Here is a 72,089-nt window from a genome sequence, read left to right as displayed (position 1 = left end):
AGAGCAAGAGCTGAGTACCAAACTGTCCAGTTTAGGACACTGTGTCACAATGCAATGGACAATCCGATCCCTCAGCTACAGGAGGAAACAAACCAGAATTATTTTCAAGCATAGGGCTCTCTGCACAGAAAAGACAGGACGATGAATTGTGTGTGTTAACGATAAAAATGTGCATTTTTTCCCAGATGCATTATCATTATTATCATTATCATCATGTTAGTAATTCTCTTTTGAGGAGTGCTTAAGGTGTGTCAAATCTTGAGCTAGTCACTTCATATACACCAGCTCTAATCCTTGCAATGGTCCTACAAAATAGACATCAATACCCCCACTTTACAAGAAGGAAATTGTGCGCCTGGGAGTTAAATTGCTGAGGCTGCCCCTGAGTAAATGGAAAGCATACAGTCAAATCTAGAACTGATGGTCCCAAAGCCAGTATTTTTCCAAGGTACTTTCAGTGAAGAACTAAACTAGTAAGAGTCAGTCATCTGATGCAAGCACCGAGGCTCATTATTAATATAATTGGTAACTAAGAGAGACCTTGATAAATTAATGATATAAAACAGAATTAGTTGTAAGATTCTAAAATGAATGTCAAATTTAGGCTTAGTAGGTTCTGTTTTAGGTTATTATTAGAATAAAATGAGTTATGAAACACTAAGAAACTGAGGTGTTATGAAGGATCTGAATGCACCAGACAAGAAAATCAGATCTAACTTGTGATTAACTGCATTGTTTTCTGATTTTTCTGCTTATTTTAATCACTGTTCACTATGGTTTTTTCATCATAATGTTAATAGCTACTGAGCACTGTCTTAGTAGTAAGATTTTATTCATCTACCTAAAATTATTATCGTAAAAAGTAACTAATAATCACCTAATTGCAACTAGGATGGTGCTAGGCACTGAATGAACACAGACTCAGATTTTCCTTCTTATAATTTATAATAGGACAGGATCTTAGAAGCCCTGTCCCTTTATATACATATAGGTGTAGGCACCTACAGAGAAGGGGAAATCAACTCCTCAAGCCCTCATCCACCTTACATCTTTATCTGTCCATCTCTATGTCTTTACATAGATTTATATCTATCCATGTTCTGTCATCCATCCATTTATTTTTTATGTTTTATAATTTGCTATAAGAATTATTGCCTTTACCCCATATAGTCTGGTTTAAGTGCACATTTACATTTATGCTGTCTTACATGAGTGAGTCTGAGCCCACTTTTCAAACCTTGAGCTCTGTCTGGACCACAAAGCCTATGGTTTCAAGAGCAAAGAGACCTGTCCTTCTTCCATGGTGACTCTCAAGTCCTTGCTGAAAAGCTTGGCATTTAGAGATCATAAAGGGTCTTTGACTTTCTGGGACATAAGAAGATTGAAAATCACAAGAGAGATCCTGTCCAGGATATCATGCTGTGCTAAGTGATTTTCTCATACACTCAGGTGACCCACACTTTAAGAAAACCTTAAGTAAGAGAAAGTCAAACTTAAACAGTAGGCAAATTAGGCAGTACCTATTCATTTAAAAATAATTCCAGACAAAGTTATTAAATAGAACAAGCCTTCCCTATGCATTCAAAGTAAGACCTGACTCACAATATTTCAATCAACACATAATTTACTGTGATATAGCCTTCACAGCCTGGTCTCAGCCCAATCATTAAGTTAACACAAATTTACGTAGCACTGACTGTATTATAGCAACTGTGCCTTGTTTGTGATCAACACTCAGGGCCCCAAGACCTTGTGGGGCTGGGCTCCAAATCTGTGATCTTATATGGCTGTTTTAGTGCCAGAATCTATAGAATTCCCATTTGGTTATATAAATCAGAATGTCATAGAGGTGCTTTGTCCCATATTGTACTTAGATTAACTAAGGAGCTCAAATACTATAGTGATACAGCATTTCTTAAACTAGGCTCACAATTTAAGTAATGGGCTCTGCCTATCTTATTCAGGATATCAAGTAATCCAACATGGCATACATAATGGTAATTTGGGAGCTCTTCATATGTTAGAAGCGAATGCCAAACATGAAGTAAGATTAAGCTATTGTTACTGTGCGAGTTTGCTGTTTTGAGTAAAAAGAGACGAAGAATTTTGAGTTTGTGAAAAGACTTTCCCAAACATATCTAAATACATCATCAAGCAAGCTAAGAGCAGACTGTCGACTTTTCAGTGGAGAATGCTTTTCAAGGACATGACATTTTGATTAAAAGAAAAAGAAATGCAGTATTGTTCTTCTCTCATTACTTCATTCAGAGTGGTGTTCAAGGCAAGAACACTTGAGAGCTCAAGATGAGACTATAAAAGAGAAAACTGAGCACAAAAAAATTTTTAATTCAACTGCTTACAGCAGCTGACCCTTTCACTGGCTTCCAGTCAACCAGTACCAAAAAACACGAGGATGTTCTGAGCCAGAAGTACCATCCACTCAAAGTTCACAGAATTGCAGTTCATATTCAGTTTGTGAAGATCAGCCTGCCCCATGGTCATGTCACCTTTTGGCTCATCTGGTGTGGAGGGAAAAGTCAGCCTGCCTTGTCCTTCCACATACGGGTGGAAACCGGTGGATATGGGGTGGGGGGTGGGGGGGACAGCACACCTGGGTCCAGGCTTACTAGCTTTGTGACCTGAACCATATCTCTTTCAACCCTCAGAACTTCAATGACTCCATCTGATAATTGGGCATAATGTTGCTTCTCCCACAGGGAGGATGGGATGCAAATGAAATAATACGTGTAACAAGTGCCTTGTACAGTTCCTGGAATATGGGAGGGGCTCAATAAATGATAGCTATTATCAAAAAAAAAAAGAGGTAAAAAAAAAAAAAAAGAGGTTAGAGTGGGAGAGAGCCAAAGCATAAGAGACTGTTGAGAACTGAGAGCAAACTGAAGGTTGATGGGGGGTGGGAGGGAGGAGAGGGTGGGTGATGGGTATTGAGGAGGGCACCTTTTGGGATGAGCACTGGGTGTTGTATGGAAACCAATTTGACAATAAATTTCATATATAAATAAAAAAATAAAATAAAATAAAAAAAAATAAAAAAAATGATAGCTATTATCATTATCTCTTATTTGTTCAATAGTTTTATTGAATTACGGTAAATATTAGTTCAGTTGCAAAAGTGGTAAAAGATCCAGTTAATGGGTCGACTTTTAAATCTATCACCTGATCCATAACTATATAGCATTGTTTCCTTAGGGAGATCGTATTTGCTCCTCTAGTTTAAAGTATTTTGAGTGGAAAAAATAATCCAATGTCCAAACCCTTTCTATCCAGGTACTATGGGATTCTTTGCCTTCTATAAATGCACATTACTTCATGATGAGGCTGGGAAGCCACAGAAACATTATTAGTTTTGGGTTCTGGAAATGTAGGAATGTGGAGACCTCGTTAAAAGTCTGCAGACCAAGAAGTCTCACCATTTTGAGGCCAGCGACATTAAGTGCAGTTACTTCTCATAAGTTCTCCAGGATCCTGACCAGGCAGGCCTCAGAAACCTTGGGGACTCTCCCGATGTTCAGGGTCCGCAGGTGTGGACATTGCACAGCCAGGGAACCTACACTCTTGGCAGTGAGAGCAAGGCAGCCAAATACTTCTATTTTGTGGAGACTAAGGAAGGAAAAAAAAATTAGCAAAATATATGGTGCTTCCTGATCCACTGCACATGAGAAGATCCCTAAAGTCACCTGAGTGACATTTTTACTTTTTCATGGTGGAAGGAAGGCCTGTATTTTAATGTCATACTTGAGGCATAAACATATAGTGCTGATAACATGAAATGTTGGTAAATTTCATCAACAGACAAATAAAATTCACTAAGTGTGGTATTCTCAGCAAAGACAAGTCTTGATTCTCCTTATTCCTGATAGCTATGTTCTATAAAGCTGCTGCAAATACTGGATGAGTGAATACGTAACCATTGTTTCTAAGGGAAATACAAGGTTAGGTTCCCACAAGAGTTGGTCTTAACATTTTTGTCAACTGATCGATACATAACCTTGTTTTATGTGTGTTCTTGCTTAAAGACACTTATTTTAATATATATTATTGATTCATTAGCATTGAACATGGCCAACACTGTAACTCCTGCCTAAATAAATTAAGGTGACACATGTAGACACTTTACAACCTTCTTGCCCTTAGGAATACTACACAGCACTTCAGTACAATGCTTGGGGGCCATTTTAAGCAGCAAAATCACCAACAAAAAAAGCACAAAAATGTGAAAAACACAGCATTCAATAGACTGCATAAAAAATACTTTACACTATGAGAACTGAAACAAGAAGACAGAGCCTCGCCCTGTTGGATCTCAGCTGAGAATACGCACTTTGGGCAACTCAAATTTGTTACCGCTCTATGCATGTCCACAAATGGCCAGGAAAGCTCCTCGAGTGTTGATTTGGGGGTTACAGATAAATTTTAGTAAGTAGGCAAGTTCACAAATATGGAATCCACAAATAATGCGCATCTTCAATATCAGTACACTAAATTCAGCAATAGTATATACGATTAAAGGCAGCTTCTAAGAGGAAGAACAACCTTAGCTTATATTAGTGGCACCTGAATTACAGGGTAGCTGTGCTCACTGGCAGTGCAGGTTTATCAAAAATATTTTCACATTTCTTACAAATTGATATTACACGGGAAGATGGAACCATCCCTCACCTCAAACTAGTTACAGGACTTGTAAAACCTGTCTGCTTTAAAGCACTGATAAGGCTTGCAAATCTGAAGTATCCTTTTTTTTTTTTAACTATTTTAATTTATTTATTGAGAGAGAAAGAGCAGGAGAGGGGCAGAGGAAGAGAGAGAGAATCCCAAGCAGGCTCCACTCTCAGCACAGAGCCTGACACAGGGCTTGATCCCACAACCGTGGGATCATGACCTGAGGCAAAATCAAAAGTTGGACGCCAGACCGACTGAGCCACCCAGGTGTCCCTGAGGTACCTATTCTTGTAGCTGGTGCCGTGGTGTATTTTTCACACATATTTGCCTGATCTGGGTTACTTCTTGCTGTGTTTTAGGAGCCTCCTCTTAGAGAATCTCCATTCAGAGTAGAAGCATGGGGAAGGATTAACGGTGTCTCTGTGGTATGAGGCTACAAGTTCAAGAGTCAGCTCTGAAGGAATCAGGAAGTTCCCACCAGCTCCTCCTGGTAGCAGCTCTCCAAATGTGCTTCCTGAACCAGTAGAACCTTGTTAGAAATGCAGATGGCTGGGGCCTCCCCAGATCTATGGTATCAGAAGCTCTGATAGTGGAGCCCAACAATCTGTGGCTGAGCCGGCCTCAGGAATTTTCTTCATCCTATCCAGGTCACTTTAGTACTTAGCACAGGCACATGGGTCCTGGATCCATGTTTACATCTCGGATATGTAAGTTCACTAGTGCATAATGAAGCTTTAATTATTTCCCGGAACCAGTACAAAATAATAAGCTACCTTAAGTGATAGCCTGCTTTTAGGGCATGATTTCAAAATCAATCCATATGATAATTAATGAGTTATTGTCAAGTATTTTAACAGATAGCCTGTTAATTTATTGCCCCATCCATCTAGACAGGTTAATTTGAGTCAAGGAACTTCTTTAAAAGAGCAAAAGGAGAGTGAGTTTTCAGGTGTGGGGGTGTTTATGTTGTGTGTTAGTGGATGTTTGTGAGTATTTGTGCATACATAAGCAACAGTCAGAAAGAAAAATCTGGCATATTACAATAACAGAATTATAATGAAATATGACATAAATTGTTATTAGAACATTTTTTCACAAGAAAGTAATTTCCTGGGGTGCCTGTGTGGCTCAGTCAGTTGGGTTTCCGACTCTTGGTTTCAGTTCAGGTCATGATCTCACGGTTTATGGGGTTGAGCCCCACTTTCACTGTGGAGGCTGCTTCGGATTCTCTCTCTCCCTCTATCCTTCCCCTGCTTGCTTGTGTGTGCGTGCCCACATGTGCGTGTACTCTCTCTCTCTCAATAACAAACTTAAAAAAAAAGGTCATTTCCCAGTTGTCTAAATAAATATTTATTATACTGATTGTGCTACGGCCAACTATAGTAGTCCACTAGAACTTGTGATTGTGAAACATGATCTATATTGAATAAAAGTCAGATTTTACTGAAAATTATCAGTGTAGTAAGAGAATATGTCCTTTAGTGTCAAAGACCTCCGCCTTTTTTGCAGCCTGTGTTCTTAGGACCAGTCCTTTACCTCTCTGAGGCTCGGTTTCCTCATCTGTAAAATGAGAATATTAGATTTAGAGAAGTCTATGGTGCCTGATCTGAGATTCTACCTAAGGTGGACACTGAGCTGGATATGCAAGCATTAGCTTGAGAACTAGAGTCTCAGAGAAGAGGAAACACTTGAGGTAGAGTCAGGTACTGAAAGCCTCAGTTTCAGTCCTTCTCTGTTGACTATTATAAGATTGCATGGGATATGCAGCACCAACAGGAATGGTAGCCTGAGGGAAGAAATACTGGGGAGGCATCAACATCAAGTCCAAGGGAATGCTGCTTCCTAGTCCTCAGGGAATGTATCTGAGACGACATTCATACCTAAGAAAAATTATAATTGCCCCTGGAATTCAACCCACCTCGGGAAGCCAGCAAGGTAATGATTGCCTATTGCCACTCAATTATGATGTTGTTCACGTGCTATTTACCTCATTTCCTTTGTCCCCATTGCTCTTCTTTTATAGAGTTTGATCTCCAACCTGATTACCTGACCCTGGACCCTCAACCAGCTTCCAACTAAGCTTGTCTCACCTTAGAAAGGCCTTGATATTAGTCTCAAGAGATTTTACTCAGCTTTTACCATCTTGTTTTATTGTTTAATTTTTTTAATGTTTATTCATTTTTGAGAGAGACAGAGCATGAGCGGGGGGAGGGTCAGAGAGAGAGAGGAAGACACAGAATCCGAAGCAGGCTCCAGGCTCTGAGCTGTCAGCACAGGGCCTGACACGAGGCTCGAACCCACAAACTGTGAGATCATGACCGGAGCCGAAGTCAGACACTCAACTGACCAAGCCACCCAGGTGCCTCACCATCTTGTTTTTAAATGTAGGTTTTATTATTATCCAAGTATAGTGAGACCAACAGATCAACAGTTCCTAAGAGAAGGGGCATGCAACACAACAGTGTGCCACATGGGGAAGCAACAGAGGGAAGTGAAGGGAAAATATGGGCAAGAGTCTTTATTGTGCTTCCCATGGGAAGGAATGAGTGAGGCAGGGTAAGCAGGTTTAGGATTACTTGGTTTGAATAATTTTGATGGGCTTTAGGGCACAGGGGCTGTCGCTGGTTGTCTGGTACTTGGCCCTGTGGTGATTAGGACAGATAGATAGTGGCCTGGGGTATAACAGCTAGGTAAAGAAGGTGGTTAGGGGATATGGGCTTTGGATTGGTTGGCTTGCATATGAAAACCATACTTGCAAGTGAGTCCTTTACTCTCTCTAGGAACTGGAGCCCTGGGAACAGCAGTGTCTCCGACGTCAGCAAGGCCCCAGATGTCAAAACATCAGAATAAAAATGCTTAATACACATCTCCAATGACCACTTTCCTCTGGCTACCCTCAGCATCCTTTAGTTCATTCTCAGGTATCACAAGACTGAAAGAAGGGAGCCTCTGCACAAAACAGATGAAGTCAAATACTCAAAGAATAGCCTTTTATTTGATATGGTCATATATACTGCAAGTGCAAAAACTTAGCTAAGTATTTGTAGGGGACCCAAGTTCAAGACCCACTGTCACTATTCAGTAGCCCCTGAAAATGTCATTAACAATCAAAACCTCTGGGTTTGTTTTTTTTTTTTATATGCTAAATAGTAATAGAGTAATATATAACAAATGATTGTGATAACTTCATGAGATAAGGCACTTTAAAACTGTAAATCGCTATGTAGGTTTTAACATTTAGAATGATTTTAACATAAAATAGATTGACAGAGGCAAATACTGAAGTGTTTATGGGTAAAATAATATATCTGGGATTTGCTTTAAACACCTTCTTCCCCCCAAAACAAACAGAAAAGTAGAGGGGATTGATGACACAAGATTGACAAAATACTGGTACTTATTGAGACTGAATGATGGGTACATGGGAATTCTTCACACAATTTTGTGTATTTCTGAATATCTTCATAACAAAAATTAAAATTTTTTTTAATGTTTATTTATTTTTGAGAGACAGAGCGTGAGTGGGGGAGGGGCAGAGAGAGGGGGAGACACAGAATCTGAAGCAGGCTGCCAGCACAGATCTGTCAGCACAGAGCCCGAGGCGGGGCTCCAACTCTGAAAGGTGAGATCATGATCTAAGCGGAAGTCAGATGCTCAACTGACTAAGCCACCCAGGAGCCCCTCATAACAAAAATTTTAAATACAAGTTGAGAGACATAGAGAAAAGAAGCATTAGACTTTACAATCTTTGGAAGTTTGCTATTCTATAAAAACGCAAACTCTACCATACAATATTTATTTTTGCCTACATGAATCAGAGGCCCTTCCTCTTTCCTTGGACTTCTGTATTGCTAAGGCGACTGGATCTTATCAATGGTTCCAAGTACCTCTAGGCTAAAATTGACGGAGGTTAATCAAATTCTTGTTATAATCCATTTGTGTTAAGCAACGGAATTCCTAATGGTAAAACTATAATCAACATGTTATGACTGGTTTATGATGAGAGGTCCTATCCAATTAGAAAATTTCCCTAATCAAAGGCTCTTCACTCTCAAGAGAGCTTCACTGAATAGCGGTGGAGGTTGCTTAATTAGTAAGGTTAAAACATCCTTCAGAAACAAGGTCAAGATGACATTTCTATCTGTGCCAAGTTGATGAAAGAATCCTCCAAAGACAGCACTGAGAAATCTTGATGTGCAAATTCCTAGAAGACTTAGCAAGAGAAGGAAACGTAAAATACATTGATATTAATAATATCAATGGACTTTTCTCTAAGCACATTCTAGGCAATGGATTTACATAAGCATTTCCTTAAGCTTTCCATAAAAGTGACCAACTTTTTGGCTTCAGAAAACTCTTTCCCCAAATGTATTATTATTGTTTTAAAAAATAAAAATCCTTAAAATAACAATAAGCCCTCAAAAACCAGAAAACCATAAACCACAACTCTAACCCAATCAACAGAGGAAATTAAAAAAGAGGCATTCTCAGAGAGTCTTCTTTTCATGATATCTATAAGGCCACTGAAAGAGATTGCAAGAATCACTGAGTCAGTCTGTGCAATGAAAGGAGAAGAATAACATAAGACTCTTTAATCAAAATGCTGTATGCAATGACAAAGAAGTTGATAATCAATGTCAACTAAACAAAAGCTCAGTGACAAATCCTGATTTTTTTTTTCTTCATCTGACCAGACAATTCTGCTTCCCAAACAATTACATTTTTGGTAGATGGCATCAGCTTTCAAACCCTCATTTAACTCCGTGTACTTTAATATAGCCTACAATGATATTAAAATGTTATCTGCTCTCTAAAAACATTTAGCTATTCAAATTAGTAACAGAACACCCAGATAGTATAAAATAAAACAGGTCCCATTATGTAACACTTGCTCACTATCAAGGCTGGCTTGCCTCAGACAGAAGACACCCTTTCTACACTTTCAAACTTCACTTTAGTGCCAAGTGTAGACACTAGTTCAGCTAAAAGGAAGAAATGAAAGTCTCACCTTTATGGAACAGTCTACCTTGTTCCAGGTAAATGAGTTTTATAACTTTCATTGTTAATAGGAAGGAAAATGGGGTTCGGGAGCAATTATGTAGCTGACTCAAGCTTGAGCATTTGTAAGAAGGTAAGTTTCTATACTTCATGCTTGTTTGTTTGTTTGTTTGTTTGTTTGTTTGTTTTTGCTACTTCTGAGGCCAAATTGAGCTTTATATTACCAACCAAATATCCACAGTATCAGCTACTTCCCTCCCGATCGTGAAGAGTCACAAAGCTAAATGAGAGAATACAGACTCCTGCCCTGAGGACCATTATTTAAAAAGTGAAAAGGGGCGTCTGGGTGGCTCAGTCGGTTAATCCTTAATCGTCTGACTTTGGCTCAGGTCATGATCTTGTGGTTCATGAGTTCGAGCCCTGCGTCAGGCTCTGTGCCGACAGCTCAGAGCCTGCAGCCTGCTTCAGATTCTGTGTCTCCTCCTCTCTCTGCCCCTCCCATGCTCATAATGTTAAATAAATGTTAAATAAATGTTAAAAAAAAAAAAGAGTGGAAAAGAGTGGAAGCCATCATCAAGTCTGGGGAACAACCTGAAGACTCACCTGCTAAAATTAACTTCAATTTGACCATTCAGGGTCTCTGAAAACTGACAAGAGATATACCTCGTTTTTCACTCCTCAAGCTTATTTTTCAAATCTTAATCCCCTCAATGTGTTTTTTCATTTCCACATGAGAAAACAATTCATTTAACTGAAATTATTAACCCAATATAAAATTTTCTTTTCTCAGCCTGAGTTTTCCCATAATTGTGGATAAACCACAAGAGAAAAGCTTTGTGTTTATAAAAAGAAAATGCAAGGCATTATTTGGGATCATGTACTTGAAAGTACCTTGAAAACTGGTTCCAAAGCCTGGAAATACTATGAAAGTATATGACTGCATGATTATAGATCCCAGCCAATTTATGGCAAACAAGTATGATGCCAGGATATAGCAGCTAACCTCATCATAGCCAGGAATTTTGATTACAAGACTGAATAACAGTAAAGGTTTTATACCATCTCATGCCTTAGCTGTAGGGTTGCAAGTGACTTGACCGAAGGCCAAGTGACTGCAGAAATTGCAGCTGCTGGGACCAGTATCATCTAAGAGAAATCATCTGGACATGGGCCCATTGCCCACTGTCCTCAAAAAGATTAGCTGAAAACCCACTATGCATTTTCACCAGGAATACCCAAAGTATGAGGCTCTGGCCATCCATTCTCTCCTCCACCCTCACCCCCTCTGTCATACTTCTGGGCCCTTGACCCAGCCCATCCCTCCCCTACCCCATCTAAACCCTTGAGCTCAGCTCTATGGAAATACCATTCCATACCCTAAAATCTTCTATGAAGTTATCGGTTTCTTTGCTTAATCTCTCTACCTTTCCTTAAGGGAGTCCCCTCCTCCTCCATGCAGTTACTTTCCCACATCCCTCACAAGTTGATACTGTTCATTCTCTCACTGTTATGTAGCTCAAAATCTTGATGGAGAGATTTTGTCCTCTGTGTTCCCCACCATCACTTGCCAGCAATTATCACCTCCTCTCACATCATGTGTGACCGACTGACCACCTCTCCCCTTCCTCTTAGCTGTCACTTACCACCCTTGCGTACACATCAACTTCCCATATCCCTCAATCACTACCATTTCTAAAAGACTTGCCACGGGCACAGTCTTCCTTCCCACCCAACTCCTGCCAGTATCGTGGGCAACTTTAGTAGCCAAGTGGATGACCTGTCTGACACCTTGACCTTGGGTTCTTGACCTCCTTATCTCTTACAGTCTTCTCCTCTGCACACCATCAGCCACCCATTCCATCAGTATGGCCTTAGACGTCATCATACTGTGAAGTTACTAACTAGGGCATCCCTTATTTAGATCTTGACTTCTTTTCCTTCCAGCTAACAACTACTTTTCAAGCTACTATGGCCATTCTTCCACTTCATCAGGGTCTCCAAATAACTGTCCAGATGCAAGGGATTTTTCAAACACACACTTTTCTTAAAAAGATAAAAGTAAGAAAGACTTTGTAATGGAAATGCTGTTTATGCGAGCATCTAAAAACAGAGTTCTGGAATTAGGGAGAAGGGTAGGAAGGGTATCATAGGAAAAAGTACAGTACAACCTGCTGCTACTAATTTAGTCTGTGCTCGTTACAAAATATGGGGTAATCAAACTCATTGTGTAAATGAAGTCCTTAAATGAACAATATGTGTGTGTTTGGGGGCTCAGTGGAGAGAGGTAACTCATGCACGAACATGAGCTGATGTGAACAGTAGTTCCTGAAGATGATCATGAGTCAGCTGAAGCAAAAGACTAAAATCAACAAAACCAGAAAACATCTGCCTGTTGTAGGAGGGTCTAAAAATGTTTCTGTAATAAAGTAAAACTTAACAAAGACAGCAGTGGAAGATGTGATGGACATGAGTCCATTTGAAGTTTATAAGCCCTAAATGTGTTAACAATCTAAAAGCATATGTTATGTCAATATTTAATACATAAAAGCAGAGATGGTCGGGTAGCCTCAAGAGAACAAATTGGGCAAATACCATGATATGGAGAACACAGGACTTTCTGGAGAAAAAATCCACAATAAAACCAATAGAGGAAGACAAAGCCACGTTCCCACCTTTAAAGTTTAAACATAGAAATAATGGAAAATAGATGTTGTTCCACCAGGAACCCAAATTCCTAAGTTCCTATGGCTGCAAAAGACTCAGGGTCAGAAGCAGTCCAGAGATGGACTACAATCTGGAGAGTTACCCAGAGCTAGCGCTGTTTGTCTAATTTCATAAAGTAGACCCCTGGGAATCACCCTTGGTATCTTCCATTCCTCCTGTACTATCCTAGTTTCTCAGCAACTTCTCTCCATTTTAACTTGTAAATATCCTACTTCTCTCTGAGTCTTCACTGCCACTGCCCTTGGATACCATTGTCTCTGGTCTAAACCACACCAATAATAATTACTAGAGGAGAGCCCTGCTACTCAAACATGATTCTCATGCAGGTGGCATCAGCACTATGTGGGAACTTGCCAGATATGCAGATTCCCAGGCCATACCCCCTGAATTATAACCTGAATTATAATCTGCATTTTAACAAGACTTCCAGGTAATTCATATGCACATAAAAGTCTGAGAAGCACTGAACCAAAGGACATGAAACTTCCTCGAAATTTCATGAGCCAATGGTAGTATAACACGAATTTGGTTTCTACGTGGTCTTAATATGAGCCCTCACTTGTTAAGAACACACTTACGGGTGCCTGTGTGGCTTCGTCGGTTAAGTGTCTGACTTTGGCTTAGGTCATGATTTCAGGGTTCGTGGGTTCGAGCCCCCAGTCAAGCTCTGTGCTGACAGCTTCGGATTCTGTGTCCCTCTCTCTCTCTGCCCCTCCACACTCACTCTCTTTCTCTCTCTCTCTCTCAAAAATAAACATTAATTTTTTTTAAAGAATACATTTAAACCTTTAAATTCTTCAATGAGTAAAAAGTACTCAGTTCATGTTTCAATTTGTTGATGTTATTTGTAACAAAGAGTGCCTGAATTTCAATTCTGTGTTTGTGATTTAACTCCAGGTGGTGGGAGGGTACAGACAGCAATTCTCCTGCATCTCCTTGTGGCCCCTAGTATAGCACTATAAACACCAAAAGGACCAACAAATTCCTGCTAGTTAAGCAACTGGGGTCTTCAGTAACAACAATATAAAGAACCAGGATATCTATAATAAAAATGTATGTGTTCAAAAACACAGGTGAGCCTCAAAAACAAACATGCTGAGGGAAAGAAGTCATATACACAAAAAATACACACTGCTCTATAATCTCATTTAAATGAAGTTCACCCGGGTGGATTGGTGTCTCAGTTGGTTAAGCATCAACATCAGCTCAGGTTATGATCTCACAGTTCGTGGGTTTGAGCCCCACGTTGGGCTCTGTGCTGACAGCTCAGAGCTTGGAGCCTGCTTCAGATTCTGTCTCCATCTCTCTCTGTCCCTACCCTGCTTGTGTTCGTGCTCTCTCTTTCCCTCTCTCTCTCTCTCTCTCTCTCTCTCAAAAATGAATAAACATTTTAAAAATATTTTAAATGAAGTTCAATAAAAGGTAAAACTAAGTAAACTAAGCTACAGTGATAGAAGAGTGAAGAATGATTACTTCCAGGGAGAGGGAGATTACAACTACAGAGGAACAATAGGGAACTTTCTGGAGTGATGAAAATAGTCTATATCTTGATGTGGGTGGTGGTTATACAGATGTATACACATGCAAAAATGCGTTAAGTTGTACTAAGATTTGATCATTTTACCCCACATAAATTATACTTCATGAAGACACAAAAAACAAAATAAATAAAATTCATATATTAAACATGATTTTCATAAAAGGGAAAACGTGGATATACTTACTTCAGCACAGTATTTTGAACATGAGTTCTTTTTGGTTTTGTTAAGTTTGTTTATTTTGAGAGTGCGAGCAGGGTAGGGGCAGAGAGAGAGCAAGAGAGAGAGAGAATCCCAAGCAGGTCCAGCACTGTCAGAACAGAGCCGGATGCAGGGTTCGAACTCATGAACCTTGAGATCATGACTTGAGCCGAAATCAAGAGTTGGATGCTTAACTAACTAAGCAACCCAGGTGTCCCTCAGCATAGTATTTTGAAAGTTCATGCTACCAAATCATAGCCTAAGCCGGGCCACCATGTTTTTGTTTAAAAAAAAAAATGTATTGGAACACAGCCACACCTATTTGTTTACAGAGACTATATGTTCTTCTAAACCTAAAATATTTACTATCTGGTAAATACTATCTGGTCTCAGTTTTAGCCAGTCCTGTATCAATCCATTTATTTTGTTCTCCTTCTAGGTGACAGTCTATATACTAATTAGCTTTAGAAGTTTTTCTGAAAATGTCTAGAGTTGGTACCGGGGTAGACCAAGAACACCAGAAGTGACGAGCTGGTGTCCTTAGCCTCAATACTAGAGAAGAGCACAAAGCAATAGCTTACAGAGAAGTGAGCGGTCTCACATCACATATGAAGAATACTGACATGTTTATTTAATAGACCAAGAAAATAGAGGAAGCAAAAGCACGGGGACCAAACAGTGGAGTGTATGTGGATACTGTGAGCTCTTTCACAGCAGGGCTAGGCCCACGCATCTATTTAGCCCCTGCAGCACCTTGCACGTTGTAAGAAACTAATAAGCAATAAAGAAATGGATAAATTAAACCAATTTATAAAAACAAAAGTCATTATTTTATTTAAGTGGTTCAGGCTTCCTGGGAGCAACATGATAGTTTGATTTATTTTGCATTACATAAAAAGACAATTATGAGTGGGGAACACTCCCTGTGTTTCTGTAATTCTGATTTCATATTAACATGCTCACACAACATGTATCAAAGGTCTAGTTGGTGGGAGGCCTGCCAACTTATTAGCACCATTTATTGTCCTGAAAGAAAGCACTCACAGAGTCATTTGAGGAGGACACGGCATGTTTGACCAATTCCTAAATAATTTTTAAAAAGTTCACACAAAATAAAGACACCTCAGTCAGCATGATCTCTGATCTAATGCTAGTTGTACAATTTTCCGTTACTGCCTTCCTAGCTGCTTTACAAACAGTGGGTGGCATTTTACAAAAGCTGATTAATGCTGGGATCTTAAATTGCCGAAAATTGAAGGAATGTGCCCATGCTGACAATTTGTTAACCAAAAAATTGTCATTTCTGTCATTGTGCAAGGCTTTAGCCCATCTTATTTTTTCTCAAATGCCATGTTACATATTCTCCCCTCGGTGAAACTGAATGCTTTTTTCCCCAACAGTAAAAAGGTTTTATGGGTTCATCAAAAGGTTAAATCTTTCTATTTCCAATGAATCAACTACCAAAGTGGAAGGAATATATTTCTGAGTATATTTGCAATTTTTTGTATCAGTTTGATAACAATTCACAGATCTGTGGTGACACTGACCTCTTATACGTTTATCAAAACAGTTTTTGATTTTTACTGATTACAGTAAAATTACTGTATTCTGATTACTGATACAATTACTGATACAATTATATTTTTAAAGAAAGTGAAATGTGCATATTCAGTTGTAGTAGGTAGCATTGTTAAGCCCTCAGAGCAACTGGCCTACATCAGCCTATGCAAAGTGGCCATCTCAATGTAGACAAATGATGACCATCAGAAAAACCATATTTAGGAGCCAGAGTGAACTCAAAATAATATAAGCCACTAGTCCCTGTGGCTCCTGACCCACACTGTCCTAGTGGCTCTCACCATCCCTTCCCACTTGGCTTAAAGTCAACGGGCACGTCCCTCTCTCATTAGAGTGTACTAATAACTTATTCCTCAAAATCCCTTTTCCAGCGCTTTAACCTTTACTTCTCATACAGGCTGAGACTAAGCATTTGCCAATCCTGCAGAACTAACAATATGTTCCGTTAGCATATCCTGTATGGGTGGTCTAGCATCTTGATTTACAATGAAAATGGGAATATTGTCTCAAACCTTGTATTTTAAGGGCACCACAGAAGACAGGATGTAAACACCCTAGGGTATGTAGGAAGAGGGGAGTCAGAAGAGAAATGTGCACACAGAGCCAGGATTCTTAAATGTCTCTAACTTCAGGAAATAATAAATTGTCCTCACCCTAGAAAAGGAGACACCGCAGAAATTGCCCATCTCCCTGAATATTTATAATCATATTTATATTTATGTTTATAATCACACTGCTTTGTGGCCTAAATTTGTACCACCTGTTTGGTCTGAAAAGCCCTAAGTCCAGAATTTCTTCTAAGGTGATTCTGATTTAGCAGGGTTGCAGAACCAGGAAGAAGAAAAGGCAAATGCTTACCAGAGAAATGTACATTTACCCTGTTCTTCTGCTGTTTCCAAAGGAGCTTGAAACACGAGCTGACATTAAAATCACAAGCCACAAGAGGAAACAAGGCACCCTGAGCAACAATTGCCAGAAACAGGGGCGCCTGGGTGGCTCAATAGGTTAAGTGTCCAACTTGAGCTCAGGTCTTGATCTCGCAATCTGTGAGTTCAAGCCCCGTGTCGGGTTCTATGCTGTCAGCCTGGAGCCTGCTTTGGATTCCGTATCTCCCACTCTCTCTGCCCCTCTCCCACTCCCACTCTGTCTCTCTCAAAAATGAACATTAAAAAAGTTTTTAAAAAAACGAATTGCCAGAAACAATAAGTGGCAAAGTCAGATGCACAGAACCTGAAGATATTGTAATTTTTAGATGCAGAATATAAAATAAGAATATGTACTATATCTAAAGAAATAACAGAAAATATTGAAAGTACTGTATGTGCAATAACGAAAAACTATCAACTTCGTTAGGCTGATAAGAAAGGAAGGAAGGATGGAAGGAAGGAAAAGAAAAGAAATCCACCAGTAAATATGTAATAATTAAAATTTAGAACTCAATTGATGGATTAAATGGCAAATTGCATGCAATGCAGGAATTAATGAGGTAGAAATCAAGCTGAAGATTCTATGCAGAATGCAAGTGTTTACAAACTTGACAAGATATCGATTCTTCCAAGATAACTTAAAGTTTAAAAAAAATTAATAAGAAAATTTTAGAGAGAATATTTGAAGGAAATTGATAAAACATTTCTAAATATAGTCCAGAAAATGGAACAGGAAAGAATGGAGAATAAAATGTTTAAAAATAAAATGAAGAGCTTCTTTTATATATCAGAATATTTGATAAAAATATAATAGAAAAATGTGCTGTTAGCACAAGAATTGACAGACAAATTAATGTAATAGAATGGGTTGCCATTCTATATGTTCTGATGAGGAGGAAAGCTTACTATCTGTTAAAGAAAGCATTCTAAACCAATAAGATACTATTTAGAAATATTTCTATCTAGCAAATAGTATTAGGAGATTGGCCCAGCTTTCAGAACTTATGCCAAATCCTTACTTGACACTAAAATGAGTGAGAAGGGATCTTCAGGGTTGGAACTTTAACATTGACTCTCTTTTCCTAGTAGCCAATGGAATGAATGACCAAAACCTGAGAAAAGTGAAAACATTGCAAATTCTTCAATAACAACCCAGAAAAGACAAAGATCATTGAATGTGATAAACTTTAAAAAAACTTTTGAAAGGAAATAAATGGATTCTGAAGCTGAGAGGGATCAGTGTGAGTTGGCTCCCAGCCCCACGCACCCCAGAATTCATGCTAACAACAAAATACTGAGAATTCTCAGCAGTTCCTACAAATATGTAGAGCAAAATGATTTTGTGCACAATGAGTTTATAAATCATAAGTATATGACTTTTTCCTTGAAGAGATAAGAAAAAGGAAGACTGAAAAATATTTAAATGTTAATAGCAGATAATGTGTTAAGAATACATATAATTACATTTTCTTGGTAACATTTTTAGTTTCCAAAGAATAACATCTTAAGAGTTAACTGAGGGGCACCTGGGTGGCTCAGTTGGTTAAGTATCCAACTTCAGCTTGGGTCATGATCTCACGGTTAGTGAGTCGAGCCCCGCATTGGGCTCTGTGCTGACAGCTCAGAGCCTGAAGCCTGCTTCAGATTCTGTATCCCCCTCTCTCTCTGCCCCTCCCCTGCTCGCTCTGTCTCTCTCACTTTCTCTCAAAAATAAATAAAACATTAAAAAAAATTAAGAGTTAATTGAGAAAACATTTTAAAATAGAAAAAGCAAATAATTTCACAGGTTTCAAAGCCTTTTTTTAAACTAAACACAATGGAAGAAAACATAAAGGAGATTAATATAACTAAATAGTTTTTATAATTCTGAACATAGAAGTGTTTTTTAATTTTTTTTTAAATTTACATCCAAGTTAGTTAGCATATAGTGCAATAATGATTTCAGGAATAGAATCCAGTGATTCATCCCCTACATATAACACCCAATGCTCATCCCAAGTGTTCTCCTTAATGCCCCTTGCCCATTTAGCCCATCCCCCCACCTACAACCCCTCCAGCAACCCTCACTTTGTTCTCTGTATTTAAGAGTCTCTTATGTTTTGTCCCCCTCATTTTTATATTATTTTTGCTTCCCTTCCCTTATGTTCATCTGTTTTGCATCTTAAATTTCACATGAGTGAAGTCATATGATATTTGCCTTTCTCTGACTGACTAATTTTGCTTAGCACAATACACTCTAATTCCCTCCACGTTGTTGCAAATGGCAAGATTTCATTATTTTTGATTGCCAAGTAATACTCCATCGTGTGTGTGTGTGTGTGTGTGTGTGTGTGTGTGTGTGTGTACCACATCTTCTTTATCCATTCATCAGTCAGTGGACATTTGGGCTCTTTCCATACTTTGGCTCTTGTAGATAGTGCTGCTATAAACATTGGGGGTGCATGTGTCCCTTTGAAACAGCATACCTGTATCCCTTGGAATACCTAGTAGTGCAATTAATTGCTGGGTCATAGGGTAGTTCTATTTTTAATTTTTTGAGGAAACTCCATACTGTTTTCCAGAGTGGCTATACCAGTTTGCATTCCCACCAGCAGTGTAAAAGGGCTCCTCTTTCTCTGCATCCTTGCCAACATATGTCATTGCCTGAATTGTCAATTTTAGCCATTCTGAAAGGTGTGAGGTGGTATCTCATTGTGCTGTTGATTTGTATTTCCCTGATGATGAGTGATGTTGAGCATTTTTCATGTGGCTGTTAGCCATCTGGATGTCTTCTTTGGAGAAGTATCTATTCATGTCTTTTGCCCATTTCTTCACTGGGTTATTTGTTTTTTGAGTGTTGGGTTTGATAAATTCTTTATAGATTTTTGATACTAACCCTTTATCTAATATGTCATTTGTAGATATCTTCTCCCATTCCGTCAGTTGCCTTTTAGTTTTGCTGATTGTTTCCTCCACTGTCTTGATGAAGTCCCAGTAGTTCATTTTTGCTTTTGTTTCCCTTGCCTCTGGAGATGTGTTGAGTAAGAAGTTGCTGTGGCTGAGGTCAAAGAGGTTTTTGCCTGCTTTCTCCTCGAGGATTTTTGTGGCTTCCTGTGTTATGTTTAGGTCTTTCATCCATTTCCAGTTTATTTTTGTGTATGGTGTAAGAAAGTGGCCCAGGTTCATTCTTCTGCATGTCGCTGTCCAGTTTTCCCAGCACCATTTGCTGAAGAGACTGTCTTTATTCCATTGGATATTCTTTCCTGCTTTGTCAAAGATTAGTTGGTCATATGTTTGTGGGTCCATTTCTGGGTTCTCTATTCTGAACATAGAAGTTTTTAAATGTAAATGCAAAACTGGAAAAATGCTTGCAATAGCTATGATAGAAGGTTAATATCCTCTATATTGAGAGTTCTTAAAAAAGAAATAAAACCTCTGAAATATAAACATATATTTCACAGAAGAATAGAAACAAATAATAAACTTCTGATAAATGTTCTTTTTTTGGGAAACAAATGTTCTATTAAATGTTCAACTCTGCTATCAAAGAACAACAAAGTAAAATGATAAAGCATGACTTAATTATATAAAAGAAGCAAATATTTGTATTTAAAATTATAATAATGCTCAATGCCAGCAAAACAATGTTAGAGCAACACTTCTACATTCTGCTGGAATATATACTATTACCACTTTCTGGAAAGCTATTTTGCAATACTTATGTTCAGTAATTTCATCTCTAAGTCTCCATCCTAAGATTTTTCATCATATCATATATAATAGCAAACATTCAGAAACCATTCAAATATGTTAGTGAATTTGTACATTAATTTTATGCAACCATCAAAAATTATTCTTTCAAAGGATATTTAATGAATTGAGAATATTCTTTCAATGTAGTCAGTGAAAATAAATAGTACAAAACTCTATCCTTGTAATCATGGTTTTGTGTAATTACTTTTTTAACAAACAGGAAAAAAGACTGAAAGAAATTGATCAGATGTGAACACCTCACTTGGTAGTAAAATTAAGGGCAATTTTTATTTTCTTCAATTCTGTATGTTTCAATTTAAGAAAAATGCTTTGTTTTTATATTTAAAAAATAACCATTGCATTTAAAATTTCCTATGGGTTTAAGAGTCAATTTTCAACAAATATATAAGAAATAAAAGAAAGTATAGATATAATTAATATCTAGAGAGAAAAGAGCTCTGTTATCTTAAAAGAAATGGATATAAAGTCTTTGTTACAAAAATCATTATGCCTTCCATAAAACTTGAATGGAAAATTTACAATTGAAGAAATGCATATAGCTAACATATGAATACAAAACCAAGCAAAGACAGGAGTATTAAAGTAAGCATGCAACATCTTTTTTTCCTTATTAAATCAGTGATGTTCACTTTGTCCCTGCCCCTCAATTCTACCCCACTCCAAGGAACAGTGACTGACAGGAGTATGATGAACAGGCATTCTATTCCACTGTTGATGGAGCATAAATTCAATCCTTGAAATCATCTGGATATGTGAATCAAGAATTTTTAAAAATGTTTTAAGTTTATTTATTTTGAGAGAGAGAGAGAGAGAGAGCATGAGCAGAGGAGGGGGCAGTGAGAGGGGGAGAGAGAGAGGGAATCCCAAGCAGGCTCCATGATGTCAGCACAGAGGCAGATGTGGGGCTTGAACTCATGAACTGTGAGACCATGACCTGAGCCGAGATGAAGAGTGGGAAGAAGCTTAACTGACTGAGCTACCCAGGTGCCCTGTGAATCAAGACTTTAAGGTATTTTCATGCAGTTAGACCTAGAAATCTCCCTGTACATATTCTAGCCTAAATTCATAGTCATAAAAGAGCTGTAGGAATCTCCATGCAGAAAGATGTATCGTTAGAGCAGTATTTACTTTCAAATATTAGAAACCTTTAACTGCTCAACACTTCAGAGATGGCTAATAAATTTTGCAAACATTAAACTGATGTTAATCGCAAGTTTTCAATAATGTGAGAAAGTATTTGCTAAAATGTTAAAGACAAAAAAAGCTACAACTATTAAAAAACAATGTATTATGGGCACCTGGGTGGTTCAGCTGGTTAGGCACCAACTTCAGCTCAGGCCATGATCTCACGGTTCGTGAGTTCGAGCCCCACGTCAGGCTCTGTGCTGACAGCTCAGAGCCTGGAGCTTGCTTCAGATTCTGTGTCTCCCTCTCTCTCTGCCCTTCCCCCCACTCATGCTCTCTCTCTCTCTCTCTCTCTCTCTCTCTCTCTCTCTCTCTCTCAAAAATAAACATTAAAAAAAATTTAAAACAACTTATTAATAACACTTAAAAGCAAACGTATCCAAACAGTAATAGCTATAACAATGAAACAAGGACAATATACTGGAATTTTTCAAAACCAAATGATTAATATTCCGGAAGGAGCAAAGGTGCAATTTGAAACAACAGGGACCATTTTGGAATTCTCTGCCAAGACTTCATTTCTAGTTTTATCTTTCCATTTAATGTTGACTTCTGTCAAAATTGTACAAGGACAAGGATTCAAGAAACTTGAGATAATTCAGAGAAACCAGAGCCAGCTGCCAACTTATGTAAGAAATGCTGACCTTCTTAATTTACTCATACACTTTGCCAATCAGAATTCAATTTGATGAGGCTTTTTATTGGCCAGCTGCCCTTTTTTTTTTTTTTTCAATCACAGGGGTCACGCTCCTTGGTGTGTTTTTCTACCAAATGAACTATTACACAATTCACAGGCTATTGACCTTGGGAGGATTCATGGTGTTTTCCCAAATTATTTGTGTAGTGTGTCAGATCCCACAGGTGCAAAATGTAGTCTTGCTTTAAAAGTTTCTTAAGGAGACAAGGTTATCATATAGAAATATTGGGGAATAAACAGTCTATAATACAGGCATTCAGAGAAGTGGACAATCAATGTAGGCTGGAATAAAACAAAGTGGCATTTACGAAGGACATACTAAATACCAGTCACTGCGAGGTGGGTGTTTTTGTTTTGTTTTGTTTTTATTTAGTAAACATTTCCTTAATTTTCATAGGAGCTCTCTCTGATAATCATTTGACCCATACTTTATAAATAAGGTAACTGGGACTCAGAAAGTGTATAACTTTCCTAAATTCACATAACTAATGAGCAGGCTTATATGATTCCATTTTTTCCCCTCCTACTCAAAGAATGATTCACAGAGAAGGTTTGAGAAGACAGTAAATAACATGTCAACAGGTTAAAGGATAGATATTCTGTAAACAAATTATAATCCATCCAATACTTTCTCTTCATAAAAAGTTGATCAGTGATTTGAAGCAGTTTCATAGAATATTTTTCTTCTTATAAAGTAGAAAGTCTAAGGTATCAAAAATAACCACAGTCTTAAGCAAATATCTAGAGCCTCTCAGTCTTTCCAAAAGCACAATATTAAACATATTCCTATGCCTCATGGTTTATAAAATTATGAAGAAGAGAGTTAAGCAGAGTGAGGATGTTTCAAACAGATTCTTGACAAAATATCAAACTCCCAATTCACATCAGATTCATCATTTGCCATGTTTTTAAAACATCATCACATCTAATGTACTACTTCATTAGACTTTCCCAGGCTGGTAACATTGGGAATTTTATTTAAAAAAAAAAAAAAAAAAAACAAAAGTTGAAGAGAAGGTAGTAGCCTCTCTCCCCAGGGAGTGGCCGAGATAAAAGTTCTGTTTGTCCAGGAGCTGTTTATGCAGAGAGTCCCGTGCACCTTGGTCTCACACTGGGCTGGACTCCCCGGACTACTTTGGAATGTCCACAAATCAGAAGCAGACTCAAACCAGAGGAATAAAAATGTGTCATCCTCTGAATCACCTCACCCGAGAAATATGAAGAAGCCAGCCCTGCTATTCATGAAGCTTCTTTCTCAATGTTTCCTGTAGGTGTGGAAGCAGCAGCTGCCGCCCTGAGAGACCAGACACCTTATCTGAGGGCTCCATGTACCCCTGCTTGGTGAGCCTTCATGTTACAGAAAGCAAACCTCATCCAGCCCTATCCTGTGAGTCTGCAGTGCCTTCGCACAATGCCATCTGCTCCTGGTCATCTTACTACAGTGGGTGGGCAACTCCTCCCCCAAAGTGTGGGGAAATGACAGCTGCTGAAATTATAGTCATGTGATCTTTCCACAATGGTGGGGTAAATGCATGGTATTAACTCTTACAGTTCACCATTAAATCATGATGGGGAAAGTCTCTAGTTATTTGTGATTAGCCTTGAGGTTCTGAACAAGAGGAGAAGAAAATGTTTTCCAGATCTTTCCTTCAATTGTTCCAGAACACAAAGAACACTCTGCTTGAAACTGGAAAGTCTAGCTTCTGTATCTTACTGTGTGCCAGTTAGCATGTCACTTAGTGGCCCTGGGCCTCAGTTTATTCAACTGACAAATAGGGAAAATGAGTGCTTGATGAAACACCAAATAACATAATACAAATAAGACAATAGAATGCTCTCTGTGTAATGATAGGCGATACATAAATGTAAGGTATATGTAAATGAGAAGCTTATCACTATTACCTGTTTCCATGTTTTTTTCACTAAAGCTCTAATGGCTTTATCTGTATTCTGGCATCCATTAATGGACAGTTCTTGAAGGCGGAAGTTTACAAAAAAAAAATTACATCTCAATAATGCCTCTATTTAAAAAGAAGAATTTCATAGCAAAAGCTTGCAGTTGCAGTTCTTTATTTATTCAAATAGCATCAAAATATCTGAAGAGGAAGGGCACCTGGTCGGTTAAGCCTCTAACTTCAGCACAGATCATGATGTCCTGGCTCATGGGTTCAAGCGCTGCTTTGGGCTCTGTGCTGACAGCTCAGAGCCTGGAGCCTGCTTCAGATTCTGTGTTTCCCTCTCTCTCTGCCCCTCCCCTACTTGTTCTTTCTCTCTCTCTCTCTCTCTCTCTCTCTCTCTCTCTCACACACACACACACACACACACACACACACACACACACACATTTTCTCTCTCAAAAATAAACATTGAAAAAAATAATTTTAAAAAATCTAAAGAGGAATTTTGATTTGGTAAACAATGCACTTTAATTTTGGTTTATCAACTTGGGGAGGGCTCGATAAATCAGGCACAAATATTTATCTTTATTTCTTGGATTTCTTTTCTGTAACTTTGATTTTGCCTTTTTAGAAAATATATTTTCATTTCGAATTATTTTATCCAAACTTTGGTTGTGTCCAAGGAACCTGGTTGTGGAAGGGCTATGGTATATTCCTGGGTGTAGTCATTTTAAGTATACTTTCCATCATCACCATCATGTTATTAAGTCAGGAATGGCTTTCTATAAATTAAAGAAAGCATACAATGACATCATGACCTTTATAAAGATTCTCTATGCTCAACAGCAGTCCAGGCTTCAACTAGAAATTAACAAAGAAATAAAATACACTGAGTCTTACATAGCCTTTAATTTTAGATTTACCACCATATATAATGGGACATAAAAGCAACCATGTTTTTTATATGACACATTCCTTCCCATTGGATGCACAAAATCAAAAAAGCTACAAAAGCATCTTACCTGACACCAGATTAGTTTAGCAGTATGGATTCTTTCTAAAAGCAAGGCTCAATATAAAATTCTTATCTTAGAACATCCTATAAGGAAAGTTTTCATGTTGAGAAGCCTGATGGAAGGAATATTAGTAAAGTCCTATGTTACAGAAATGTGTATCTTACATTATGGCTGGAGCAAAGGAAGAATACTAAGACAATAGCTCTGGAGATAGAGATTTCCCTCCCCATCAGGCATGCCATCTGCAATTTTGAAGCAGGCCATGAAGGAGTTGCAAGTTGCTCTATTCTCCTTACATAGGCAACTGGATGAAATTATTGATATTTCTCAGTGCAGCCATTTCCTGGTTTTCATCTGTTATATACTTGGGGACATCGTCAACAGTGGATTCCTGTCTCACTTTCTCCTTTTGGGAAACCAGTAAAGACATTGATATCTTCAAAATGATACTAAAATACATTTCTTAAACTGTTCTTATGGACCCTGTGTGTAGAAATTACACTTGTGATGATTGACAATACATCTGGTTTTGCTACTTGGGATGGAAAAGCCGTTATGACTTCTGCATCTGACATATTGACATCAAAGATTCTATTAAAAATTCTGAAAGAAGCCTTGCGTATTGCTGGAAGGGTTATCAACTTCATCAGAGCTAGGGACTGGGTGGTTAAAGAGGCAGGTGGAAAACTAAAAACTACTTTGGCCATAATTCTACTCTAGAAGAAGGGATTAGAAAAGGTCAATTATCATATCAGGATGGCTGTTCAAAATTGTCTGGCTTTCTCTTTCCTTCTAGAAATGTGCTCGGATTGCAATTCTACATTAGGTGGGGCTCACTGCTTTGACTATGAAATATAATCAGTGGCGTTAGGATCTGGTGCACGCTTCACCACGTTCTCTTTTCCTTCTTCTGTGACGTTTGCCAGGATTCCAGACAGTGCTTACTCTTCTAGCCTGGGCCCTGGTCTTAGCCGAGGGTAGCTGTGGACTGGAGCCTCCAACCCATCCAGGATGGACATGAGCAAGAAATAAACCTTTGTTGTTTTAAGCTCCTGATATCTGGAGGTTCTTGGTTACAACATAATCTAGCTTCTCCTGACTGATTCAAGGAGTATGACAACTTTCGATCACCAGAGTACTTCTGCAAGTAGAACTCTGCAGATAATCAGAAACACTGCAGAACTCTTTTATGTGTTTCTTAAACTCAGGTGACCCTTAAAATGTAAATGTAGATCTGTAATCCTTTTCTTGCTGCCATAAACAGCACCAATGATGAAAACCTTGCCACAGTGACCTCTTGCTTTAGGAACAAAGGAAGTAATGCAATATCATTTCAACTTAAGAGCCTCTGGGAAACCCAGAATGCCTTGATATCCATCAACCATTATCTGATAAAGAGACCTTCTAGAGTTCTGATTCTATTTATGTGCCTCTGCAAGTCAGGGCTGTCAGCTCTCAGCTTCTGTTACCATCAAAACAAAAAGTCACAACCATTAGGATGTTAAAGATGATATTTGCATTCAGGAACAGCCTTTATAGAGTTTCACTGGAGCAGATTTAATTTTTGCTTTATGCTTTAATTATGCAATTTGGAACTTTTTCAGGTTGTCAGGGATGGAATTAACTTTTGCATGAAAGATATTTATGAGATAAGTTATTTGAAAAGATTATGTTCTGATTTTTCTGAAAAGAATCAATGTTCAAGGCAATATATTAGTAAGTGTAAATATATCATACCAATTAATATACACATATGTGTATCAGGTGACATATACCTACATATACTACAGACATACACATATTTATATATATTAATATACTTATCAACATATGTAAAAGGTTTTATGCACGTGTTTATGTGGCTCATTATGGGTAAGGAATCCATTACTTTCATCTGATTCTCAAAAAAGTCATACTCATAACACTGTAACTACTTCTCTCAACTAGGGGTCAACAAACTATGGCCCATGGCCCAAATGTCACCTGCCACCTGATTTTGAAAACAAAGTTTTACTGGAACATGACCAGGTTAATTTGCTTACATATTGTGTATGACTCCTACCAAGGCAGAGTTGAGTAGTTATGACAGACCGTATGGCCTGCAAAACCTAAAAATAAACTACCTGCTCTTTAGAGGTAAAGTGTTCTGATCCCTGCTCTGGACTCTGCTCCATCTAGAAATCTGGCACTCCTGGCTGTGAACTTATATTAACAGGGCTGACTTTACAAAAATCATGGCTTGAGTACAGCCAAACATTAAATCCGTCCTCACTGTTTCTTTCTGCAGGAAACAGATATAAGGCAGAGGGTGATGAGACTCTAGGTTCCAATGCAGACTCTACTACCTAACTCGATGTGTGAAGTTAGACCAGTTACTTGATCTCATTTGCCTAAGTTTTCTCCTCAGCAAATTGAAGAAAATAGCAAGAACACCTACATCATAGGGGTTAATATAATTCATAAATAGAACTTAGAACAGTGGCTTGCGGGGAGCCTGGGTGGCTCAGTCAGTTAAGCGCCAACTCTTGATTTCGGCTCAGGTCATGATCTCAGGTCATGAGATTGAACCCCACATTGGGTTCTGAGCTGACAGTTCAAAGTCTGCTTAGGATTCTCTCTCTCTCTACGTCTCTCTCTGCCTCTCTTTCTCTCTATCTCTCAAAATAAATAAGTAGAATATTAAAAAAACACAGTGGCTTGGGGTGCCTACGTGGCTCAGTCGGTTGGGCATCCGACTTTGGCTCAGGTCATGATCTCACGGTTGACGAGTTCGAGCCCCACATCGGGCTCTGTGCTGACCACTCAGAGCCTGGAGCCTGCTTCGGACTCTGTCTCTCCCTCTCTCTGCCCCTCTCAGCTCATGCTCTGTCTCTCTCTGTCTCAAAAATAAATCAACATTAAAAAATTTAAAAAAAACAAAACAGTGGCTTACATATAACAAGAGCAAGAAGTGTTATTTCCAAAAATGTGTTATCAGTGAATTAATTGGAGGCATGGCAGGGTAACTCTTGGTGCGTTACCTTGAAGCTCCTTGTATGAGAGCCATCACACCCACATCTGTGGCTCCAGACCAACTCATGTCCACTGCTGTCAATCTGGTGCAAAGGGCCCCAGCATGGAGCAGGACCTTGTCTCCTGTAAACCCAGGACCACTGCAGCTTGTCACATTCAGTTCCTGGGTGATTAAAACCAAGTGAGCATTCATTAGAAATGCTTCAGAATGCCTTCGGAACAGGGCATGAACAGAAGGAGATTTTAGTCACTAAGAAAGAGGATTAGAGAGTAAGAGAAATCACCATAGAAGCCAACAGCTGAGGTATAAACAGCTCAGCAAAGGGGGAAGAAGAACATGACTAGAGCAATCGAAATAGAATGTTCCTTTCTCAGCTGGCCTGTCTTCCAGCAGCCCTGTTTACTGAATCCATCACACCTTCCTTCTGATGGCTGAAGATTACACTAGGGGAAAGAAGGAACTCAAGGGCCATTATAGGATTACAGGAGCTCATTCAAAGTGTCAACATTATGTAGCCATTCAAAGTTATTTTTATGAAGAGCTTTTAATGAGAAAATGTTTAAGTGAAAATGAAGACTACAGAATGTTTTATATATTTTATAATCCCCATTATGTTCTCTTTTTTTTTGAAAGAGAGAGAGAGAGAGAGAGGGAGAGAGAGCACATGTGGGGGAGGGGCAGAGGAACAGAATCTTAAGCAGGCTCCATGCCCAGCGAAGAGCCAGACAGTGGGGCTCAATGTCACGACTGTGAGATCATGACCTCAGCTGAAATCAACAGGCAATTGCTTAACCAACTGAGCTACCCAGGTGCCCCTCTATTATGTTCTTTATTATTATTATTATTATTATTATTATTTTTTTTTTTTTTTTGAGAGTGAAGAAAGAGTGTGAATGGGAAAGGGGAACAGAGGATCTAAAGCCAGTTCTGCAGGGACAGCAGACAGCTGGATGCAGGGCTCAAAATCACAAATCAAAAGATCATGATCTGAGCTGAAGTCAGACACTTAACCAACTGAGCCACCCAGCCACTGCCTCCCCCCATTATGTTCTTACATGCTGTTTTAAGATGATCTTTAATTAATATGTATTAATTTTGTAGCCTAAAACATGTTATTGCAGCAAGGCAAAACTAATAGCTAGTGCACAACTCAGAACAGTGATTAGCTGTGGGGGCAGTGGCATGGGGACTACGTGGGAAGGGGCTTGAGCCGGTGAGGTGGGGTGGAGTAATTCTATATCGGGATGGGGTAGGTTACACAGGTGTATGCCTTTGTCAAAACTCCAGAAATGGTACACTTAAAATATATGCCTTTCATTATATACAGATTTTACCTCAAAAAGAAAAACAAAAAGGAACTATAATGATATGCTTGCTGAAGTGTACCAGATGTCTATAACTCACTTTGAAATTAACTTTTTAAAAAATAAGGTGGGTTGATGGACAGGTAGAGGAATGGATATGTTTATAATAAAGTGAATATAAATATCAACTAATGGTAAGACCAAGGTGGTGAGCATAGGTGCTAACCATGCAATTCCTTCTATTTCTAAGTATATTTTAAACTTTCATTTAAAAATGAGGGGTAGGGGCACCTGGGTGACACAGCCGGTTACGCGTTCAAGTTTACCCCAGGTCATGCATGATCTTGCCGTTTGTGGGTTCGAGCCCCACATCGCGTTCTATGCTGATAGCTCAGGGCCTGGAGCCTGCTTCAGATTCGGTGTCTCCTTTTTTCTCTGCCCCTCCCCTGCTTGTGCTCTCTCTTCTCTCAAAAATAAGTAAACATGTAAAAAATTTTAAAAACTAAAATAAAAATGAGGGGTAAATCCAGCCAGAGCATACATCTGGTCTGACCTTCAGTCCACATCAGAGCTTTATACCCTACACTTTAGAGCAGCATTAATAATACGGACTGGTTTGGTGGGAGAAGCTGGTTTGCCCATCTTTGGCAAACCCAATTTGTGAAAACTAAGAATTCTAAAACAGCTTATTGGATATAAGTGCAATTTATCTGGTCTGGGATGATAAAAGATACAAGATAATTTTTCTACTAGTAGAACCTGAAAGTTTTGAGAGGCTAAATTAAAAATGAATGATCTGAAATCATAATGACCTTGAAGAACCTTCCCATTCCTCAGATTTGGCTCTTGATTTCCCCCCATTCCTGCTTCCATAACGCTAAAGGCTGAAGCTGGTGCATTATACCTTTGGCTTCACACCTTCACACTTTCCCCAGGAGGATGCCCAGCAGCTGCCTACTGCCCTTAGCTCTCCAGAATTCAAATAACCAACATCACCAAACATTTCCTGTTCATCATTAACACCAAAAGTGTCATGTGCAACATTATTCTAATTAAAGATTATAAAAATTAATTTTTAATGCCTCACGCCTTTTAAAAACCTGATAACCTGGTCTATCCTGGGACACCAAAGAAACAGGCTTGGATTTCTAGCCCTGACTATTTGTTTACAGAACAGTTTTAGCTCTTTTTGTGCCCTGCACTCCATTGACAGACTGATGGAGCCTATGAACCTGTGTCAGAATAATGGTTGTAAATGAATGAGACACAATATATAAGATTGCAAAGAAAACCAATTGTATTGAAAAACAGTTACCACATTTTTTTTAAATCTGTGAGATAGGTAATAATTTTGCCTCTTTATGAACATAATATATCATATGATCTAGCTGCTGGTCTAATTTTGAAGTAGTGACAGACATAAACCTCATTTGAGATTTTGCAGCAACCTTAATGTAAAATGAAAAGAAGTGTGTTTTCTGCTGACGCGCGGTGGATGATTAGTCACCAGTAGTCATACTAGAAGGAGAGGCTGAATTTCTACAGGGTAGAAGTGAAAATCCTTTTTCCAAGTTCACAAGCCCCTTGAATTTTACCCAAGGGCCCCAGGTTAAGAGCCCCTAGCTGAGACTTTCCCTAACCCTTTGTTAGGACAAGCTGGGAAAGAAAAAGTGGGAGGAGGGCGTGGGAGAAAGAAAAGAAAAAGAGAGAGAGAGTAGAGATGGAGGGATTGATATTCCGAGTGGAACAATTCCAGCAAAGTGAATGAAAGTGCGGTGTGTGTGTCGGCAGTTAACAGGGGAGAAACAAAAGGCAGGAACAAAAACGAAATGAAAGCCTGGAAGGAGAAAGTGAGCTTCATTTCCGAGACACCACAGGTGGCAGTTAGTTACAGGGGTGTCCAGATCCAGGAATGTCACCGCTTTCACAGGTGATCCTTTGTGAGCTGCCCTGAAACCAGATACCAGCAGCAAGGATGTGGCAAACCTGGCAAGTCACCAAAACGCACCCTTCCAGAGCCCGCGGTAGCCACTGACTCATGAAAACAAATTCAGAGATGATGGGTCTAATTTTTTGTGCATTTCAACAAGAATCGAACCTGCTGGTGATGGCAATATTTCCCACGATATTCCTTGGATGAGTTCATATTTGCTCCCATTTATTGATCTGACACCCAAGGAATGGAGTGCCTACTACCACAGAGAGGATTTTTCGCGAAAGCTAATGGAATTATTTCTGACACTTCCACTTCTACTCTGTAATTTGTATAAAGACAATGTTTTCACTATGGAGCATCTCAGCAATTCTGAAACTCTAAAAATAATGATGGTGGCTTCAGTATAATAGTTTTTATTCCATATTATTTTGTTCTTTTAAGTCCATACTTCAAGTATCTGTCAATCACTCTTTCAGCAAAGAGTGTATTGCATGTTTATGACTATTCGGAGAAAATAGTTCAAATCAATGGATTTTCTCCCTGTACACGTCAGTTATCTTTAAACAAAAACAAAGAGACAAAATCCAGTTATGTTCTATCTCACAGACTATATACTATTAACTCTTGTTGGATGACTTTCAAATAGTGCCTCTGGGACAAAGACATCTCTGTGATAAAATCAATAAAAATTCATCATTAGTGTGGGAATGAATTTTAAGTACCTTGATTTAAAGTCAATTAAAATTTAACAGCTAGTGCTTTAAATTCAAATATTTTGTTATTACTCTGGAGTATTTATTTCAAAGAGAAGAGGTGCCCTCTTCCCGTTTAAGCCAACAATTCACATAAGAGTGAGATATTAAGTGGAAGATCGTTCCTTATTTTTTAAATATGTGGATCCTCCTTAGGCCAGGCTTAGCTTTACTGTCAGGAAGCCATCCAGTTTGATAAGGGCCCATCTTACTTGGAGAAGTAAGGCCCTTCCTTACGAGGGCCATCCTGGACTGCGATGGATCACTTCTGAACCTGCTCCAGTCTACATACGTGAATGCCAAGAGATTCTACACACTCTGATGCAGCTGTTGGCACTAATGTGGAAGGTTACAGCATTAGCCCTTTCTGAACCATAAAAATTAAACATCTAAGTGGGTACACCCTGGACTACAGAATTTAAAATAATAGTGCCTTTTAGTATCATTGTGCTAAATAATCTCTTTGTGAATTCCATATCTGGACATCTCCAGAATTTGCGAAGACACCTTTTTTGGCCAAGTCTGCCTTTTTACGTAGAAGCAACTCCGGTGATAACTGCCTAAAGCAACATTCACGAAGTGTGTTTCGTGGAACCGACATTGAAGAGATTCCACGGAGAAAAGAGAGCCCTGTGGTAGAATGTATTTTCCAAAGATGGTAGCACAATATCCCCTCCTTGTCTCCATGCTCTTATGGAGCTCTGCCACTTTCTCATCAAGATGTAGAATTGAACTTCCCTGTTTTTGTAGTCCTGTGACTCACTTGCATGTAACAGGAGGCAGTGAAAATAATGCTGCATTATTTCCAAGGTTATAAATCACTGTAGCTTTCACTTGTGGATTGAAATACTTTCATTTGAGGGGTGCCTGGGGGGCTCAGTTGGTTAAGCATCTGACTCTTGATTTCGGCTCAGGTCATGATCTCACAGTCCGTGAGTTCGAGCCCCATGTCAGGCTCTGCACTGATGGTGTGGGGCCAGCTTGGGATTCTCTGCCTCTCTCTGTCTGTCTCTCTCTCTGTGTCTCTTTCTGTCTCTCTCTCTGTCTCTTTTTCTCTCTCTCTCAAAAATAAACATTAAGTAAAAAAAAAAAAAAAATACTTTCATTGGAACCCTGAGCTACCATGTAACAGTCCTATTAGCCTGAGGCAGCCATGCTGTGAGGAAGGCCAATGTAGCCGACATGAGAGACCTCAAGGAGATACTCCAAGGTGACATAAAGAGAGAAAGATGCCCCAGCTGCTCCTGCCACCTGCTCTTCTAGCATCAGTCACCACCTGACTACACTGCATGAAAGACCCCAAGTCAGAGCCATCCTGGTGTGAGTCCTTCCCAAATTCCTGATCTACAGAAACTAGGAGATAATAAAATGTTTATTGTTTTAAGTCTCTAAGCTCTGGGACAACTTGTTTCACAGTAATATGAGGAGGTTCCATAACAAAATTTGGTCAAAAGTGAGTTAAACAAAACTCCATAGATTTTTGTTTTCCCTGCAGGATTTTTCAGAGCTTCTGTATGCTAATGAGCATATGCATCTCCCAGACTGGCATTTAGTATGCAGCACTTCCCAACTTATTTCCCCAAGAAACCATTTCTATAGCTACTGTCAAGGGATAACTTTGGGAAATGCCAGGCTAAATGATGCTCTCTTCTCATGTGCGGGTTGCCCTCTTCCCCAGTGATCTGAACTACAGACAGTGAGCTTACTTCACTGTGATAATAAATTGAAGAACAAATGGTTATTGGCCAGCCCAGAAAGAGTCACCTCTTGGTGACTCCTGCGTGTGATGTAACTCATTCCAACAGTATCACAGAGCAAACAGCATAAACTCTGAATGTCACTCACTATTTGCTGTGCCAATAATAGCTCCAGGATGTGCTACTCTTCCAATGGGTTTGACAAACATTTCCATGCACTGAAATTTTCATTAACCCTCTGGCTCTTCCAGTATCTCACTTTCAAACTGAAAATCTCTAAAAAGTTGGTTAGAGAAAGAGGGGGATGGGATTTGGTCCCTAATGTCTTCAAGAGGAACAAAGGAATTGGGCAGAAAATTCTACTTTGTGGTATCAGTTCCCCACATAGCTCTAAAAACAGAGTGCTTCCCCTGTCCAGAAAATTTTAAAAGGCCAGGAATGAGGATTAAACTGCTACAGATTGTTGGGAAACTTTTGCCCACTTTGTTGAGTGTTAAATAATTAGAGGGACAATATTGAAAAAGTTAGAAAGAATGCGTTTTTCTAATCAAATATGTGAAATGGGAATTAAGGTTTACAAACCTTAGTAAATATATAACAAGGGAGTACCACTTTCTGATTTGATAAAAGGATAGGAGTTACTCCTATGATTCCCAATTAGTCACTAGATGACTATCAATGTATGACATCAAATGCTCTAATCCATGACTCAGTTTCTCCATGACTAAATTGCCACTCAGTTTTTAAGCCCTTTTACCTAAAAACTCTAAACATATTCAAAGTCAGAGCTGGGACAAGGATGAAGCCAAGGAGGCACTTCCTTGGATGTAAAATTTAAGGGGGTGCCCTAAATCTCAGTTATCAAGATACATAATATTTAGTGTAGTTTTTTGAAAATCTGTATTAATGCAAATAAAATCTATAATGAACAAATGTCAAATTTTTCAATGAAAGCAGCGTCAATATTACCAATTTTTCCTTTTGCCTCAAGCTCCAATATGGCAAAGTGTGGTACTATTACCAAGCTCTAAAAGGAAGATAAATTGAACTCCGCCAATACATCACACATGATAATTATGACAGACAAGTAATCAATACCTACATTGTTTTGGGTTCCCTCAAGCAACTCAGAAACACTATCTTACATACCAATCATATTATTTACTTAAGCAAATTACTTTAGGACCCTGCACTAGTCAAAATTCTAATAGCCAATTTTAACAGATATAGTGATAGATACAGATATGGGTATAGAGATAGACTCACAGATACAGATATAGATATACAGCTCTATATGCCTGATGTACTGAAGTGGACTTTTCCCATCACACACAGGCTTCCTCATCCCTCTTCCCCCCTCCCTATTCTCGGCCCCGCAGCAGTACAGGTGGCTTTCCTGTACTTTCACAGTTGAGTGCAACAAGTTACACAGAGAAATCCTGCTCCTCTTCCAAACAGGTCTATCATTTTGGCCAAACTGATTGGGAGCAGATTCTTTATTCCAACAAATAATTGGTTTCTCTTTGATCCTAATAGCTTCTCTCTCTCTCTCTCTCTCTCTCTCTCTCTCTCTCTCTCTCGATAGACAGACCACAGTCTTTGTTAAATTTAAAGACAGAGATGGTACCCAAGGGGACTAAAAGCCCATTGCAAAGTGCCTATGGCCCACAGATTGGCAGTCACAGATTTTTTTAATAATTCTTTTTTTCTTATTATTAAAGTAATATATGCCCATTTTAGAAGAATAAGTGAGTGAAAGGAGAAAGTAAAAGCCACCCTGCTGTGGGATTGTGAAACAGTCTAACTATTCTATTTCTAACTGCTTTAGAAAACAACTTCGGCAGCACCTCAAACTGTCCAGTATATAGTTACCATGTGAACCAGCAATTTCCCTCCTAGGTGTGTAGACAAGAGAATTGAAAATAAATCTATGTTCACACAAAAGCTTGTACATGAATGCTCATGGCTGCATTGTTCATAGTGGCAAAAAAGTGGAAACAACCCAAACGTCCATGGATAAGCAAAGTGTGATATATCAATAAAATGAAAATTTTCAGCCACAAAACATGAAATAATGATGCATGCTATAATGTAGATGAACCTTGAAAACATGCCAAGTGAAAGAAGCCAGACACAAAAGGCACCTATAATTCCATTTATATGAAATATCCTGAATAGGGAAATCCATAGACACAGAAAGTAGATTAGTGATTGCTTGAGCCTGGAGGAGGGGGAATGGGGATTGATTGCTAATAGGTATAGGATTTCTTTTGGGGGCAATGAGAGCATTCTAAAATTACATAGTGATGGTTGTATAACTCAGTGAATATAGTAAAAATCACTGAACTGTACACTTTAAAAGTAGGAATTTTATGGTTTGGAAATCATATCTCAATAAACCAGTTACTCCTTTAAAAGTCAGTTGTAAGTCTAAGACCTAAAAATAAGTACAATTAATATTTTCAGCGTTGCTACTTATCCCCTGATGGGTATCCACCAGTCAGTTCGCTCCAAAATAATCCCATTTCTCAATGATGCAGACACAACCCAAATGCCTGGAAGCCGTGTTCTCCATAGGCAGGAAATATTACCTGCTTTGTATTTCACAGACATGTTAAGGTAGACAGTGTTAAGAATATTTCTTGCAAGCTTCCCCTCACCCCTTAGTTGAAACTGCATGGCCTATACTTTGCTCATTAGTGAGTATGTCAATGTCAGTAGAGAGTCTGTTGGTCAATAAGTAAATAGTACAGTTTCCCTGGGAGACCAACAGCTTCACTAGGTTCATGAGAATGTAAATTATATGTATGTATGCATTACAAATAGTAGCAATCACTTTATGCATTTTAATTAAAGCTACAGTATTAAAAATATGTAAAAGCAATAATAGGAAGACCATAAGTTCATTACCCTCATGAAATTGCTTTTATTTCTACCTGTATATATTTTGTCTAGTATGTGCTAACAGAACTTTTTATAGTTGCAATCATAATATTATAACATGCCTTATGTTTTTACTTAAACGTCTCCATACATCTTTAGAATTAATATTATTTGCATGGTTTCATAACATACCTTTGTGCAAAGTGTATATGCATAACCATATCCCTAATATTAATTGTGGTAAAGTTAGATTGAGTACCTTTAATGTAGAAATATACATGAATATGGAAATACTAAGTAGTTATATCTATTTAATATGCACATGTGACTCATTTAACCTTGGCTACTTCATTAAAATAAATTTCTGCATTGGTGGATGATTAGCTCTTATTACAAACTATCACATTTCCTTCCAAAAGGTAACCAATTTATAGAGCTGCTAGTAGGAATGGGTACTGATTCTACTATAACATTGCTGATATTATATGGTATCATTTTAAAAAATATTTCAGTTGACATATTTTAGTTATCCAGGGTTGTTTATTTCATATATTTATTCCTGGAATGATGAGCTTTTAGAAATTGCTTTCTATTTGTTCTCCCTTACTCAATTATTCCTTCAATGTTTAATACATACGTATTAGGTGTGAAATATAAGGAAATATCCCTTTCCTTACAGAGTTTACAGTCTAGTGAAATATATTTGTATCCTCTTTATCCTTTGAAGTTTGGATGTCTCCTTTATAAATATGAATTGTTAAAAATATTATATATATGAGTGCCTTTGGGGTTTTTTAATAGTGTAGAAATTTTAAATACTGCGGAAGCTATTAATCATACCTTTACAATTTATTTTATTTCTTCAAAAATGAAGTTATCCTCCTGTATATTGAATAAATGTTCTAGTCTTTGTCAATTTTTCTTATAAATTGATTTGATTTTTATATTTTTATTCCATATTGATTGATTTTGAAACATGATAAAGCAGGGACTCACCTTAATTTTACTGTAATGTTATCCTGTTTCTATAATACTCTCTATTAAACAATCCTTCCTTGGCCTTTAAAAAAATTTTTTTTCAACGTTTATTTATTTTTGGGACAGAGAGAGACACAGCATGAACGGGGGAGGGGCAGAGAGAGAGGGAGACACAGAATCGGAAACAGGCTCCAGGCTCTGAGCCATCAGCCCAGAGCCCGACGCGGGGCTCGAACTCACGGACCGCGAGATTGTGACCTGGCTGAAGTCGGACGCTTAACCGACTGCGCCACCCAGGCGCCCCAGCCTTTTTAAACACACACACAGTTTTGCATACATATATTAATATATTATCTTATGTTGGTACTCTCTAGTCTGTATTAATTGATATTCCTATTTTCATTGTAGCAAAATACTGTCTGGGGAATTGCGTGTTTATGGACTAAACCTGGATAGTACACGTGATAAAAGAACATAGTCCCTGGATGCAAAATGAATAAGTAAGATAGTAAGTATATAATGAAGATAATAATCATAAAATTGGAGCCAGTTGGAGTAGGGAGTTAAGTGTGGCAAAATATTTGTATTTAAAGGTTAATCTTGAAAAATGTTACTGCTAGGTCTATCTTAAAGTGACATTTCCTGTAACAGTGGGACATCATTCAGTAGACAGAAAACAGAACAATGGAGAACGTTGAGGAGGAAGGATTAAAGTGCTACAGGCAGCAAGACAGTACCAGACGGGTTCACGCTGGGAAGAAGAAAAACGGAGTGGTCCAGAGTTACTGAAAAGCTTGCTGACTGAAGTCAGAAGCTAGATCAGCTGGGGCAGGGGGCCAGTGCATGTCACTTGATTGGAACGATATGGAAAGGCATGAAAAGATTATTTAAGCACAGTTTGCAGCCAGGCAGAGTTAGAAGGCTGGAAATTCAGGAGGCAGCAGTGGAGCAGTCGCAAGAGATTTTTATGTATGAAGAGGCTGAAAAGGACAGGATGTAGAGCAGTAAATGCTAAGCAGCAGGGAGGGAGGGGCGGAGGGCGGGAGGAAGGGCCAGATGGATGGATGCAGGTTAAGCTGGCAACACGCTGTTACATTTCTTAAAAAGATAAAAGATACTTGAAAGACTGACTTTGGTGGAGGATAGACAAAACTTGAACATTAGCCTCAGAAGGAGCTGACCTATTTTAAGATATAAATGCAATTTAATTTTTTGTTACTTTACAAAGACTAAAATAGTATAAGGAATTAAATAATAACAGCAATGATTTGTCCAAAGCTACAGAACCTGTTTCAGTGGTACTTGTGTTAATCTGCTTTTCCAAACATCTAAGGCCCTGAAAACCTCCCCCCAGGGGAAAATTGTTTTCCTACCTGCATCCGTTGGCCAAATACTCCCAGTGGGCTAGTTTCAGATGGCACTATCAGTGAAAATGCCACCACTATCTGTCCTTTACGAAAGGTCTCAAGCTTACTTGCTATGCACTTACAGTTCTTAGCGACAGCGTAACCCATTAACCACCAATCACAAAGATAGTCCTCTAAGGAATTAATGTTTAGGTTTCACACCATGAACATGCCCAAATGGGCAAAGGATCTTCCAGATTGATGGGAGCTTTTGTTGTTATTAAATGTTAAAACATCAACAACTCAGCCCTTCTAGAGCAGAGCAAATCTTCACCCTGGCTCTCCTTCCCATAGTTCCACACACACCCTTGGCTATTTTACTAGGAAGACTGCATTCCTCCCCAAATCCCCTGTGGAGTAATGTGACCTCTTGCTCTAAACGTGACTCAAAGGACTGTCTGAATTGACCTGCCGTACAAGAAACCCTACTTGAAACTCTTAGAAGCTTTTTTTTTTTTTTTAAATAAAAATGTATTACTGGTGTCATGAAAATGATAAGACTTATCTCTGGTCGCCACCTCCCTCTTCCAATAGTCTCCACCCAGATAAAAAGGCCCTGAGTATTTAAATGTGAAATGGCACACAATTATTGACATAGCAATCACTTGGTGACAGTCTCTGTTTTGGGGGCAGGTCAGGGACACCAGGCCCTCGGTGGGTGTGGAAATGGTGACATGTCAGAATTTTCCCTGTTTGCATCTTCCTGAATGGTCATCAAAATACAAGTGATTTGGGCTCCAAATCATGAGCATACCAGCTGCTCTAGCACCTTCCTGCTCATAACAGCAAAATTAACATCATTGGGGAGCTCATTAGAAAGGCAGAATCTGCATTTTACCAGGATCCCCAGGGGATTCATATGCACATTAAAGTTTTAGAAGCACCATATATTAAAGATTCGCTGCCCCAGTGCACACTCCTCCAAGATATTTCTTTGTATATAAACTAGAGCAGAAAACATATAAACTAGAGCAGCAAATGTAGAGCATATGAATGGATTTGGGCTAAAAATCTTAAGGATCAGAGGAAAAAAATCCCTCTTAACATGAAGACATCTCCTTACTTTAGCCAATATTAGGATATTTTTAGCATATGGTAGCAGGCTGCTGGTTTCCTCTTCCTACTTTAAAATAACAACATATTGGGGAAATGACAATAGCAGTGGAAACTAGGGGTATAAATCAATAATATTTATGATGGTTTTCAATCACCAGGAGGAATTCATCCTACTGCAATGTAGATTGGTCACACTGAGACATAATTGCCAGTGATTTCATATATGGGTTTCTTAAGAAAGCAAGACAGTTATAAAAATTCATCATTAGTGACAGACCTAACTCTTCAGAAGCTCTTCCTCCCTAAGGGAATTATTTCCTGGGAATTCTTCAGTGCATCATTGCTAGATTGACTATGGAGTCTATAACACCCAGTAATTTAACCTGGCCATGAGCTCATGGGTCCAACAATAGTGAGTTGCACCCTGTGTGGTCAACTCAGGAGTAAGTGGGGGTATAAAAGGAAGCAGTCCATCTTGGAGACCGGACTTACCCATGCTGTACCTCTCACAAAGCACGAGCTACATGCTGATTCGAATTTTTTGGCAGTAAATACACTAGCTCATAGTAGAAAACTAGGTAATATGAACAAAAGTGGACCTGCCTCAACAAAGTAATATTGAGCAGGATAAATGTCTTCTGGACACTAAAAACTTAAATGCTAGGGGTTTGTGCCTGTTTGGCCTCCCAGCTTACATCCTGAAAGATCTGACTGTATGTTGGTAGACAGTGAGAGAATCCATATGGAATATGTGGACAACTATCAGATGGCAAACATCAGGCTGGGATCCATCTTCCTTGTTCAAAATTCAGTAATCAGAAAAAAATTTATATATAATATGAAATTTTTGAAGATCAAAGAAAGATATAATTGCCCCACATAGGGAAAATTATTCTTTTTTTTAACAGAAGAATTTAATTCTTTTAATGTTTATTTATTTATTTTGAGAGAGATATAGAGCATGAGTGGGGGAGGGGCACTGAGAGAGAGAGAGACAGAGAGAGAGAGAGAGAGAATCCCAAGCAGGCTCCACACTGTCAGCACACAGAGGCCAATGCAGGGCTTGAACCCATGAACTGTGAGAATCATGACTGGGGCCAAAATCAAGAGTTGGATGCCTAACCAACTGAGCCACCCAGGCACCCCAGGGAAAATTATTATTATTAGCAATGAGGAGTCAGATAAAAATTTTAGAAAGCATTTCTATTTTCAAAAACACAGAATAACTTAAAAAAAAAAAAAAGAAAGAAAGAAATGACGGAGAAAGAACTCATTGAGGCACAAGGGCTGATATAAAAAGGTAAACAGCAAGGACACGTAAGAAATGTACAGAAACAAATGTGGCCAGAGCCAGCTAAAGGGCATCTCAACGGCAGTGCAGAGCAGAAAGTGCCTTGCAGAAAACAGAACAAGTGTGATGAGGTGAACTAGAAACCAGAATCAGTGCGATCAAAGACCAACTAGTAAACCCAGAAGGAAAAAGAGATGAAGATAAGATAAAAAGCGAGCAACAGATCACAGAGCAAAGCGAGCAAAGCGAGCAAAGATCCAAAATCGGGTCCAAATCAGATCCAGATCAGGTGGACAACTGTAAACAATAATTTATCCACAAAGTATTTGTGCTTGAACAGCAGCTAAACTTCAAGAAGGAACAGTGGGAGTCTGAGACATTCTTGGACCGGCAGCTCCAATCACTTCCCCGCTTCTTCCAGCTCTGTAGGCATGGGGCTCTGCCAGGACAGGGGGCAGGCTGTGCTTCCAGGGAAGGTGGTTCAGTCCCTTTGGGGTGGCGGTAACACCCATGCCCAATGGGATTGTTGATGGAAGTGATGAAGGAGGTGATGGAGAGAAATGGGGAGGGGACAGTAGCTCTTCTGCCTGAGGTTGAGGTCCTGACCGAGGCAAGCACATTCCCGGCTCAGCATTGGCTAGGGCTGGGGAGTGGTAGCAAGGATTAACTGCATGTGAGCCCACAGGAATTTTCTGGGATCATGAAAATGTTCTAAGACCGAAAATCACTGAACTGTACACGTAGCATGCATACATTTTATATGACATTTATTCACCAATAAAACTTTTCAAAGACTATGTACAAAAAGAAAAACTTTCTAGGGCAAAAAAAAAAAAGTCTGAGTCTACAGCTCTAATGAGCCCACCGTGTCCCTTGCAAAAATTAATTTAATATTGCTCAGTCTTCAGCTTGTCTTGGCAACAGTTTTATTTTCATGATGAAAATTGTATAAGTGATATGATCTTATCCATGTAGGAAAAGGAAGCCAGACAAACAGATTACTTGCAGAAGAAAGGTAATCACTGAACCCAAGCTTCTCCCATGCAAAAGTAAATGTCATAGTAATAAAAAGAAGAAATTTCTGTGCAATTCTAACAGGACAAGTTGAGCTCTCAAAATTATATGCCAAGCTAAGATGTAGCTCTTTGTTAGGGCAAAAGGATTATAATCAAGTGTGCGTATTTGATGTACAAAAGAATTCTTTTATAGTTACAGTGGGTTTCTCTGAATAGTAAATTGCATACATTTCAGATGAAATTTGATTTGGAAACAATATTTTTCCCAGAGTACCTCACAGAAGCACACCTATTGCAAATCTGGAGCCTCAAGTTTAATTGCCTTGAACTTGAACAGTGACAGGTAAGTAACGTGAACAAGGGGAGAAAGCCAAGTGTATTACCATGGTATGCTAGAGTCATTTTGTTGGAGTTTTAGCACTGATTTAACACTTAGGTTCTGCATCAGGGAGACCACAGGGACTGGTGAGGACTGTGGCAAACTGCAGAGCGTTCCAGCAGATTGATACTTTTCAAGAATGGGAACCCATAGGTGTGCCTGGGTGGTTCAGTCAGTTGAGTGTGTTTGACTCTTGATTTTGGAGTTCAGGAGACTGAGCCCCGAGTTGGGCTTTGTGCTGACAGCAAGGAGCCTGCTTTGGATTCTCTCTCTCACTTTCTCTGCCCTTGCCCTGCTCGCATTCTCTCTCTCTCTCTCTCTCTCTCTCTCTCTCTCTCTCTCTATCTATATATATACATATATATATATATATATATATATAAAGAATGGGAACCCGTATTGCTGAGTCTTTTCATTTCACAGAGAAATTAGATATCTAGATTTTTATATTTAAAAAATCTTCAGTTTATGCATCTGAAAACAAAGGGCTTTGTTCAGAGTCAGTGGCTTTCATGCTATTTTATGCTACAGAAGTCTGTCTTCAAATTAAATTCTCCATAGAACACAAGACTTTGAAACAGAGAGAACTAGATTATATTTCCAATCCCTGTCATTTTAAAGGACCCCGAATATCAGTTGGCCGAGTTTGGACCTGTCATCTAGCTGGTCGGCATATTTAATGCCAATTTAACTCATTAGGTTAGCTCAATTTGACATGCGTTAAGTGACTGCTATGGATGGACACTGTGTCCGAGTCATGATCTGTGCCTTCGTGGAGATGTGATCACACAGTTGACAGTCACACCTACTTCTTTCAGAGCAAGAAAGGTAAAACACCATAGAGGTTGCAGAATATCCTGCTTGAAGAGGAAGAAGAAGGGGAAGATGTCAGCCAAGGGGACATTTCTGCTGTGCCTTGAAGGACGGACTGAATTTTTCCAGGTAGAGATGGGACTGGTAGTGTGGATCTGGAACAGCATGAGAAAACACACACGGTTAAGAAAGGACACAGCACATGCAGAGAAAATGAGACACCTGGTACACGAAAGGAAACAGCACCCAGAAATTAAGCATTAACTTATTTACTGGAGAGCAATTGAGTTACACTAATCAGTTACTTTCTTAGAGTTTCCTGCATGGAGGGATGAGAAAAACCAGGGCTCAGAGTGGCATGGATGCACATCCTAGCCTACATGTATAAATCACTCATTCAATTATGCACTTTTTTAAAAGTTTTCTTTAAAAAAAAATTTTTTTTTAATCCAAGTTAGTTAACATATAGTTATGTAATAATGGCTTCAGGAGTAGAATTTAGTGATTCATTATTTATGAATAACATCCAGTGCTCAATCAAATAAGTGCCCTCCTTAGTCCCCATCACCCATCACCCATTTAGCCTATCCCCCCACCCACCTCCCTTCCAGCCACCCTGTTCTCTGTATTTAAGTCTTTTATGGTTTACCCCCTTCTCTGTTTTTATCTTATATTTCCTTTCCTGCTCCTGTGTTCACCTGTTTTGTTTCTTAAATTCCACATATGAGTGAAATCATATGGTATTTGGAATTATGCACTTTAAATTAGATAATTTTGGGGTGCCTGGGTGGCGCAGTCGGTTAAGCGTCCGACTTCAGCCAGGTCACGATCTCGCGGTCCGTGAGTTCGAGCCCTGCGTCGGGCTCTGGGCTGATGACTCAGAGCCTGGAGCCTGTTTCCGATTCTGTGTCTCCCTCTCTCTCTGCCCCTCCCCCGTTCATGCTCTGTCTCTCTCTGTCCCAAAAATAAATAAACGTTGAAAAAAAAAATTAAATTAGATAATTTTACTTTAATAATCCAAATTTCTCTTAAATTTTATAAATACTTAAAACACAAACATGCACAGATTTTTGTACAAAATATTAGTAATATCGGCTTGATTCTCATCAACATTTCTAGTCTTCATTTCTAGGATTACAATCTGGTAATTCATCAAGAAGACAATTTAAATCATCCCCAGCAATTCTGAGGCTACTTTTCCAAGCAATCTTTGGAGCTGCATCCTCAGTTTGCTAAACATCCTTAACCACCAGAATGATTGGTGGAATGTAGAACAAATTCTTGTTCAAAACCCAGGTGACACAGAGCCCTAATTTACGCCTTTAACGAGGACTATAAAACTTAGAGAAGGAGTTAATCAAACATTCCACATTTCTGGGGTGACGTCACAACATGACATAGTTTTCAAGTCATGTTTGAGCTTATAAATCCCATCCAGGGTTACTCTACCACTAGAGAGAGTTCTGGGTTAATTTCGCTCCCTATATTATATTTTTAAGACATACTGTATTTTTTAATATGTGTTAAATATGATCTTTATTTCCCATTTAGCTGAAGAGACCTTAGAACTCGAGAGAAACCTGAATTCTTTTCATATTACTCCTACTTGGCAGGGCCCCAAAGTTTTATTCATTTTTTTCCCCAAAGTTTTATTCAATATTAAAAAGGCAGCTAATTGGATTCTCTATCTTTTAAGACTGTCTCATCACACCTGCTGAGGTGGGTCTGTTGACATTGCCTGGCATATTTTGTAGTGCAATAAATAATAGATCCGAAGAAGATTGTGAAGCATAATATTGAAAAGGATCTTGTGTAACTTCAAAATACCCACGGTCGATAAGATTAAACATAAGAAATGGAGAAAAAAGGAGGAAACAGAAAAAAAAGGCATGAAAAATAAAATGAGACCAAAGTTTAGGTTAGCTTAGAAGATATAAGTCATAACATGCTATGTCCTACTAAGATGTCTAATTTTACAAATTTGAATCTAGATTTCTTAGCAGCCATGGCAAAGCAGAAAGCATAGTCATACCTTCCATAAAGTAAATACAAATAAGTTACTCAGAAGAATGACAAATATCCCTAAGTCCAAGTTTTTTGAGAAATTTATTTCATGGGTCACCATAAAGAGTTCAATGGAGACTACTATAGCGGTAAAGAATGCTCTGAGCTGAAGTTTAATAATCCATGATATGTGAAGAGGACGAAGGAAGTGCTAAAAAGGCAAAAAAACCAAAAGATTTCTTGAAGGTGAAGGCTCTTCAGGGAGCCATAAGTTAAGTCCTCAAAGACATTTGTATACAAATGCAAAACCAACTGTTTTTTTTTTTTTATAAGATCCCTCAAAGTAGGCCAAGTATATGAGTAATCGCCAGAACTCAGTTCATCTCTGTGGACCTCAGTATGATTAATTTGAAAAGGAGAAGATGACAGGCAGGTGGAAAGGCCTAGATAATCCCTGAGGGTCCTTTTAGCTCTGGAATAACGTTTGTGATTTTCCATTATTATTATTGAAGTGTAATTGAGGTGCAGTGTTATATTTGTTGCAGGTGTACAACGTAGTGATTCAACAATTGTATACATTACTCAATGCTCACCATGGTAAGTATAGTCACCGTCTGTCACCATATAACATTATTGAAATATTGTTGACAATATTACCTATGCTAGTTTTCATCTCTGTGACTTTTTTGTTTTATGACTGGAAGTTTGTAGCCCTTCATCCTCTTCATCTATTTCACCCATCCCCCCACCTCCCCTTTGGCAATCACCAATTCCCTGTAAAGAATCCATTTGTTTGTTTTGGTTTTTAGAATCCACATATAAGTGAAATAATGTGGCTTTTGTCTTTGACTTATTTCACTTAGCATAATACCTTCTAGGCTCATTTATGTCACTGCAAATGGCAAGGTTTCATTCTTTTTGTGACTGAGTAATGTGACTCTTTTTATTAAATTTTTAAAAAAATATTTATTTTGGGGAGAGCCCAAGGTGGGGTGCAGAGAGAGGGGGACAGAGGATCTGAGGCAGGCTTTGCACTTACAGGCTGACAGCAGCGAGCCCAATGTGGGGCTTGAACTCATGAACCGCAAGATCATGACCTGAGCTGAAGTTAGACGCTCAACCAACTGAGCCACCCAGGCGCCCCTTTTTTATTAAATTTTTACTGAGCCCCTATTATGTGCTGTTTCCCTGGATTCAAAAGAATTCTACACACACACACACACACACACACACACACACACACACCCATGCACCCCTTTGAGTATCTCATAATTTTGCCTTTCTGGAGAGTAGATGTGTTGCTATTTGCCTGTTATTATAGCAAGAAAGAATCCAATATTTGCACACCAGTTGATCCATGAATGTCAACATAGCGCAGGCACCTTCTGTCCTCCTAAATTGTTAATCTGTGAACTCAGATGAAGGTTAGAAACTCTCACTAAATGTTTAAAATTCCTTTTGGATGCTTCTGTCAGACTGAAATTTTCAAATATGTGAATGGTACATATGCTAAATGAGGCACTCGACACCCCCACTCTTTTAGTAAAGTCCTCGTATTCAAAATCCCAGGAATATTTCCCACCATTTAAAACCCATAAGTGAGGATACAACTAAACTGTTGGGCTTTTGAAAACTTGGGGACACAGCTGTGCAGAAAAGACAGAGCCCCTTAGGAACTGGATGAAAACGGAAGTGAGACCAACAACAATTAGCGATCTTAAGAGGAATTTTAAGAGGTAATGGTAAATCTTCAAGGTGTTTTATAGTATCATTATGCTTCAAATCTCCCAGATGCCACAAATATTTAACTTTACACATATATCACTTAGGTATCATATGTATGTGTGTGTGTGCCCCATAATATTTATGGAAATATTTGGGGAATATCTGTAAATCTGGCTTAGAACATTTTGCAACCCCATTTTTCTCTGCCTCAAAAGAAGAAAACTATGTAACAAAATGAAAAGCATATTCCAGATCATTTTTACAGTTGCAGGAGCTCGACATTTTTCTGTAAACATAGAGTGCTTTCCATGCGTTGTCTTGGTGATCCAATGTTACACCCGGTGTTGCTATTAATGACATGCTATTTCCAAAGCCATGAGCAACTCTTGGTAAATTTCCAAACAAAACAGCATACTTTTTCCTCAATAAGCCTGGTAGTTGCATTTCTGAGAAATTCAACACATATTAAAACTGTGCAAAAATTACTTTGTATATGTAAAATAGTGTTGTTCTATGCTCAGATAATTATAAAGTGTTTTTTCACCTGTATGCATGTCCAATCTGACATTAAAATATCATGTGGGATATGTGTTATGGGTTGAAGTATGAGTCCCAAAACTTCACATTTTGAAGTCACATCCCCAAGGGCCTCAGAACGTGACCTTATTTGGGAATAGGTTCATTGCAGATGTAATTAGTTAAAATGAGGTCAGACTGGTATAAGGAGGGCCCCTAATGCAATATGACTGGTGTCTTTCTAAGAAGGGGATATTTGGACACAGACAAATGCACACATCATTCATATGCCATGTGAAGATGAAGGCAGAGGTGGGTGGTGCTTTACAAGCCAAGGATCGTCAAGGATTTCCGGCAAACTAGCAGAACGTAGGAAAGAGGCATGGGACAGATCCTCCCTCATGGCCCTCAGAACGATCCAACCCTGATGACACCTTGCTTTCAGACTTCTAGACTCCAGAAGTACGAGACAATAAATTTCTGTGCTTTAAACCATTCAGTCTGTGGTACTCTGTTATGACAGCCCTCACCAACTGATACAACATGGGTGAGTGAGGTACCTCAGAGGATATCTTTTCTTACTATTTTCACTTTTTATACTACGTGAAATGTGGTGCCCATTTAATAGACTGCATTTTTTGTGCAATCCCATACAAAAGAGATTTTGTTTTATGGGGAGTGAGGGGAAAGGTAGGGAGAAAGCCATTAGAACCTGATCCATACAATTCCCCTTGGGGGAAAAAGCATCATGTATGTGGCCAGTACTGATACCTGAAGAACATCCCCGCAGTGCTGGAAAAGTCGCTTCAGCCCTTGGTCCGTCATGGCCTGGCCAGCATGGCGGCAGCGATGCAGAGACAGAGAGCGGGGCTGGTGGCCAGCCAGAGCCACCAGCCAGTCATCCTCCAGAACGTGGCAGTCTGTGATCTGGACCTGCTTCCCTGGGAGTTAAAAAAATAATGATAATAAATAAAACCAAGGATCTTAAGGAGCTCCCCTTCGACAACACCCTCCAGATAAGGCCCATTCCAGGGTGTTTTCTCTTATGCCACAAATGTTACTGAGCACTAACATGTGCTAAGCACTGAGGTGACAGTGGAGATGTAACCACACAGACAGGGTACCTGTTCTCGAGCTGCTCAGCTGCTGCATGGGGGAGCTCCTCGTGTTTAAGGGTCATATGCACAAGGTAATTAGCAACCTTGAAAAGTGCTCAAGTACAAGATGCTGGAAGATTATATGAGGGGTAACACTGGAGTTAGAGAAGCCTTCCCCAGGAAGGGACATTTGCACTGATACGGGAATCCACGTGGCAAAGGGGGAAGGGAAGGAGCTTAGCACACAAAAGTGAAGAAGCGCTGGTGTGACTGGCAGCTACACAGTTGGGGTGTAGGGTGACCCAAGATGAGGTGGCAAGGAATCACACTGCATATGACCTTGTTCTCCAGCATGAAGGTTGGGAGTCAGTGACTTTTTTTTTTTTTTTTTTTTGAGATTTTAAAGTAATCTCTACACCCAACATGGGGCTTGAACTCACAACCCTGAGATCAAGAGTCAGACACTCCATGGACCCAACCAGCCAGGCACCCCTGGAACTCAGTGATTTTAAGCAAGGATCAGTCTTGGGTTGTTTTTTTGTTTTGTTTTGTTTTGTTTTGATTTGTTTTGTTTTGTTTTGTTTTAAAACAGGTCACTCTGGCTACCTTGTTGAAATGTGGTAGCTCATTTTTTTTTTAATTATTTATTTATTTATATATTTATTTATTTTTGAGAAAGAGAGAGAGAGCATGGGGGAGGGGCAGAGAGAGAAGAAGACAGAGGATCTGAAGCAAGCTCTGCGCTGACAGCAGAGAGCCTGATGCGGGGCTTGAACTCACAAACCATGAGATCATGACCTGAGCTGAAGTCGAACAATTAACCAACTGAGTCACCAGGCAGGTCATTTTTAACACTCGCCCTTCTCCATAGGGCCAGATTGTTTCCAATAACTATTATTTGTTTTCTGGAATTGTTTAGGTTTAGTGCAATACCTTTACAAGACATTTAAAATTTTAGACATTTAAATGGAAAGACATTTCCATTTTAAAGACATTATTTAAATTCAGTAAATCACTTCGCGTATGAACAAAAAAGTGCACATATCAAAGTTTTGCTGTTGAAAACATTAAACGTATCAAGTCTCTACGTGGTCACGTGGAATAACTGAAGTAACTCAAGTTCTGTTTCTTTATCTTTATAATCACTGTGCTATCATCATGTAATTTGGATCTGCTGTTTAAATGCTTGAATGTAAAGCTACAGAAGGATTAGAGACAAAAACCATAATGAAAATGAGCTCCTCTGGTTCAGAACCATCACAAACTTAACTTTCAAAAGACCAACAAGTCCATGCATGTCAGGGGCCCACTGTGTTACTTAGAGCTCAGAGTCCATTTCCACGTAGAATACAATGTTTGTTAAAGGGTAAGTATTCAGATGGACTCATTTAAAGCTCATATATTAATTATTAAAATTCCACAGGAACTGCAGCAATTGTATAGAACTTAGATCATCAAAAAAGATTTTTTTTCAGGGATTACTTTTTTACTGCTGAAATCCTTTAGAATTGCCCATGCATGGTGATAGTAAAAAATGGACTGACTTTTAAAGGTTTTATTATTGCTTTTAAATTCTTTATAGTCAATGCACCCCTTTCCTAACTGCACCCAGGGCACATCTGCCCGCCTTTCCCTACCCCAGCCCTCAGGATACCACTGGTGCGGAGAATGCATCAAAGGAGAACAAGGGATTTGGAGGAGGCCAGTAAGAGGGAAGCCCATGGCAGAGAAAATGGAGGCTTGTTGGGACTTTGTGACTGATTAGACATTTAGGTGGGGACAGGAATGAGACCATGTTATCTCCCAGCGTTCTGCTGGGGTGCCCAAGGGGATGGACTTCTTGGTATGTAGATGGGACTGATGCCACAAGAATGGTTACAATTGCCTGGGGAGAGAGCATTGTGCAATGGTTCTAAACCTTGATGAACTCTAACATGTAAAATGGAATATGCTGGCAACATATTAGTTCCATTTTGCAACTGGGAAACCAAGGCACTGAGTGATTATATCACTTTTCCAAAAGCAAGTTAGGAGAGATACCAGTGTTGATTTTTGTCCTCATCGTGTGTACCCAGTCACTTGATCAAACTGTGATTTAAGAAAGAACCATCTTTGGGAGATATTGAAAAGAAACACAGGTCCTATCATTCTTCCATGCTGGGAAAGAAATGCTGATGGATGTTATCAGTCTCTGGGACAGGTGGAACTTAGACCTAATGAGTACGTGGTATGAAGGGAGCAACGTGGACTTTCATTTCTCTGGGAATAGATGTGTTTTACTTGAAACATGGTTTCAGGAAGTCCAGAAAGGCTGCCAGAGATGTGGAAGAAAGCCCAAAGAGCATGGCATCACCAAAACCAAGAGGGAAGGACATTTCAAGGAGAGAGATCTTTTCTGATATCCCTAGTGCCGAAGCATGGGCTCTCACATGCGGTAGGTGCTCAATACTTGCAAGATGGTGGGAAATCGGATAGACTAGAAGTCACACTAGGCTAGGGATCATTTACCTGAATATAGACCCAGCTCTGGGAAAACTAAACATGTACTTTTAATCAAGTAATTGAACTGCTCAGATTAGTCCAAAAGCTTTCTTTCAACTCTAAGATTCTACATAAAGGATGACCACTCCCAAAATAATTAACAGTTTGCTCTCCATTCATCCGAGATTCAAAAAGCAGAGCTGGAAGGGACCTTAGAGACCATCTCCCTTCTTTCAGCCCCTCAGTCTAAGGAAGCCCAGGCTAAGAAAAAGCCTATACTTTGATAAAGGTGCATCAGCATTCAATCCCACATCTTCTCCCTTCTGGGTCACTGTCCCATCTTGTAGCTCCATTGTCTTTCTTCATGTGTAGAACTAAAACAAAAATGTTGCATAAGGTTTTCTTCCCCAATATTCTCTCTTTAGAAGTGCCATTATGGTTAACTCCTGGGCATTCCACATTCTTGTGCTAACAAACTGAAAATGATCAACGAAGGCCAGTTGATTCTCTGAAGATGTATGTGTACACACGCACACACAATGAGAATTGTAACCGAGGCCTAACTTACCTATTTTTCCCCATCAATCTCACCAACCTCTCTTATACACTATTGATAGTGCCAGCTATAACAAAGAGATAAATAAAACCTCAGGCACTATTGATAAGACTAAATCTTGCTAACCACATACAGCCCTTGTATAGCAGTGAGTGACACTGCACTCAGAAGAAAATAAACACATCAATGGAGAATTTGGAAGACCAATGTTTTCTACTCTAGCCTAATGAAATATTCTGTGCTGCTTGATTTTGCCATAAAGAACACCTTCAGAAAACTGTTTTTACAGACATCTCTGTATTATATAAAATTTACAGTTGACCCCTGAATAACACGGGTTTGAACGACATGGGTCCACTTCCATGCAGACTTTTTTTTATCTAAGTATAATACACTACTGTGTATTTTCCCTTCCTTATGATTTTCTTAATAACATTTTTTCTCTAGATTGCTTTATTGTAAGAATATAGTAGATAATACATATAATATACAAAACATGTGTTAATCAACTGTTTATGTTATCAGTAAGGCTTTCGGTCACCAGTAGGCTACTAGTAGTTTTGGAGAGATTTTTTTACCGCACGGGGGGTCAGCACTCCTCACCCCACATTGTTCCAGGGTCAACTGTAGTCGAAATTAGAAGTAAGAGTGATCAATTCCAACTTAACTGCTATGACTTTAGTTAAGACTTAGCTCAGCAGGTCTTGTCAGTTCTCTCTCCTGAGTGACATATTATCACTAACATCGCCATTTCCCCTTATGCACCATGTATGTATCTCCTCCCCCAATACCTACTGCTCTTCCCATGACAACACATTTATTAAATGCTACCTACCTTATTGAAGACGTTTTCTTTTTTTTTTTTTAATTTTTTTTTCAACGTTTTTTATTTATTTTTGGGACAGAGAGAGACACAGCATGAACGGGGGAGGGGCAGAGAGAGAGGGAGACACAGAATCGGAAACAGGCTCCAGGCTCCAAGCCATCAGCCCAGAGCCCAGCGCGGGGCTCGAACTCACGGACCACGAGATCGTGACCCGGCTGAAGTCGGACGCTTAACCGACTGCGCCACCCAGGCGCCCCAACGTTTTCTTTTTTTTTAATGACCTTTTTTAAGTAACATTTTTCAACATTTATTATTTTTGAGAGAGAAAGAGAGAGAGAGTTGGGAGGGGCAGAGAGAGAGAGGGAGACACAGAATCTGAAGCAGGATCCAGGCTCTAGGCTCTGAGCTGTCAGCACAGAGCCCAACACGGAGCTTGAACTCACAAACCATGAGATCATGACCTGAGCTGAAGTCTGACGCTCAACCAACTGAGCCACCCGGGAACCCTGACATTTTCTTTTTATTTTAATATGTTACTGCTTATAAGAAATGTGCTGTCCCCTGCACATTCAAGGGAACCCACTATTTACCTTAAATGTTCCAAGGCACTACAAAAATGTCCCTGACTTTAAGAAGACCATCTCTAATGCTATGGAAACTTCAGGGAAGGTTTATATCAATTGCAAGTTACTTGGGGTGCTTTTGTTTTGTTTCTCCATCCTGGGCTATACTTTCCCTGGAGTGACAGTGGTCTTTCTTCTCCAACCTAGTAATTCAGCTGCCCATCTAAAGCTCTCAAATTCCATCCCATGCCATAGAGTTCTCATACCAGACCCATTGTATAAGGCTTTTTGATGATATTTCTTTTTCTTTTTGTATTCTCTCGTAGTCCTCAGCACCAGGGGGCCTTAAGGGAAATAAAAAGATAAAACTTCAAAAGCAGTACCTAACAATATAGTGAAAACTGTGTGGCACATTCCGACCCAGGTGTGTCACCCACTGTCATGGAATGCCATTTTGCTGAGGCCAGGGCTTTGCCCTAGCACCTACTTAGTACCCAGCAATTGTCAAATCACCTTTCCATGAATCCTTAGTGAGGCTGCATGGAATAGTGGAGAGTGCATAGGAGATAGAGTCAGAGTGCCCAGATGAAAGTCCTGGCTCTCTTATTTACTGCTGTGTGACCTTTTAAGAGTTGTTTAATCTCTCTGGGCTTCAGCACATATGGGCCCTGGATAGCTTGGTGGGAAAAGAGTAGGCAAGATAACAGCCCACATCCTAGTCTACATTCCACCCCTTGCCAGTTCTCAGTCAATATGGCCTCATATGCCTTAGTTATAAAACAAAGATAATGCTATCTTCCCTGTTTGCACAGAGTTGCTGTTACAAGGAAAGGAGAGGATGTGGAAAGCCCTGTGAACTATACAGTCTTCAAAGACTGAGTGAACACTCACCCTCCTTGGGCCTCCTTACGTTATCCATTTGCCTATAAAATCTCATTTAAAAATCCAAACCTTTTCTCCCCAGCACTGAAAGTGTCATCCACAGTCATATGTTCAGTTGCATAATTTCATATGGGCCGGGAACTCCAGAACACCGGGTCTCTGTCTGTCTTAGAGACACAGTGAGAAAACTCACAGCTGGGCAGAAAGCTGGTCTCCTCCCCTTTCCCTGCCCTCACACTGTGTCCTCACTCCCTGGGGACACACAATTGCCTTTGAAACACTAAAAACTCGGGAACAAAATTCAGCACAAAAAGTTGGAGCATGATTTCTACAAGTTCTTGATCGTGGCTAGCCATCTCTCTTTCTACCCCATGGCAATTCCCTCGCTCACCATCTGATTTTTTTTTAAGCCTTCCTTTTCCTTTTGCCACACAAGCACACTCCGCATTCGTCTTTCCTCCTGCTTGTTTTTAAAATAAGAATCTTTACGTCCACAGAGTTAACAAAGTGTTCTCACAAAGGTGAAATTACCAAGACTTTATTTTGGGCTCTCAGGTGTCTAAGGCAGTAATGGCAGAAGGTGTTTTTATCCCAATGTTGGAATTTCAAAAATAAAAAGGCAAGAGTCTGAAAGGCTGGGCGATGTGCTCAAACACCACATAGAGAGTATGTGGCCAAGCCCGGCCCTACACACCAGCCTGCTGACCCAAGGTCAATGTTCTAACCACTACCTCTTGTGGGTTCCAAAGGAAATATAAGAGGTACAGCCAAGAAGGAACATTCTAGCCACCTATAATGAACAGACAGGTTGAATTCAGGAGTAAGCCAGAAAGGAAAAAAGTTAAAGGTCAATGACTCCAAGAACAATGGGCAGCATTTTGGGGTCATTCGGTCTCCCAGTCATGTTAAGGGGGCCATGAACACACTTATATGACCTTAGGATTCCTGGATACCTCTGTGACTTTTCTTCTATCTGTGGTGCCTGCATTCCATATGTTTTCTTAAGCTACGGAACTTCCAGTTAAAAATATACACAAGTGACTCCATTTTCCTTTTAAAATGAGTATGGAGTAAGGGTAGAAATATTTTATTCATTTGTTTGTTTATTTATTTGTTTGTTTGTTTATTTATTTATTTGAAATATTTCATTGATTTTTGAGAGAGACAGAGTGAGAGTAGGGGAGGGGCAGAGAGAGAGAGAGGGAGTCACAGAATCTGAAGCAGGCTCTAGGCTCTGAGCTGTTAGCACAGTGTCTAACATGGGGCTCAAATACACAAATCATGAGATCATGACCTGAACTGAAGTCAGATGCTTAACTGAAAGAGCCACCCAGGTGCCCCTAGAAATATTTAAAAGTACCAATGAGAATATGCTAGAAGAAAAAAAATATATCATTTTCTCCACTTTTTGCATTCGCTTCAACAGACGTATAGACAGACCCAGCTTGGTGCTTAGATTTATCAGTCAGCTTCCAGCAAGATTTGGTTTTAGAAATTCTAGGGTAGCAGTTTGGTGCAGTGAAAAGAACCCCAACTCTGCAGCCAGCAGACTTGAGTTTACATCCCAGAATCTGCCACTTAATAGCTATGGGGCCCTCGGATGCATTTATCCTGCCTGGGAACATAGGAATATCTTTTGAAAAGTTAATATAGCAAGTATCACAAACTTATGACCCAAGGGTTTTATCTGGTCCACAGACACAATTTCCTTGGCTCCCCCAATTTATGAAATGTACTTTATAAATTCCTTTATAAGAGGCCTGCCTTCTCCTGTTTGGCACACCCTTTATTCTTCCCTCTGGTCTTATAATGACCTGCATTATGGTTTGTGTTCTGTGCCCAGACCCGTGGACCGCTTCTTCAGGAGTCCCATGAGAGTGTAAAAGCTCCTAGCATATAGCAAACACTGAGTGAATACCCTGAGCACTCTTTGCAACTGGGTAAGTGATTCTACAATCTGAGTTTCAGCTTTCAGTCTCTGTTGCTGGCCCCTCCTCTTGTCTCCCTTTCCCATGATGGAGTGCCCAGGGCATAGTCTGTGGACCTCTCCCCTTCCCTATGCCACTTATCCCCACTGGTGACCTCATCCAATCTCCTGGCTTCAAATATGATATTTACATACTTATGATTCCCAAATGTGTAGATTCCCAAATGTGTGCGAGAACAGACACGTCTCAGGAACTCCAGGCTCATTTATCTAACTGTATGCATGACTATCTCCACATGACTAGCTAATAGTGGAGTAATCATATATTTGTTTCTCCAGAACCTTCTTGGTTTGCATAGAACAGCCCTGGATTGTGCCTCCCATCTGACCTAGCATGTGTCCTAGATTTTTCTTTTCTTTTTTTTAATTTTTAAATGTGTATTTATTTTTGAGAGAGACAGAGACAGAGTGCAAGCAGGGGAGGGGCAGAGAGAGAGGGAGACACAGAATCTGAAGCAGGCTCCAGGCTCCTAGGTGTCAGCACAGAGCCTGACGCAGGGCTGGAACCCAGGAACTGTGAGATCATGACCTGAGCTGAAGTTGGACACTTAACCGACTGAGCCACCCAGGCGCCCCCTAGGTTTTTCATTCTTAATGAAATATCATTATCATTTTAATTACAATGAGCTGGGATGGTTTGTTAGGTCTCTGCTTTGTACTTCCAGCTCCTGCCCTGGTCTTATCTAGTAATGTGGAAGATGCTTGGCCAGTAAACAGAGTTTTCACATTAACATGTGGTTACATTTAAAATAACCTCTCTAGGGGCACCTGGGTGGCTCAGTCGGTTGAGTGTCTGACTTCGGCTCAGGTCATGATCTCGCAGTTTGTGAGTTTGAGCCCCGCATCGGGCTCTGTGCTGACAGCTCAGAGCCTGGAGCCTGCTTCGGATTCTGTGTCTTCCTTTCTGCCCCTCCCCTGTTCGTGGTCTGTTTCTCAAAAACTAAATAAAGGTTAAAAAAAAATTTTTTTTTAAGTCTTAAAATAACCTCTCTTTTCCCAATCATTTCCAGATGAAGCCTAATGCCTCCCTCTCAAATGTAGCACTGAGGACACTTACTGCTTTAAAAAAAAAAAAAAAAAAGTCTGGATAGAAGAGATGGTATTGGGTGGTGATAGGAAAATACTGGAGGCTCCTGTTGCAGTCAGACACTTGGTGTATCAACCATGGCCTGCAAAACACATGAAGATACAGGTTGCCAGTCAGTGAGGTCAGTGGGAAACACAGGAATTACAGGTCAGGTGGACATAAAAAATATTCAAGAAAAAGATTAGTCTTAGTAGTGTAGTGAACTTTGTTACAAGGGTCTTGTCATTCACGGCCTCCTATTAATCTATAACTACTTATTTATTTTATTGTTTGAGAATATAGCTTTTATTTTTGCAATAAATCTTTTCAGCAGCAGTGAGCTGAAAAAGAAATGAAAGTGAATGTTCAGTGAAAACTTAAGCAGATGAATTTACCTGCCAAAAAATAATTGATAATCAAAGTGTAATTTATACAAAATGTTGACCCTTACAGGCTGTGGTGACATCAGTGACCACGTGAAAACCAGATACACATCTACTGGCAAACTTCAGCACTGAATTCAAAATTGATTCAGTAGTGATTAGAAGAAAGCTGTGCCCAGAGATGATTTAGCGGAGGCAATTACAAAAGGTACATTTAAATATTGTTCTGGGAAACATGAATTTTTGCATCCATTAAACGACTCTCTTCAAAATTAATTTAGTTTATTTTTGACTCCAAGTTTTCTTGTCCATGTAGGAAAACTGAAGTGATAATAGTTAATGATGATGCCAGTTTTATCTCAGTATAATCAGATACTAAAAATAAGCAATCATTTAAGGTAATTTAGATTTTTAAGATAACTTACACTTTTTTTACCCAATTAATGGAATCAAAACAAAGCGTTTAGAAAAGTAGTCTGCCTAAAATGAAATAGCTAACATTTTGCGAATGTCATTGTAAATGAACTTAAAGGTCAAAATTGAAGATAAAATTGTGTGCAGTGATAATATAAATGCAAATTTTGGTAAAGCATAGTGTTGTGGTAAAAAAAAAAAGTTTTCTTACTGAGCTGAGAATTTCATGAGGCAGAAATGTACTAGGAAGTGGTTGTGGTACACATGTTAGAAACAATCTGTGACATCTTCTAATCAAAACAGACACTCCAGCTGTCAACACTTAGAACTACTATATACATATTTTTTAATAGTTATAAATACATATATTAAATGTAAACTGTTAGAAATATTTACGAGTATATCTAATATTTGTAAGATATATATAAAAATTACAAAACTGCATGTGAAGCAGATATTGAAATTTATACACAAGACAAAGATATGCTTTCTCTCTTTAATGCATAGTTTTAAGCAAATTTTAGAAAAGTTTGAGCAGTTTAAAAACTGCTTTGTGAATTAACCTTGAATATTCTACACCTACGTAGAACATTTTATAAATAAATCCTCTAAATTTGTATTCCTTTTGTTCTGCATCATTTGAAAAGCTTTAGTGAAATATCCAACGAATGGAGTACCAAAAATTTCACCTTTTGCAATTTGCTTTTAAAAGTTCCAGTGAGGGGTGCCTGGGTGGCTTAGTCGGTTAAGTGTCTGACTTCAGCTCAGGTCATGATCTCACGGTTTGTGAGTTTGAGTCCTGCATCGGACTCTGTGCTGACAGCTCAGAGCCTGGAGGCTGCTTCAGATTTTGTGTCTCCCTTTCTCTCTCTGCCCCTCCCCAGCTCATGCTCTGTCTCTCTCTCTCTCTCTCTCTCTCTCTCTCTCTCTCTCTCTCAAAAATAAATAAACATGAAAAAATAAATAAGAATAAAAGTTCCAATGATACATGAAAAGATGCTCAACATCAATCATCGGAGAAATACAAATCAAACCCACAGTGAGATACCACCTCACACCTGTCAGAATGGCTGACATTAACAACTTGGGCAACAACAGATGTTGGCATCGATGTGGAGAAAAAGGAACCCTTTTGCACTGCTGGTGGGAATGTAAACTGGCACAATCACTCTGGAAAACAGTATGGAAGTTTCTCAAAAAATTAAAAATAGTACTACCCTACGACCCAGCAATTGCACTACTAGGTATTTATCCAATTGATACAAAAACACTGATTCAAAGGGGCACATGCACCCCAATGTTTATAGAAGATCTATTGACAATAGGCAAAGTATGGAAGGAGCCCAAATGTCCATCAGCTGATGACTGGATAAAGAAGATGTGGTGTACATATACAATGGGCTATTACTTGGCAATCAAAAAGAATGAGATATTGCCATTTGCAACAATGTGGATGGAACTAGAGTGTATTGTGCTAAGCAACATAAGTCAGTCAGAGAAAGACAAATATTATATGATTTCACTCATATGTGGAATTTAAGAAACAAATCAGATAAACATAGGGGAAGGGAAGCAAAAATAAGAAAAAAACAGAGAGGGAGAAAACCCTAAGAGACTCTTAAATACAGAGAACAAACTGAGGGTTGCTGGTGGGGAGCTGGGTGGGGGGATGGGTTAAATGGGCAAGAGGCATCAAGGAGGACACTTGTTGGGATGAGCACTGGGTGTTATATGTGAGTGATGAATCACTAAATTCTATTCCTGAAATCATTATTATACTATGTTAACTTGTATTTAAATAAAAAGTACATTAACATAAAAAATAAATAAAATGAAATAAAAGTTTCACCGATAAAAACAAAACTTAAAAGCAGAAATTTACTGAAATAAATTCTATAAAAGCAAGGGAGGAATGAAAAAATTAAATAATCAGAATTCCTATGGTAAACAATATTTTGCTTTGAAATTCTCTGTGCTTTTGGATATCCTGAGGTATAGGAATGCTCCTTTGATGGCATTCCTATTTTTAATTGGATAATTTAATATTCTACATTGAAATGGAATAGAATTGAGAAAATATACAAATTTTCACCATTTAGATTTGGAAAAACATCCAAAATAATCATAAACAACTTATTTGATGAATTTTATCAATATTTGTTGAATAAACATAAAATTTATTAAAGTATTTGTTGAATAAACATAAAATTTATGAAAGTATTATGGCTGCTATATTTACAAATTTCAGAATTCAGCCGTGGTTCACTACAGAGGATTTCCTGTGAGCTTTCTAGCTATCTAAACACCTATAAAGAGCACAGTATATCAGTTTAAAATATGATGGCCTATAGATGAAAATCCATTGAAAATATCCATAATTTCAAATTTGTAACTATATAATGCAACCACTTTCTCAGACAAACAAAAACTAAGGAAGTTTGTTGCCAGAAGATTTGCCTTGCCAGAAATGTGAAAAGGTCTTTAATTTTTTTAAATGTTTATTTATTTTTGACAGAGAGAGAGAGAGAGAGAAAGAGATATCAAGAGAGAGCAAGAGCAGGGGAAGGGCAGAGAGAGAGGGAGACACAGAATCTGAAGCAGGCTCCAGGCTCTGAGCTGTCAGCACAGAGTCCGACTCGGGCTTGAACTCATGAACTGTGAGATCATGACCTGAGCTGAAGTTGGAGGCTTAACTGACTGAACCACCCAGATGCCGCTGAAAAGAAGTTCTTTAGAGAGAAGAAAAATTATATAGCTCAGAAACTCAGATTTATATAAAGAAAAGAAGAGCATCAGAGAAGGAATATATAAGAGTAAAATAAAACTTTTATTTTTATTTTTAATTGTTCTAATCCATTACAGTTTGTTCAAAACAATAAGAGAAACAATGTACTTGATTAGGCATATGTATATGAAATGAATGACAGCAATGATAAATGGGACAGGAAGGAAGAATTAGAGTAGAGTTACTACGTTATTATAATGTACTATAATGAACTCACACTACCTGTGAAGCAGTATAGTGTTATTTGAATGTGGACTTGGATTAGTTGTAAATGTATATTGCAAACCCTGATGCAACCTCTAACTAAAGTTTTGGGTTCTTTTAAGTATAACTAATATGCGAAGAAAGGAGAAAAATGAAATCATATAAAATACCCCACAAAACCCACAAAAGGCAGAAAAAAGAGTGAAAGACAAAAATATGGCTGTAGGTGATAAGAGTGGGGGTGACCTCTCATTGGCTGTGGGTGATGTGGCAGCCTCTCATTGGCTGCAGGTGATGGGCGCAGCGGTGGCTTCTCATTGGCTGTGGGTGAGGGCAGCTTGCTGTTGCCTGGCTGAGAGGAAATCTTCCTCCTTCCTGTCTGGCTGTGCAAGCTGCCACAAGTGGTGAGTGGTCATGTGGTGAGAGCCCTCCTTTCATGGTTTCCGGACTCCAATTTTGGATTAGGTTTCCTGAACACATTTTCACACTTCTCACTTAGATGATTAACTCCTCCTTTACCTGCTCCCAAGCTATCTCAAGCCAGAGTGAAATCGTGAAAATAATAATAATAATAATTCTTATTATTTAGGGGCACCTGGGTGGCTCAGTCGGTTAAGTGTCTGACTCTTGATTTTGGCCTAAGTCATGATCTCAGGGTTCATGGGCTTGAGCCCCGCTCTGCACTGAGAGCCTAGAGTCTGCTTGGGATTCTCCCTCTCCCTGCCCTTCCCCTGCTCTCTCTCTCTCTCTGTCTGTCTCTCTCTCTCATATAAACAAACTTTAAAAAAAACAGAATTTTGTAACACCTAATGGACTAATAAACATAAGCACTGAATATCAACAGCTGCTAACATCACACAAAAAAAGCAACAACTAGACATTCTACTTCCTCATGGAAGAACACAACACCACCTAAAAAGTTATCTGACAAAAATAAAATCTGAATCTAGGTAGACCTCTAAGTCTAATTAATGATGTAGAGGGAATACCGGGGCACAGAGACATGTAGTACACCAAAAGATACCATCAGCAAAACCAGAATGTGGAAGTCTCCACAACTCTAGTAACAGCAATCTGGATTTTTCTAAAAATAATCTAAACAGTTAAAAAAAATAAAATAAGGGTAGGGAGAGAACTTATAGATTAAAAAACACTGTTGTATCAACCAATTGCAAGGTGTGTCCCTTATTTAGATCCTGATTTAAAAAAAAAACTAAAAATATGACATTTGTGGGAGAATTAGAAGTATAAATATTGCTTGGGTATGTGATGATATTAACACATTGTTAATTGTGTAGTACATAATGGTATTATAATTGTATTGTAATGTCTGCTCAATGAACTCCAATGCCTTCTCATTTCCTTTGGAATAAAATGCTACAGCTCTTACAATGACATTATAAAACTTACATAAACTGGCCACTTTACCTGTCACTTTATCTCTTATTATTCTTCCTCTTAGCTAATAGGTAATTAAGAGAGAGAGAAGATTTAGTGGGTATGGAAGCTGTAATACTAAACAGTATAAACCAGAACATACTAAAAGTCATGTAAAACAGAATCATCCTTGGGGCACCTGGGTGGCTTAGTTGGTTAAGCGTCTGACTCCTGATTTCAGCTCAGGTCGTGATCTCACCGTTCATGAGTTCGAACCCCGCATCAGGCTCTGCGCTGACAGTGTGGAGTCTGCTTGGGATTCTCTGCAGAGAGAGAAAGAGATTCTCTGTTCCTACCCCTCTTGCATTCAATCTCTCTCTCTCTCTCTCAAAATAAACTTAAAAAAACAAAACAAAGCAAAAAACTGAATTGTCCTTTTATCCTACCAACATTTCTAAGCTACTCTTCAACTTTCAGCACAAATGCATTTATAAACTTTTTTCCTAAAATAAAATCACAATTTAGATTTAAGTTGTATTCCAATCAATCAAGCAATCAATCAATAAAGAGTAAATAGGACATCAAGAGGAAGACACACTCGGGTATATTAAAAGGAGAAAAAATTGCAGAAGTTCCAGATTATAAAGAAACGAAGGCTTGTCTCTGGAAGGATGCTTTTAAAGGTACAGTCATTAATCCTCCCCACAGCTACGCACTGCACCCTGAATAAAGTGCACAGCCCTTGATTTAACCACCATGTGAGCAAAATACATGACAGCCCCCGGTGCAGGTGGCCTTGTCTTCCCAAGTGAGCTCCAGGAAAACAAACATTCCTCCAGTCCAGCATTAAAGCTGCCTGTTGAACTCTTCGAATGTCTCAACATAATTGTGAAATGAAGCAACATGGCCCTTGTCCACAAAGCAAATACAAGAGTGACTGGGCATCCCCGGAGGTAGCCAGGTACAGACCCTGCTGGGGAAGGCAGCCTGTGTGACCTGGTAAGAACTCTTAATTACACTCGACACACACAGTTGCAAATAGGGACGGGAAAAAGACAAGGAAAGCACTGTCACACTCGTAAGCCTTCTCTAAACAACCAACCAGAAAGACAAGTCCAGGAACTAGCTGTGCCGCCCATTGACGCAGAACCCTGAGAGCCCTGGTGTAAAATAACATGCAACCCTGTGGCCAAGTTAGCAGTAAGACACTGAGAATTGTGGTACTGCCATCGGCACAGTGCATGTGTGTGTGTGTGTGTTTGTGTGTGTGTGCGCGCGCGCGCGTGTGTGTGTGTGTGTGCACGCGTGTGGGGGGGTGGGTGGGGGCAGTGGGGAGGCAGGGTGAGTGAGTGGGTATGTGCATTGAGTCTTTTTGAATCTCACAGCTCTTGTTCAGGATCCCTCTTGAGTGGTGTTAGGTTTCCAGGTGGGTTTTTATAAGACTGAAGACATAGACTCTGCAGCTCCTCCTCTACCCTGCCTACCCCACCCCCACTCCAGCCGGATCACCTGATAGATGGAGGATGAGTTTACTTACTGCCAAGCAAGGACTGCTCCCAGCTGAGCCCTGGACCTGGAGATCATCAATTCCCTGATACCATTCACCTGAGGCTCTAGTGTCAGGAACCCAGAACCACCAACTCCCTCAGGTAGAACCCCAGTGTCAGATCTCAGCACGACCACACAGATACAGCAGCCTCTCTTCATCTTTCTGCACTTGAGGCTGAGGTCCAAGACACCAGCATTCAAGGGAGAGAAGCGCTGTGCCAAGTGCAGAGACTCCCTGGGTTCGAATCCTAGCTTTGCCACTTAGCAACTGCATGATCAGGGAAAGTTTTATCCATGCTTCTATTTCCTAATCTGCCAATGGGGTAGCACGTTCTTCAGAGGGTTGCAGTAATGATTTAATTAGTTAATATACTTGAAGGGCTTAGAACAGTGTCTGGCACAAAGACTTATTTATGATTCCCTACATAAGGCAATTGAAGTAAAATAAGTAAGGAGTAAGCAGATAACCTTGGGAAAAAAAAACCCCTTGTGTAATGGAAATAACACTGGAATTGGCCTCAGGGGTGGGGGCTGGCATCTCCTTGCCCTACCACAAACTAGCCAATATCTTAGGTAAATCACTTAAAGTCTTTTGGCCTTATTCTCTGACAATACAAATCTCTTTCCAGGATTGCTATGAATGCCCGTAAGATGTTAAGGACAGCAACACTTGGTAAATTAAGTATTCTACAAATGTTGGGGATATGCCTTTTGTATTTCCTTCCTCTTGCAACAGCTTTATTGACACATAATTCATATTCCATACAGCTCACCCACTTAAAGTGTGCAGTTCAGAGGTTTTTCTATTTTCACAGTTTTACAACCATCGCTATAATCAACTTTAGAACATTTTTAACATCCACCAAAAGATATCCCACATGCTTTAGCAGGGACCATCCCATTACTCACTGCCCCCTCCCCCAAAGCTAGGTAAATTCCAGTCTACTTTATGTCTATATAAATCTGCCCAGTATGGACATTTCATATAAATTGAATATAAGGTACAGTTTTTGTGATAGTGTTCTTTGACTTAGCATGATGTTTTCAAGGTTCATCCAAGTGGTGTCAGTACTTTATTCCTTTACATTACTGAATAATATTCCATTGCATAGATATACCACATTTTACTATCCACACAGTTGATGAGCATTTGGGTTGCTTCTACATTTTGGCTATTATGAGTAATGCTGTTTTGAACATTCATGTATGACTATTTGTGTGGACATATGTTTTCAGTTCTCTTTGGTATATACCTACAAGTGAAACTGTTGGGTTATATGGTTGATTTCATACTTAACTTTTTGAGGCGCTGCCAAAATGTTTTCCAAAGAGCCTGCTCTAGCAGGCCCACCAATTTCTGCATGTCCCTGTCAATGCCTGTTCTTATGTCTTTTTTATTATAGCCATCCTAGTGGGTAAGAACTGGTATCTCACCATGGTTTTGACCTGCATTTCCCTGAGGGCTAATGTTGTCAAGCATCTTATAATGTGCTTATTGGCCATTTGTATATCTTCTTTGGAGAAATGTATATTCAGATCCTTTACTCTTTTTTTACTTGGGTTATTTGTCTTCAAACTATCAAGTGGTTGGAGTTCTTCATATATTCTAGATGCAAATCTCTTACTCCAATATAGCTTTACTACCACCACCTCCTTTGTGCTGTTACTGGCAAACATATTACATTTCTATATGGGATAGATCCACACTACAATTAAATACGTATTGCTTTGTATGTCTGCTTTTATTTTTTTTAAGTTTATTTATTTATTTTGAGAGGGAGGGAGAGCATGAGTAGGGGAGAGACAGAAAGAGATGGAGAGAGGGAGAGGGAGAGGGAGAGAATTCCAAGCAGGCTCCAAGCTCCATGCTGAGCCCAACATGGGGCTTGATCTCACAGACAGTGAGATCAGGACCTGAGCCGAAATCAAGAATCCCACGCTTAACCAACTGGCCACCCAGGCACCCTTGTACTTTTGGTTTTTAAATCCATTAAAACAAGAAAGGAGAAGGCTACACACCCAGCATGGAGGCCCACGTGGTGCTGAATCTCACGAACCACGAGATCATGACCTGAGCTGAAATCAAGAGTCAGACACTTAACTGACTGAGCCACCTAGGTGCCCCAGGGTTCTGTTTGTGTGTGTGTGGATTTAAATTACTATCTAAACAGTTACTTGCTTTCAGTCTGAAGAACTTCTGTTAGTATTTCTTGTAAGGTGCGTTGGCTAGCAACAAATTATTTTTGTTTATCTGGGAATATTTGTATGTCACTTTCACTTTTGAAAGATGGTTTTGCTAAATATAAAATTCTTGGTTGACAGGTTTTCTTGTTTGCTTATTTTTCAAATTTTGAAAAGGACATTCTACTGCCTTCTGGCCTACATTTTTTCTGGTGAAGTTTCAGGTGAGATGTTAATTGTATTCCTTTGTCTGTGCTATGTCATTTTTTTCTTGCTGCTTTCAAGATTTTTCTTTATCTTTGACTTTCAATACTTTTACCATAATGTATCCTTGTGTGGATCACTTTGCATAAAAGTGATTTTAAAGGGGTTTGTTGAGCTTCTTGGATGTGTACATTAACATTTTCTCATCAATTGTCTTTCTCTCCTCTCCTTCTGGTACTTTCGTTATGTGTGTGCTAGTGTACTTACTGGTTTTCTTCATTCTTTCCTTTTTGCCTCTGTTCTTTGGGTTACAGAACCTCTGTCTTCAAACCTGTTAATTTGTTCTTCTGCCAGTTCAAATCTACTGTTGAGCCCCTGTAGTGACAATTTCCAGAGATTTTAAATGGCTGTTTTTAAATACTCCTCATGAGTTATGGTTGTTTCATTGTGGGGCGGGGTGTGTGTGAGTTTCAGAGCTCCTCACACTGTCATTCCAGAAGTGGAAGTCCCTCCTTTATTGCTACCTCCTCAAGGACATTAAAGGTGAAAATCTTTTTCTCTCCTTTAGCCCACTTTACTATAAAAACACCATATTTGCAATGAAGTACCACTCAAGCACTTGCTAATTGACAAATCTTATGGGCAGTTCTTGCCTTGTCCTCCTGACACCATTATGTACTCCCTCCTGGAGATTTTCTTCTCCCCTGGTTTCTTTATTCAGGTCACTCCTAACCATAAAATGGCTCTCCTGAAGAGGGTTCTTTCCTTCTAACTACTTTTAAATGCTGGTGCGCCCAACAGAGGTGTCTGTTATACTGTCTCTCCTTGGTACATGAATGCCCAGGCAGCCTCATCCATGCCCATGGTTTACAGTCTCACTCATACCTTCTAACCACCAGTTCATGTCTCCAGCCAAAACCTCCCTCTGAGCCCCCGCACCAAGCTGCCTAATGGACATTTCTGTTGTGACCCATAGACACCTCAAATTTAATAAACACATCTGAGATCAGACTCCCCCCTTTTTTCCAAAGCTTGTTTGTTTCTCTTCTTATATTTCATATTCTGGTTAATTATATCCAACTGTCTAGTCACCTAAACCAGGAATCTTGGAGCTTTCCTTGGGTCCTCCTCTCTTCCTACATTATATTATCCTGAGAGCTGGGATTTTTCCACAAAGTCTCTGCCTTAACTCAAGTTTTTATTGTTTGCCAACCAGCCTAGCATCATCTTCCATCCTTCCCCACTATCAGTCCATTCTCTACATGGCAACCAAGGGGATTTTTTTAAATCACAAATCTGATTACTGATTCCTTGTCAAAACCTTCTTATTACCAGCACTATCGTCTACAACCATGTTCCCTAATTTCAGTCATTTGAATACTACTACTACTGTCACGATTTTTGCCCTATCATCATCATCATCATACATTTATTTGCATAGGACCTTTAGCATTATTTGCTTACTTAGATTTATTTCAAAAGGAAATTTTATCTTTGTATTTGAAAAATCAGTCTCACTGACCATAAGGGAGGTAACTAGAAAAATCGCTATTAAAACAAAAAAACAATATTTGTCTGGGTACCATCTGAACCATCCTGCTTCATAACATTAGTACACTTACCACTGAGAAACTTAGTCCTAGAAAAAAATCATTGTCATGATATAGAAAGAAAAGGCTTTTGAATGTTCGATAAGGGTAAAATGTTGGATAAGATGGCTTATGTCAAGGGATAAATATTATTTTGGTTTTTGTTTCTTCAGTATCTATAGTGCCAACCCAGTCCAATGAGAAAGGGTAACAACATTAGATCAAGTTGCATCAAGGCAAGGACCAATGTCTTTTTCATTTGCCACCTGTCACTCACACTAGCCAGAGTGTGGTAGGTGCTTACTGAATACTTGATGAATAAATGTATCTAAAAAACACATTGTAATTGCAAAGAGATTTCTGTGATAAGTTCATATTATATTAAAAACCCAAGTAACTTGATATCTTGCTTTAAGGAAGGCATAGTGTGAATAATATGTTACCATATGCATAACACACACACACACACACACACACGAATGACCACAATGACCACCTGTTAAAGGATAGGGTTGACTGCGACTAGAAGAACTGAAAAATGGAGAGAGAATGAAAACTTTTTTCACTATATTCCACTTGGTAGCACTTGAATTTTATACCATATGTACATGTATTACTTTAAGAAAATGTTTGTAAGCCAAGTGCAAAATATAAGAGTCCAAACCAAAAGGAAAATTCTTTTAAGTCATACAATGTGTACCTACGTATTAAGATGGTTAAAATTATACTAACCTGCATCTTGCAATGAAAAAAAAAATGAAGAGCAAGCATGATTAAAGATGAAATTTCAGCCTATGAGAAGTAAGCACATAGTAAATAGTAGCCAGCCACCTTAAACTCAACAAGTCTTGAGGTCTGAAAAATCACATAATTTTACAGAAGTCCGTATCTTTGCCAATTGTGAATAAGAAAACAAGATATAGACAAGTGGTCAAATGTTACTCTTGTTTTCAAAACATGGCAAAAGGAAACTTAAAAAATCTGATCAATAAATAGGACACCAATCTCAGTCAAACTTCTAGAACACATTGATAAATGCATCCAGGGCAATCATTAGATCCAAGAAAAAGAAGAGAACTAGTATTTATTGTGTTGCTGTGCTGGACACTGTGGTGAGTATTTTACCTAATGTCCTTTTCAGCTTAAACTAATCACTAAAGGGGTGGTTAGGGAGAAACGTTGCTTTAATTGGCCAGATCTGGGTCATGCATGCTCCTTGGAAACCATGATGAACCCAACTGAAGGAAGAATGCTTCCTGAGAGGAAAATTGGGAAGCAATTACCAAAATGGAAATGGAGGCTAGAAATTCAAGAGGAACACTCACCTACAACAAAATGTAGCCTGTGGCTGCATTAGAAGTAAAGCACTCAGATCTCAGGAAATAGGAATGCATGTGTAGCTGTGCCAGTCGGAATTCATCCACTTAGTCTTTATGACGCATTTTAAGTGAGACTTTGGTAAGAAGACCATATGTCTTGGTTTTCCCTGGACAGTCCTTATTTACACTTTTTTGTCTCACCGTAATTATTAGGTACCCCTTTTATTCTCAAATGTGTCCCAATAATGGGGAAGTAAATTATAAGATGATGCTAGATCTTGACAAACAAGAGAGTATCAGAAGGGGTGTATGTTCAAAATGGTGAAAGCCTGAACTTCAAAAAAAAAAAAAAAAAAAAGAAAAGGAAAGTGCTGGAGAAACCAGGGATGTTTATCTAACAGAAAGCTATCATAAGGCACAAGAGTTGTCTTCAAATATGTGAAGAAGAGCCACTTAAAGAGAAGGGCTACAATAGAACTGTTTTTGTGTGATTCCAGAAGACAACCAGCTACCAGGGAGTAGCTTTCGTCTTTATATAAGAAAGAAATTTCTGAGCACTGTCTGGATGGAAGAACCAGAATGGGAGACAGGTTCAGATTCCTGAGAAGAGTTGTGCTCGAGAATCAGATAGATGTAATAATGTTATTCCCATCAGACCACAGACCTTCAGGAGCAAACATGGCCAGACTTAAAACAGTATTTAGAATAAAGCAGTGGAGGAAGAAAAGATATGGATTTTTGTTTAATTGCAAGATGGGAGGAGGCAGTCCCTGTAGCTAAACATGTTTCTGAGGCTGAACCCTGTGATCCAGCCCGGGATGCTGGTGTCATGGAGGAGTCGGCAGTTAGACAACTTCCTTAAGGTGACAGCAGCATGGTAATCAGTGGTCATTCCTTCGTGTAAGATAATTTCCTGAACACAGTCATTTCCTGGTCAGGAAGGAGATGTGACCATGAGCAACGACATGCCTCCAAACCATTTCAGATTAGAACACCATTATTGCTGCCCAAACACCACCAATTAAAAAGCCGTTTAATCCAGGGGCGCCTGGGTGGCTAAGTTGGTTAAATGTCCGACTTCGGCTCGGGTCATGATCTCGCAGTCTGTGAGTTCGAGCCCCGCATCGGGCTCTGTGCTGACAGCTCAGAGCCTGGAACCTGCTTCAGATTCTGTGTCTCCCTCTCTCTCTCTGCCCCTCCCCTGCTCATGCTCTGTCTGTCTCTCTCTCTCAAAAATAAACAAACATTAAAAGAAATTTTTTTAAAGCTATTTAATCCAAAGCATGATAAAACTGATGTTCACACGTTCCTCTCATTGTTTGACTAAATGTAACATGACCCAATATTCCTGCCGACCTTTCTTCATCACTATCATATTATAAAACACAGTTAACAAGCAAAGGCAAACACTGGTTGCTGTTGACTAGAAATTAAACATCAATTCATTTCACTTGCTTAGACACATCCGTGTTTGTGGTCTTGGTCTGAGGAACTTGTGCATAGGCAAATGAAGGACTCACATGTCCAATAAAACAGCCAGAAGCCATGTGGGGCTATTTAAATAAATTCATTAAAATTTAAAACATAGTTCATTAGTCACTTTTCAGTGTTTTTTGCTTATATCCATCTGTGGCTAGTGGCTGCCATATTAGCACAGACACAGAGCATTTCCATGATGATACTGTACTGTAGTCTAAATTGAGTTTCTATACATGTGTTTTTCTCTCTTTTATAAATGGAATCATTCAGTATATACACTTATGTGTCTCTGCTCTTCTGTCCAATATTATGTTTGAGCTCCATGTATGTTTTTGTTTATAGGAGTACTACAATCCTTTCCATTTTAGTAATGAATTGTGTCAATGGATCACAATTTATCCATTCTACTCTTCTTTTTTTAATTTGAGAGAGTGTGAGTGGGGGAGGGGGGAGAGAGAGAGAGAGAGAGAGAGAGAGAGAGAGAGAGAGAAAAGGGATCCCAAGCAGGCTCTACACTCAGCCGGAAGTATAACTCAGGGGCTCACGACCTGAGCCGAAATTAAGAGTCAGAGGCTCAATCGGCTGAACTACCCAGGGGACCCTATTTATCCATTATACTCTTGATGGACATTTAGATTCTATCCAGTTTGGACTATTACAAATAATGCCACTATAAAAATTCTTTTGGTGCATATGTGTATGTGATTTTGTTGAGTAGATACCTAGTAGTGGAATTGCTCAACCCATTTTTCACTGAAATAGCAAATGAAGCAGAATGGAGCTGGATGGAATGGAACAGAACAAAACATAATAACGTAGAAATAAGAACCTACCACATGCAGTAAGGTTAAGTACCGTTTTTCACAAACTTTTGTTCAGTCTTACATGTATGCTGAGTAATGAGATAAAATGTATTTCTGCAGATCACCATCAATAAAATTTGTGAGCACCAGACAGATGATCTCTAGAGTCTGTGTTTCTAGACCAAAGTGGGCAATAAACAAAACTTGGCACGGTGCTGGGAGTTTTTTCTTTGGGGAGAAGAGCAGGGATAGCTAAAATGAGGGGAAAGGGAAATCTGTGCTTCGTGGTACCTGTGAACGCAGTGGCTCAAGGTGAGCATTTCCTAGAAGGGGTATGGGGACAGGACTCCCTTCCAAAAATGAACTAAACACACGTGTACCA

General features: G+C 39.2%; 1 long non-coding RNA gene across 1 annotated transcript; it reads left to right on the top strand.

The window, feature by feature from the left end:
* Window positions 1–23,404: 23,404 nt before the first annotated feature.
* On the top strand, window positions 23,405–58,150 carry LOC121014235 (uncharacterized). The gene is made up of 6 exons (XR_005783122.1): window positions 23,405–23,667; window positions 38,166–38,265; window positions 42,798–42,869; window positions 43,724–43,847; window positions 51,358–51,494; window positions 57,875–58,150. It is a non-coding gene; the product is annotated as an uncharacterized LOC121014235 (long non-coding RNA).
* The last annotated feature ends 13,939 nt before the right edge of the window (window positions 58,151–72,089 follow it).

Source organism: Herpailurus yagouaroundi, unplaced genomic scaffold, assembly GCF_014898765.1.
Source record: "Herpailurus yagouaroundi ecotype Mexico unplaced genomic scaffold, PumYag 201, whole genome shotgun sequence".
Taxonomy (NCBI): domain Eukaryota; kingdom Metazoa; phylum Chordata; class Mammalia; order Carnivora; family Felidae; genus Herpailurus; species Herpailurus yagouaroundi.
Note: the sequence above shows the minus strand (reverse complement) of the source record. Positions and strands in the feature narration are given on the sequence as shown.